Here is a 72,089-nt window from a genome sequence, read left to right as displayed (position 1 = left end):
TCGAATATTTCAAAATAACTCTAACTTGTTAAATTCAAAACTCTATATAGGAATTTTACTAAGTCGTAAGTGCATGTAATTGATTTAGCAATTGAAGAGAAAAATATATTCGATCAAATTATTATTTGAGGGCATTTATATAATCAGAGGATTTACAGGAACCTATAGGAACTTGTTTCATGTCATTCCAAGCTCTCTAAGTACTTCAACCGACTTCGACCATGATTATTGACGACTCTCTCAACCAAAAATGAGAGACCATGGTCAACAAGGTATAACAATATAACAATATATAGAAGGGTCTAACCTTGCTAGTGTTTAAACATGAGCCTAAATAACAAACAAGATAAAGTAGGATACTCGATATTCTACACTATGTCATGATCTTACAAATATGCAGACATGAATAAATATCAAGAGGGTAACATAGTTCAATATTCTATTGCTATGCTATGGTATAGTATCGCTAGAATAATAGTACGAACATAAATAGTCATAAATAACATGGATTACAAAATAGATCAACATATAAGATCAAGAAATAAAAGATCAAGCATAAGAAATAAGAATGAATAGAGTCAAGGTAAATATAGAAACTATCTAAACATAGATCATACACTAAGGTCAAAGTACTAAAGAGATAAAATAAGAAGTACCCACCTTTAATATAACTCATATCAAAATAACCCCCCTTGTCAAGCCATCGCAGATTAAGATCCTACAATCACATAATGTATAATTTAGCTAAACATATGCATAACATCTAGCTAAACCAAATCCCAACTAAATAGGGAAACTCTAATTGAATCAATCATTAATTAACTCCAATTAATAATTAACTTTAATTAATTAATCCTCTTTTCCTTCGCATCCAATCTTCTTATGGAATAATCCATTAAACCATGAAAATCTTTTATGATCAAAATATTTGTAAAATACTGAAGAAAAAAAATGGCGAATAAAGATAAGAGAATTTTCTGGAATTTTAGAAATTTTTCAGGAATTTTTCGGAGCTCGTATGGACGAGTTTGCGGAGATGAAAATGGGGCCCCGGGAAAGCCTGTTTAGACTACCCATTTAAGTGAGGAAAAGTTATTTTTCTTTTTCTTTTTCTTTTTCTTTTTCTTTTTCTTTTTATTCATTTGCTTACTCTCGCCGCCGAACCAGTGCGTGCCATTTCTCTTCTCCTCCGCCGAATTCACCCGTGCCCTAACCTCCTAGCGCCAGCGGTTATCTCTTCTCCTCCGATTGAACGCCGGCCAAGCTTCTTCTTCCCCTCTCTTCCGAGCTGTGCCGCCCGATTCTGTCTCTTCCTGTGCCGCAGACGTTTCTTCGCGCCGACACCTTCCTTCTTATTTTCTTCCTCTGCCGGCACAACCACAGGTGGAGCTTCTCATCGCCGGCCGACGAGAGCCAACCGAGGGTCTCCGTTCCTCTCTTCTGGCCGACTCCGAGCTTTTACCCTAGCGCCGGCCACTGACCTTGAGCCCTAGATTTGTCTCGGCCGTGGAGATCAGGACGCGCCGCAGCCATCTCGTGTCGCTCCGGTCGCTATAATTGGTGCCGACGCCTGCCGCCCATCCGAGGCCCTTCCTTTGATCACCGAGAAGAGGCCCTTCCTCTCCTCTTCTGCTCACCGATCAGCCGACCGAATTCTTCTGCTCTAGATCTATTCCGCGTGGTCTTCACTGTGCCCTGCCGATGCTGCCATCTCTTGACCCGAACAATGCCGACCTCCTCCATGCTGTGTTCTAGTTCCAGATGCGGAGTATGTTCTTCCACTGATCTGGAACAAAGATTTGGGCTTTTTAGTTTACTGAGGTGGATCTTGATGAATTGTTGATTTGGTTTGCTTGTTCTAATTCCAGCAGCAACTATTTCTTGGCGTGGATCAGTGAGTACGAGGGTAGTCTTGTGCTGTGGATTTTGGTGGATCTGGCAGTCATAAACTTCAGCAAGTTTCAGCAACTTCTTGTTCTTGAACAAGGCTGTAAATGGAGGTAAGTGTAGGGATTTGATATGTGTTGTGGATAATGGATTGATTTAGATATGATTTGATTATGTGGTCATGTGTAGTTTGAATTGGAGGTTGTAAATGGTTGTTGAGTATAATTAGGTATGTGTTGAATGGGAGATGATATGGATTGCTAGATGGTTAGTAAATCACTAGTCGATGCATGATTAGTGTGATTAGATTTAATTGCTTAGAATCTAGTCTTGTGGATTTTATTTAGCTATTTAAATTCTTATGAATTGTAGCTAAATAAAATATATTTATATTGGTGACACAGGACTTTGACGCGAGACGAGTATCTTGACGTCGTGTTCGGAACAGATTGGACTTTTCTATTGGAGGCGGGTACCTCTTGACTTATCTTTTATGATATTGTCATTGGATATGCATAGTATTTTATAACTACATGCAATGAACATGTTTTCCTTTGGTATGTCACTGTTTGATATCCGTAGCATGTTAGGTTTGTCACCTGTGATGTATCCGTGCTTATATCTCGTGATTTGTTGCCATGATTATCTTGTTACCATGAGTATCTTAGTTTCTAGAGTGACATACCATGCTTATTGAGGTTAGGACTAGGATTTGGATTGTTGTTTCTGGCCTGTGTATCTAAATTATCTGATACTTAGGTTTTTGTGCCATATCAGATTTGTATACCTCTATTTGTATATCATATCTGATTCAGGTGTTTAGACCCTGATTCTTTGATCTGTGTATATTGTTGGTACATATGCTATGGAAGAGGGATATGATTTGGGTCTAGGTTGTTATACCTTAGAGGACTTGTATACCCTAGATCCGTGGATTTGGCTTACTGATACTGTGGTACCCATATTATGTATATATGGATTTTTCTATGCTGATCAGGATATTCCATACTTATTATGTTCAGGACATAGGTTTTTGATATTCTATCTGACCTGTGTACTCTAGATCTTGGTATGTGACCATTGATTTTACCGTACTCATTTTATACATATGGATATGGTTATGTTGATCAGTTTATGACCCTGCTTAGTGTCATGCATCATGATTGCATGCTGCGCGATTGTCGGCTCTACTATGGTTGAGCACATCGCCAGTTACATGTACTGCACACACCACCACTCATGGATTAGTGGTATATCAGACAGGTGTGTGGCGGTTCTACTGTTTGGCTCCGTTGGTCTGAGGACTCAGCGTGGTAGCCGGCAGTTAGTTCCGCTCTGTTTGGCTCCGCTGGCATTTAGTGTAGCAGCGTAGTAGCCGGCAGACGGTGGACTCTGTTTGGCTCCGTTGGTCAGGTGACTCAGCGTGGTAGCCGGCAGAGATTTCCTCCCCGTCATCGTGTACCGGGAGATGAGAGCATTGAGCTCCCCCATTTATGATTTGGGGTCACAGGACAGGAGTACTCCGACAGCATCCCGTCCACTCGGTCACTCATCAGTAGTGACGACAGAGTGCACGGTTGTCACAGCCCTACCCACTCGGTCTCACCATTTGTGTGTGAGATGACTGACTGGCGTCAGGGGTGACCAGGACGCATCATTAGCATCATATGCATTGATGCATTTATATTCTTATGATTGTGTTTGCTGCATTTGGTTGCTGCATTTTGGTTGGATACATACTTTTGACCTGCATACAGGATTATTGACACTTTCGGTTTGACGACCTTTTTGTCTGGATAGGAGTTCCTGGTGAGTACAGCTTCCTCAGTTACCTTTCAATTTTGCGTATTCCCTATATATGATTAGGAAGCTGTATTCCATGATTGTTGCTATTAGATATATCTTACTACTCATGTCCATTGGTATTCGCTGAGTTGTTGAACTCACCCCCGTTGATACTATCTTTTTCAGGTACCAGGTTTGGTTTTGGTGTCGCTTGGAGTATCCTGTCTGCTGGTCCCCACGTCACATCTGAGGACTTATCGATTTCACGTATGTTTTGTTTGTTTATGTATCAGTTTGTTTAGCTCTGTACTCCGGTTTTGTTTTTGGAGTATTGATGTCGTTATGTGGTATTTTGTATTTGTTGTTGGATGTGTAAGCCTAGCCGGCTAGCAGTTTTGTGTTTGGTTTGTATATGGTTTCTATCGTTTTCCGTTGTGTTTTGGTTTTGGTACAGCCGAGTGGGCTGCTTTATTTTTAACTGCGTGGTTGTGTCAGCCAGAGGCTGAATTTGGTATTAACTGCGTGGTGTTTGTTTTCTTTTATTGTTATTATTCCAGCCGCATGTGGCTGAGGTATATAGTGCTTGTAGAAAAGTTTCAGATTGTCCGCCGTACAGGGGAGATGCTGTCGAAATTTCTTCGGACAGAGACTCCTCTGGGGCGTGACAATTTAGTGGTATCAGAGCAGGTATACGATACTTGCTATGTATTTTGGATTTTTGAGATTTTTCTGATATCAATTTATTTGGTATCAGAGATCGACTTACGTGTCTTATTTTTCCGGTGTTTCGGATTTTGTGTTTTGGTCTTCTCGATGTGACTTTTCGGATTTTGGGACCTGGCAGCAGCAGAACATCTCCAAGCTATAGGAGGTATGTTGGTATACTGTTGTCCTACCTTTTTGTTAGTATATGCCCTGTTCACTATTACAGTTTATGACCTGTATTAGCATTATTTACTAGTACCTGTCTGGTTGTTGTAGCATATATTATATGTGATGGGTTAGCCACTGATCTTGATTGACCTTAATAGAGATTGAGGGATTACAGTTTCTGGCGATTTTTCATATCATACACCAGTAGTTTTAGTTTCTGTTATTACTAGTTGGTTAGCAGATTGAGGCACATACCAGCCTATGCTATTATTAGCTAGGTAGTGACTAGTAATTTTATATTCTAGATGACCCATCCAGTAGAATACAGATATACTTTAATTAGTTTTCGTCGGTAGATGATTAATGTACTCTGGTTAGATCGGTCAATAGAAAACTGATTTACACATGTTGATTTAGGTAGTCGTGATCGATTTACCTTAGATGCTAGTAGATGACCGATTAGTTTTGTTGATCCGATCAGTAGGGGATTGACCTACTTTACTTTTAGATGTTTGAATCTTGGGTTATTCGTGCTTAGTTGGATATCTTGAGCACATCGAGTACTTAGCTTATACTGACGTGGGAAAGGATTGAATTAGCCATATACTATTGATGATTTGGTCAGTATGGGTACTTTAATTTTAGACTGCATGTACCTAATTGGATAACTTAGAAGATGACATAGGGTTTGTGTGATAAATTGGATTAAATATGCTGATTATGCATATCTATGAAGTGTACATATGATTGTTATGAGTTGAAGGAGTTCCATGATGGATAGTTCATTTGTGGATAGTGGGGGTATTCCCATCTAGATATGGTTATTGTAGGTTTCTTGTGGATTATAACTATTTAGTTAGCTGTACGTGCCTGATTGACATGTGGGAGGTATTATACTGAATATACCTGAGTTGTGTATATGTTTGGTGTGTACTAATTGGAGGATTATGTCGATCATACATATGTTGTGTGTGCACGTGTGTCAGATGTATGGTTGGTAGCATCATGATGATTCTACCTATATTAAAAGTAGAATGTTAAATGTCTACATTATGATATTGGTTGTTTTACCCTGTCAACTAATTCTTCCATTAGTGGGTGACCGACCAACTAGGAGGATGATAGAGTTGACTATGGATTTGATTTGCTTACTGGGTGGTTATACCCTAGGCTACCCACAGTGATCTGTGGTAGAGAGATCTTGTGCAATCTCTAGTTAGATAGTTAGGTGCTTTGGGCACTTATGTATTGTTGTGGTAGAGAGTAGCTCCCACATGTTATGGACCGTTTGTGGTAGAGCGTAGTTTCCACATATTCTGGATTCCCACATATTTAGGGATTGTTTTGTAGTGGAGCGTTGCTCCTATATATTGCGGATTGTTTGTAGCCGAGCATTGCTCCCATATTTATTGTGGATACATATTTTGGATTATTTGTGGTGGAGCGTTGCTCCCACATAGGGAGGATTTCTTGTGGTAGAGCGTTGCTCCCACATTTGTGGTATTTCGTGTGATAGAGCATTGCTCTCACACTGGAGGTTCTATTCTTTGGTGATTATATATCGTTGGTGATTAGATCTGTTTATTGTTGAGGATCTTATGGTTAGGAATGTCTGTGATACGGACATTATGTGTCTTGGTTTTGCATATAGGCTTACAGTGACTTAGATGTTTTCAGAGACTTGATGATTCTGGTATTTCGAGGATGTTTGGATCGAATTCCATTGTCTTTGTTGACGATGATGTGATCTATTTCGGATCCGAGGTGAGTCACGTACACTACCTTTGCATAGATCTAGAGATGATTCGACGAGAACATCTATATGTGATGATCAGTAGTGCTTATTTGGATTATCTTATGTGACGATGATTAGGACACACGGTCATCAGTAGGAGTATACCGTGGTTCCACAGGAGATCGAGGTTGTTACCGTTGGGAGTAGACAGAGTCGATATAAGAGGCTCGCAACTTCTTTTGTTTGGCTCGATATTTCCGGAGATACGTTGAGGGTTTCTCACGGATTGCTATGCTACTTACACGCCTGATCAGGAAAGGCGTGAAGTTCACTTGGACTGAGGTTTGTATGACCAGCTTATAGGAGCTGAAGCGGAGTTTAGTGTCGGCTCCGATTTTTGGTTGTACCTTCTGGAGAGGACGAATTTGTGCTATATACCGACGCGTCTCTACTGGGTTTGGACGCTGTTCTGATGCAGCACGATAGAGTAGTCTCCTATGCTTCTCGACAGTTGTAGGAGCATGAGTAGAACTACCCAGTATATGACTTGTGGCTGACCGTCATTATTTTGTGCCCTGAAGATTTGACAGCCTTATCTATACAGTGCTACATTTGAGATTCTCACGGACCATAAGACTCTCAAATATTTGTTCACTTAGAAAGGAATCTAATCTCCGACAGGGAAGATGGATGGTGTTCCTAAAGGATTTTGACTGTACCATTAGCTATCACCAAGGAGAAGCTAATGTGGTTGTCGACGCACTTAGCCGGAAGTCTAGAGTGACTTTGGCTTGCCACCGAGTTGTGGCTACGGACAGAGCAGGGTATTCTTGTTACCATGGTTGCTCAATCGTCGGTCAGGACGAGGATCCGAGAGCCCTAGGCTGCTGATCAGTATTTGCGGGTTATTTGCAGCCAGATAGTTTCCGGGTAGCAGACCGAGTTCACACGAGACGAGGAGGGTGTTATACACTTCCGAGGCAGATTATTGCGTACTTCAGTCTCATCCGGTCATATAGGAGTTACTTCCGGAGGCTCATCGTTCATGATTTGCTGTCCACCCAGGCGGTACTCGTGTGTACTAAGATTTGAGGTGTTCCTATTGGTGGAACGATATGAGTGAAGACATCGCATAATTTGTAGCTAGATGTCTTGTCAGTCAGCAGGTGATGGTAGAGCACCAGATACCTGCCGGATTACGTCAGCGGATTCCTATTTCCGAGTGGAAATGGGAACACATTACCATTGACTTTATGGTAGGTTTGCCGAGGACACGACGAGGCCATGACACGATTTGGGTAATCGTTGATCGATTAAACAAATTCGCGCACTCGTTAGTGATCCGGAAGACTGATTTTCTGGATCGATTGGTAGATCTGTTTTGCCGGGAGATCATCAGATCACGTGGTGTCGCGTTGACTATTATTTCGGATAGAGACCCTCGGTTCACGTCTCGTTTCTGGCAAAACTCTATGGCAGGCCTTGGGCACTTAGCTCTGATTTAGTACAGTTTCCATCCGCAGACAGATGGACAGTCAGAGCAGATCATACAGACTTTAGAGGGCATGCTGAGGTTATATGTATTGGATTTTGGAAGCAGTTGGGAGGACCATCTGCCATTAGTAGAGTTCGCCTACAACAACGGTTTGCATTCGGCTATCCAAATGCCACCGTTGAAGCGTTGTAAGGTAGGCCTTGTCGGACATCCATCCTCTGGGTTGAGGTTGGGGAGGCCCAGTTATTAGGACCTCATAGAGCTCAGTATGAGGCAGAGTTGGTCCGTATTATCAGACGGAGGATGTTAGAGACGCAGGATCGCCAGAAGTGTTATGTTGATCAGAGACGCAGACCCCTAGCGTTCTCTATTGGCGACCATGTATTTCTGCGAGTTCCACCCACGAAAGGGGTGAAGAGATTTGATCTCAGATGCAAGCTAGCTCCGTGATACATTGGACCTTTCCGGATCTCGGAAAGGATTGGAGTAGTAGTATGCCGGTTGACACTACCACCGTCCCTGGCAGGAGTTCATGACGTATTTCATGTGTCTATGCTGAGGAGATATATATATCCGACTCGGCACATGTGCCGACAGATATCTCAGTTCCTATTCAGCCTGACGTTACCTTCGAGGAGGTTCCGGTACGGGTTCTGGACCGGAAAGAGCGTCAGTTGCGGAACAAGACAATCCGACTGGTTACTGTTGGAGTCGGATGGCAGCATCATTCGGATGAGGAGGCTACCTGGGAGCTCGAGGATACTATCCGAGCTCGATACCTCCACCTTTTCACATGAGGTATGTAAGTTATGGTTCCGTTCAGCATTTATACTATTTAGCTTTTGCTAATACTTGCTGATGGTAGATATCGAAATTTGGGGACCAAATTTTTATTAGTGGGGGAGAATGTAAAATACTGAAAAAAAAATGGTGAATAAAGATAAGAGAATTTTCTGGAATTTTAGAAATTTTTCAGGAATTTTTCGGAGCTCGTATGGACGAGTTTGCGGGGATGAAAATGGGGCCCCGGGAAAGCCTGTTTAGACTACCCATTTAAGTGAGGAAAAGTTATTTTTCTTTTTCTTTTTCTTTTTTTTTTCTTTTTATTCATTTGCTTACTCTCCCCGCCGAACCCGTGCGTGCCATTTCTCTTCTCCTCCGCCGAATTCACCCGTGCCCTAACCTCCTAGCGCCGGCGATTATCTCTTCTCTTCCGATTGAACGCCGGCCAAGCTTCTTCTTCCCCTCTCTTCCGAGCTGTGCCGCCCGATTCTGTCTCTTCCTGTGCCGCAGACGTTTCTTCGCGCCGACACCTTCCTTCTTATTTTCTTCCTCTGCCGGCACAACCACAGGTGGAGCTTCTCATCGCCGGCCGACGAGAGCCAACCGAGGGTCTCCGTTCCTCTCTTCTGGCCGACTCCGAGCTTTTACCCTAGCGCCGGCCACTGACCTTGAGCCCTAGATTTGTCTCGGCCGTGGAGATCAGGACGCGCCGCAACCATCTCGTGTCACTCCGGTCGCTACAGTTGGTGCCGACGCCTGCCGCCCATCCGAGGCCCTTCCTTTGATCTCCGAGAAGAGGCCCTCCCTCTCCTCTTCCGCTCACCGAACAGCCGACCGAATTCTTCTGCTCTAGATCTATTCCGCGTGGTCTTCACTGTGCCCTGCCGATGCTGCCATCTCTTGACCCGAACAATGCCGACCTCCTCCATGCTGTGTTCTAGTTCCAGATGCGGAGTCTGTTCTTCCACTGATCTGGAACAAAGATTTGGGCTTTTTAGTTTACTGAGGTGGATCTTGATGAATTGTTGATTTGGTTTGCTTGTTCTAATTCCAGCAGCAACTATTTCTTGGCGTGGATCAGTGAGTACGAGGGTAGTCTTGTGCTGTGGATTTTGGTGGATCTGGCAGTCATAGACTTCAGCAAGTTTCAGAAACTTCTTGTTCTTGAACAAGGCTGTAAATGGAGGTAAGTGTAGGGATTTGATATGTGTTGTGGATAATGGATTGATTTAGGTATGATTTGATTATGTGGTCATGTGTAGTTTGAATTGGAGGTTGTAAATGGTTGTTGAGTATAATTAGGTATGTGTTGAATTGGAGATGATATGGATTGCTAGATGGTTAGTAAATCACTAGTCGATGCATGATTAGTGTGATTAGATTTAATTGCTTAGAATCTAGTCTTGTGGATTTTATTTAGCTATTTAAATTCTTATGAATTGTAGCTAAATAAAATATATTTATATTGGTGACACAGGACTTTGACGCGAGACGAGAATCTTGACGTCGTGTTCAGAACAGATTGGACTTTTCTATTGGAGGCGGGTACCTCTTGACTTATCTTTTATGATATTGTCATTGGATATGCATAGTATTTTATAACTACATGCAATGAACATGTTTGCCTTTGGTATGTCACTGTTTGATATCCGTAGCATGTTAGGTTTGTCACCTGTGATGTATCCGTGCTTATATCTCGTGATTTGTTGCCATGATTATCTTGTTACCATGAGTATCTTAGTTTCTAGAGTGACATACCATGCTTACTGAGGTTAGGACTAGGATTTGGATTGTTGTTTCTGGCCTGTGTATCTAAATTATCTGATACTTAGGTTTTTGTGCCATATCAGATTTGTATACCTCTATTTGTATATCATATCTGATTCGGGTGTTTAGACCCTGATTCTTTGATCTGTGTATATTGTTGGTACATATGCTATGGAAGAGGGATATGATTTGGGTCTAGGTTGTTATACCTTAGAGGACTTGTATACCCTAGATCCGTGGATTTGGCTTACTGATACTGTGGTACCCATATTATGTATATATGAATTTTTCTATGCTGATCAGGATATTCCATACTTATTATGTTCAGGACATAGGTTTTTGATATTCTATCTGACCTGTGTACTCTAGATCTTGGTATGTGACCATTGATTTTACCGTACTCATTTTATACATATGGATATGGTTATGTTGATCGGTTTATGACCGCTTAGTGTCATGCATCATGATTGCATGTCGCGATTGTCGGCTCTACTATGGTTGAGCACATCGCCAGTTGTATCGCACACACCACCACTCATGGATTAGTGGTATATCGACAGTGTGTGGCGGTTCTACTGCTTGGCTCCTGGTCGAGGACTCGCGTGGTAGCCGCAGCTAGTTCCGCCTGCTTGGCTCACCGGCATTTAGTGTAGCAACGTAGTAGCCAGACGGTGGACTCGCTTGGCTCCGTTGGTCGTGTGACTCGTGGTAGCTTGGCAGAGATTTCCTCCGCCATCGTGTACCGGAGATGAGAGCATTGAGCTCCCATTTATTATTTGGGGTCACAGGACAGAGTACTCGACAAGATCCCGTCCACTCGGTCACTCATCGAGTAGTGACGACAGAGTGCACGGTTGTCACACCCCTACCACTCGGCCTCACCATTTGTGTGAGATGATCGATCGGCGTGACCAGGACGCATCATTAGCATCATATGCATTGATGCATTTATATTCTTATGATTGTGTTTGCTGCATTTGGTTGCTGTATTTTGGTTGGATACATACTTTTGACCTGCATACAGGATTATTGACACTTTCGGTTTGACGACCTTTTTGTCTGGATAGGAGTTCCTGGTGAGTACAGCTTCCTCAGTTACCTTTCAGTTTTGCGTATTCCCTAGATATGATTAGGAAGCGGGATTCCATGATTGATGCTGTTAGATATATCTTACTACTCATGTCCATTGGTATTCGCTGAGTTGTTGAACTCACCCCCGTTGATACTATCTTTTTCAGGTACCAGGTTTGGTTTTGGTGTCGCTTGGAGTATCCTGTCTGCTGGTCCCCACGTCACATCAGAGGACTTATCGATTTCACGTATGTTTTGTTTGTTTATGTATCAGTTTGTTTAGCTCTGTACTCCGGTTTTGTTTTTGGAGTATTGATGTCGTTATGTGGTATTTTGTATTTGTTGTTGGATGTGTAAGCCTAGCCGGCTAGCAGTTTTGTGTTTGGTTTGTATATGGTTTCTATCGTTTTCCGTTGTGTTTTGGTTTTGGTACAGCCGAGTGGGCTGCTTTATTTTTAACTGCGTGGTTGTGTCAGCCAGAGGCTGAATTTGGTATTAACTGCGTGGTGTTTGTTTTCTTTTATTGTTATTATTCCAGCCGCATGTGGCTGAGGTATATAGTGCTTGTAGAAAAGTTTCAGATTGTCCGCCGTACAGGGGAGATGCTGCCGAAATTTGTTCGGACAGAGACTCCTCTGGGGCGTGACAATATTCTTAATTCATCCATAATTAATAATCTTATAATAATCTTTGTTAATCATCGATAAATCAAATAATCATTTAAATCAATCTATTTATCCATAACATGATCTCCAATTAAATCAATTCGTTACTACAAACAAAGAACTGCATGCATCCAATCCATCACAAGTAATCACGATATCAATCTAATGATTCTAATAATGATCATGCAACCATCTACATCAATCAATCATCAAATAACCATCATATATCAATTAACCCTTAGATCAATCCAAGATCTACCCAAATCAACATATCACATGTGAATATCTAACATAGATCAACAAAACTTAGGTTACGAAATTCATTACCCATGGCTCCTTCTTCTTCTCTAGTGGTTGTTCACTGCTCCAGCAATGACTCATGGCAATCGGCGACTCTCACTCAACCGGTGGTTGTAGCATCACTTATTCGACCTCACGTAAAGGAAGGGAAGCGATGAATTGAGGTGATAAGGAGGTGGCTCTCACAATAGCCGACGGTTGGCTCTTTGGGATGAGCATGACCAAGAATAGAGGGGTGGCGATGAGAGTGGATCAATTGGTTAGGCTTGGCTTTGCCGGAAAGGGCAATGGCAGCACTCACGAATTAGCCACGATGGGCGATGGTGATGGTGACATGTGCGGCAGAGGGTAGTGCGGCACTAGGGCATGGCTCGAAGGGGAAGATGATGATCTGTGTCGATGCTAGGGCATGATGATGCTGGATCTATGACAACGATGAAGTGGAGGTGTGGTCAGCTGCGTGCTAGGGCACAACGTCGGACGACGGTGAAGAGTCTTGGTGCCAACGTGATCGAGTGACGACGACGTCGGTTGAGACATGTGAGGGAGAGAGGATCGATGATGAAGAGGTCAGGAGCAAAGGTGAGGGTGTTGGTGATAAGAATCGGGGAGGAGAGGAAAATAGCATTAGGGCACAGTAACATTAGATTATATACCTAGATTTAAATCAATTAAACACTAAGTTAACTCCTCAATCAACTCCCACTTAACTAGTTATCCCAATAGGTTTTTCCTAAACCCAATTGATTTATCCCCTTAAAGGTGTCAAACGACCTCTATTTAAATTTTGAATTTTTTTTAAAAAAATCCAATAAGGTTATTTCTCTAATAACATTTATTATTTAATTACCATTCCTTACATTCTCCCCCACTAATAAAAATTTAGATTTTAAATTTACTACTCAAATTCATGGATAATCATCTAAGGGCAACAACTAAGCAGCATACCCATATACTATTTTATCCTAGTATCATGCACAAATCTCCAACCGTAAGGAATTAAGGTTCCCTTATAAAAGTACAAGATGATATACTTCCAAGTAGATAGTGATGACTCTGTGGGTTATGAGCTCACCATGCTTCCCCTACTTCCACATTACTATCTAGCCAACTGTGGATAAATCAGCTACCTCCAAAATCCATAATGCACACTATCTGTAAATTCTCTAACGTCTATATAGTACACTTAGACTGCATCTATTTGAGTGTGGAAAGTTATACTAAGCGGAGTTCTATACCCATAGTCTAATATAAATACTGTCAGCACCGTGAGATAAATTGTGAATCTCTATCCGGTATGATACTCAGACGTAAACCATGAAGTTTGATAACCTCTTTGCAATATAACTCCACTAGGTGATCCAAAGGGTTCACCCTACAAATAAGTAGAAAGTGAGAAAATTTAGTCAACCAATCAACAATTACTCAAATCGCATCATATCCTATCTAGGTCTTGGGTAATCCCAAGACAAAGCCCATCGTAATATGCTCTAATTTCTATTTTGGTAACTAAATCTACTAAACAATCCTACTAGTCTCTAATGTTCAACCTTTACTTATTGACATACTAGATATCGAGCTACAAAATACACTATGTCTTTCTTCATGTTGTTCCACCAATAGGAACATTTTAGGTCCCTATACATTTGGGTACCACTCGAATGAATTGCAAATCTCGATCGATGTGCTTCCTGCAGTAACTCCTCCTAGATAGGATGTGACTTAGGAACACACATAATCTTTCACAGAAATAAAGAATCTTGTTCTCATTATGCAAGAATTCTGTTTGTTATCCTGATACTACTCTACTACAAATAAACCGAAGATGTTGATCACATGCTTGAGCTCTCTAAATCTACTCAACAATAGGTGGCTAAGCATCCATAGGCAATAAAGCCCCTCACTTTGTCTGTCTTTGCTCTAATAATCTCAACTCCAAAACTTTGCACCATTCATGTGATCAATGGAAACCTTAAAAGTGATTTCATACGAATAATGTCTCTAAATTTTTAGCACAAGAATGATAGTTGCTAACTCTAAATCATTAATAACATAATTCTTTACATATTCTTTTAGCTAATAAGAAGCATACAATACTACTCGCTTGTGCTGCATTGAAACTGCACCTAAATCTTGGTACAATACATCTATGTAGAGTATAAATCCATCTACACAAGAAGGTAAAACTAAGATGGTTGCAATTACCAGCTTTTACTTAAGCTCCTAAGAACTGGCCTTCCTGGATAGTCAAATCAACTACATAGCTATACTAGAAAATACTCAACAAGTCCCCAGTAATATCGAGCCAGACCAAAGAAGCTCTATCTTTTGTAAATCCATTGATATGCCCCTACTAGAGACGATGTCTCCCAGAAATTCCATATAAGATAGTCAAGGTGCACATTTACTGAACTTCACATAAAGATGTTCTCGTCGAGGTATCTCCAGAACTATGCGAAGATATTATTCGTGATCCACCTCGGATCGGGAAAAAAATCACATTATCATCAATGAAGACAATACCAAATTGATCTAATTATGTAACACCTGTAAATTTTCTTTCCTCCAAAAGAGCAAAAAGAAATAGAAGAATATGAAAAGAAATAAAAATATATATATATTAACACCCATAAATTTCCTTTCCTCCAAAAGAGCAAAAAGAAATAGAAGAATAGAAAATAAATAAATAAATATATATATATATGACCCGAGCTAGGATTTGAACCCTAGACCTTTGATTTAAAATTGGTTTAAGTAGACATTAGATGGTGGTAAAGAATCACATTGGAAATAGGAAACTATTCATTATATGTTAATTTTGGGTGAAGAGATGCTTCAACTTCCACTTAATATAAAAGGGGAAGGGGAGAGAAGAAAAACCTAACTTTTTATTTTCTCTTCTCCTCCCTAGTCGAAATTCTTCTTCTCCTTTCTTTTTGGTTTTCAGCCAAGAACCCTAGGGATTCCAAGGTGCTAAGTTCCTTCAAGGGGAGAATCTAGAGGAGAGCTTTCCCAAGGATTAGTACACATGGGAAGGGTAACTTGGAGATTAAGGCATACAAGAGGGGATCATCTTTCCTTCACCCAATAATAGTAAGATATTGAGAAAAGATGTAAGTACTACTCACCTGTTGTGATATCTTTTATGCCTGATTAAGAAGACACATATTATGATATGTTTTTTTTTCATGTTAAAGAAGATGCAAGATATGATATGTAAGATGCCCTCTAAAGTTTTGGGCCTAAGAGCATGTGTAGAGTGTCTTGAATTGCTTCCCAATTAGTTTTGGGGCTAAGAAGTGTATTCAAGTGCCCTAAAGTGCTTCCCTATAAGTGTGAGGGGATTAAGCGCACATAAGGTGTTTGTTTAAATGACCAATAAGTGCAAGCACAAGAAAGCGATATTTAAAAGGAAGTATTTTACTTTAAAATGGCATGTACTGGACACAAGGTCTATGAGTGGGCTCCTAGATCGCCCCTAGGCCCCTAGATCACCTAGTAGTACCTTAATAGGTCCGGGATTAGCTACCTCAGATCTTATTAAGGATGCACGCAAAGTAGTACAATACCGAGCCTGATGTGCGTAGATTGTATACACTTGTTTAGCATGTTTTGACGCACATTCACATACTTTGTACATGCTTTATCTATGCACTTTCGTACTTCCAGCTTTCCTTTTGAGCATATTTACTCTCTTTGTTCGAAGATCTGCTTTTGTGTATTTTTTGTACACAGGAGTCGAATTTGGTGAAGGATGCGTGTTCAAGACCAAATCTGCAAGCAAAGCAATGGAGGAAGGCATTGTACCTGAACCCCACACGGCCCTGCCATGGGGATTTGCCCAGGCCGTGTGGAGATGAGAGGTCATGTAACTGCAGCAGAGAAAGGAGATGGCCTGGCCATGTGAACCTCACACGGTCGTGCCAAGTTTTGAAGCCCAATGAAGTCTAGGTCGTGTACACCACACGACCATGTCAGTTTTCCAGAGACCAGAGAAGCATCGGCCGTGTACCTTACACGGTCGTGTGAGGTTTCCAGTGAGCAAGAGAGTGATGGTCGTGTGCACCACACGGTCGTGCCAGGTTTCCAGAGGCGAAGGCAGTACATGCCATGTAGATCTACATGGTCGTGCAAGGGGATCATTGGTAGAGGCAAGCCACGACCGTGTGAGGTTGGCAGAGAAGAGAATGGAGCAGGCCATGTGTACATCACACGGTCGTGCTTCGGGGTTGTGTGGCGCCCAATCCCCTCTTCTATATAAGGCTTCCTTCAAGATTTGAAAGGGGATCTTCTCCCCTTTGGGAGAAAGGAAGATTTGGGAGATTTCCCTCCATCTTGGAGGGATTTTTCGGCCATTCTAGGGAGGATCTTCACCGATTCGACTCGAAGATCGAAGGATTGGATCCAAAGACCATTCTTCTCCGTATAAGTTTTCTTTCTCTCCTTTCTTGGATTTGAGGGATTAGAAATGCTTGTAATCTTTATTTCTTTCGGATTCTTTCCTTGATTTATGGAGTAGATCTCTTGTTCTAGGATGGAGGGAGTATTTGTAAGGAAATCTTGATGTAAAACTCTTGTGGATATGCCAATTTCCCATTTGTATGATTTTGTCCTGTTTTGTATTTATTTGATCTTGTGTGGAATGTTGTGATTGTGCCTAATTACCATGCTTGATTGAATGTTTGGATATCTTGTGGATCTTATAGAGGTAATTCCTCATTCAATTTTCCGAGGGATCTTCGTGACAAGAACATGCCTATGTAAGGATGTTTGAGGGAGGATCTTGAAGGTAAAATAGGGGCATTCAAGGGGGTAGGATAGATTTATGCATTAATAGATGCGTTTGATGAGAGATGAATTCTTATGTTGATTATCCGAGGGACGCACGTGACAGGCAAGCCCGTGTAAGGACAACATAGGTTCATCCCTATTTGATCACATTTAGGTGTAGATTTCAGTCCTACGTCAGTTGTCTATTGCAAGAGAGAACTGACAACCTTCTACAAATGATGGACAATTGAGGAATGAGATTTGGGTAGATCATTTACATTGAGTAACCTTACAAAGAAACCAAAACTCCTAGAACATCCCTTATCATTGTCCTTATTCTTGTTTCCTAACTTTTCATTTGCATCTTTACCTTTGGTAGATTTACTTTGTACTTGTTAACTCATTGAATTGTTGTTTAGCTAACTAGTTTGGGACATTCTTAGTGCTTATTCCAGTCCCTGTGGATACAATAATCTTTTATATTACTTGCGATATTTCCGTACACTTGCGGAGGTCAACAAGTTTTTAGCGTCGTTGCCGGGGATAACCTCATTGTGCTGCATATTTCGTAGAAGACTTTCAAGTGTTGATTTGGGTCTTCATGCGGCCCTCCACCAAACTGATTTTGTTGCACCATAGATATAATTGCAGGTTTGATCTAAAAATTATTTTCTTCAACTGAAGGCCTTGAAATACTAGATCGAAAACCCCTAGCGTAAGGTGTTACATAATCCATTAGTGGTCTATTCGCCATAATAGAATGTTCTTGTTCTTCTTGTTGTCTTTCCAAAAATTTTTTTCTATGAAATGTTCTATCTATCTCAGGGTCTAGAGTAAGAAGTTCTCCTGCAAAGTTAGACCTTCGCATACACAAGAACAAGATAGCAAGATATGTTCAAAAGAAAAGGAAAAAAAAGAATGAAACTGAATTAAAGGCAAGAAAAACAGAGAAAAGTTAGGTTAGAATGTTAAGAATTAAAAAGTGCAGAATTAGAATTACAAAAGAAACAAGATGTAGCAAAGAATACAAGAAAAAGTTATGAAAACAGAATTCTAACAATTAGGTTCAACTATGCAAATGAAAAGAAAAGTTATGTCTAGTCTAACTTAATTGATAATTCCTAAAGTTATAGCGCAGTCCCCGGCAACGACGCCAAAAACTTGTTGACCTCCGCAAGTGTACGGAAATATCGCAAGTAATTTAAAAGATTATCGTATCCACAAGAACTGGAATAAGCACTAAGAATGTCTCAAAACGAGTTAGCTAAACAACAATTCAATGAGTTAACAAGTACAAAGTAAATCTACCAAAGGTAAAGATGCAAATGAAAAGTTAGGAAACAAGAATAAGGGCAATGATAAGGGATGTTTTAGGAGTTTTTGTTTCTTTGTAAGTTTACTCAATGTAAATGATCTACCCAAATCTCATTCCTCAATTGTCCATTATTTGTAGAAGGTTGTCGGTTCTCTCTTGCAATAGACAATCGACGTAGGACTGAAATCTACACCTAAATGTGATCAAATAGGGATGAACCTATGTTGTCCTTACACGGGCTTGCCTGTCACGTGCGCCCCTCGGATAATAAACATAAGAATTCATCTCTCATCAAACGCATCTAGGTATAAAGATTAATGCATTAATCTATCCTACCCCCTTGAATGACCCTATTTCACCTTCAAGATCCTCCCTCAAACGTCCTTACATAGGCATGTTCCTATCACGAAGATCCCTCGGAAAATCGAATGAGGAACTACCTCTACAAGATCCACACGATTGGTGGCCCATGCAGGTTATCAAATTGTTTAGAAGCATAATTTTTCCAAGGTTTGGTATGCCTAAAGTAGTCATTAGCGATGGTGGATCACACTTTATAGAAAGATAGTTTGAGAATTTACTTAGAAAATACGGAGTGAGCTACAAAGTAGCAACGCCATATCATCCACAAACTAATGGGCAAGCTGAAATTTCTAACTGTGAAATCAAAGCCATACTAGAGAAAACAGTATCTACTTCACGGAAGGACTGGTCATTGAAGCTAGATGATGCTTTATGGGCATATCATACTGCCTACAAGACTCCTATTGGGATGACTCCATTTCGGCTAGTTTATGGAAAGCCTTGTCATCTTCCAGTAGAGTTAGAACATAAGGCTTATTGGGCAATTACAAATCTAAACATGAATCTCAAGGAAGCAGGAGAGAAAATGAAGCTTCAGTTAAATGAGCTTGATGAATTGAGATTGGATGCCTATGAACATGCTAGATCTTTTAAGGAAAGGACAAAGAAATGGCATGATCAACACATTCTCCGCAAAAATTTCAAGGAAGGAGATCTAGTTTTATTGTTTAATTCAAGGCTAAAGCTTTTTCCAGGAAAGCTTAAATCAAGGTGGGCGGGTCCCTTCGAGGTTAAAAAGGTTTATCCTTTTGGAGCGGTAGATATTTGGAATAAAGATCTTGGAGTGATTAAGGTAAATGGGCAACGGTTGAAGGAATATATACACGGTATGAAATTAGAGGAGAAGTAAAGGTTTAAGTCTGAGGGTGTGATGTGCGTAGATTGTATACACTTGTTTAGCATGATTTGAAGCACATTCACATACTTTGTACATGCTTTATCTATGCACTTTCGTACTTCCAGCTCTCCTTTTGAGCATATTTACTCTCTTTGTTTGGAGATCTACTTTTGTGCATTTTTTGTACACAGCAGTCGAATTTGGTGAAGGATGCGTGTTCGAGGCCAAATCTGCAAGCAAAGCAATGGAGGAAGACATTGTACCTGAACCCCACACGACCCTGCCATGGGGGTTTGCCCAGGCCGTGTGGAGATGAGAGGTCAAGTAGCTGTAGCAGAGAAAGGAGATGGCCTAGTCGTGTGAACCTCACACGGCCGTGCCAACTTTTTGAAGCCCAATGAAGTCTAGGTCGTGTACACCACACAACCATGTCAGTTTTCCAGAGACCAGAGAAGCCTCAGCCGTGTATCTTACACGACCGTGTGAGGTTTCTAGTGAGCAAGAGAGTGCTGGCCGTGTGCACCACACGACCGTGTCGGGTTTCAAGAGGCGAAGGTAGTATAGGCCATGTAGATCTACACGGCCGTGCAAGGGGATCATTGGTACAGGCAAGCCACGGCCGTGTACCTCACACGGCCGTGTGAGGTTGGCAGAGAAGAGAATGGAGCAGGCCATGTGTACCTCACACGGCCGTGCTTCGGGGCCGTATGGCGCCTAATCCCCTCTTCTATATAAGGCTTCCTTCAAGATTTGAAAGGGGATCTTCTCTCCTTTGGGAGAAAGGAAGATTTAGGAGATTTCCCTCCATCTTGGAGGGGTTTTCCGACGATTCTAGGGAGGATCTTCACTGATTTGACTCCAAGATCGAAGGATTGGATCCGAAGACCATTCTTCTCCATAGATAAGTTTTCTTTCTCTCCTTTCTTGGATTTGAGGGATTAGAAATGCTTGTAATCTTTGTTTCTTTTAGATTCTTTCTTCGATTTATGGAGTAGATCTCTTGTTCAAGGATGGAGGGAGTATTTGTAAGGAAATATTGATGTAAAACTCTTGTGGATATGCCAATTTCTCATTTATATGATTTTGCCCTGTTTTGTATCTATTTGATCTTGTGTGGAATGTTATGATTGTGCCTAATTACCATGCTTGATTGAATGTTTAGATATCTTGTGGATCTTGTAGAGGTAATCTCTCATTCGATTTTCCGAGGGATCTTCATGACAGGAACATGCTCATGTAAGGACATTTGAGGGAGGATCTTGAAGGTGAAATAGGGTCATTCAAGGGGGTAGGATAGATTTATGCATTAATCTTTATACCTAGATACGTTTGATGAGAGATGAATTCTTATGTTGATTATCCGAGGGACGCATGTGACAGGCAAACCCGTGTAAGGACAACATAGGTTCATCCCTATTTGATCACATTTGGGTGTAGATTTCATTCCTACATCAGTTGTCTATTACAAGAGAGAACCGACAACCTTCTACAAATGATGGACAATTGAGGAATGAGATTTGGGTAGATCATATACATTGAGTAACCTTACAAAGAAACCAAAACTCCTAGAACATCCCTTATCATTGCCCTTATTCTTGTTTCCTAACTTTTTATTTGCATCTTTACCTTTGGTAGATTTACTTTGTACTTGTTAACTCATTGAATTGTTGTTTAGCTAACTCGTTTTGAGACATTCTTAGTACTTATTCCAGTCCCTGTGGATACGATAATCTTTTATATTACTTGCGATATTTTCGTACACTTGTGGAGGTCAACAGGGCCCAAGGAAGTTTATTATTGTTTGTCTTAGTAGAAGCCTTCTTTAGTTTGAGAATTTAAGTTATAAAGTTTAGCTTGGATGAACTCTATACTATAACAAGACTTATGTTTCCATTATATGTTCTCATTGCTAGCATAGTCTTAAGTTGATGTTTTGCGTGATAAATCTATTTTAAAATGCATGCCATGTACATATTTCTGAATTATGCGTTTTAGCGTGAATTAATGTCAACGCGAGTTTTGTGTTTTCCCTAAGCAGATTTGAAAAGCCTATTCTTGTTTTAATGATTATTTTATGAGTATATGGTACTTAATAAGCAATCGCTTATAGATTTTCATTTCCTTATACTATAGATAAAATAAAAGGAAAACTGGAGTAGGAGGAGGCATCAGGAGCAGTGTTTTGTGTGTGTGTGTAATGGAACAGTGGAAGGAGATTGGGAACTTGTTATTGTATGGAACATGTCGGAACTTCGTGTTAAAGTAATTTTTTCTTTTCGCTCTTTATGAAATACTATCTCTATTTGCCTAGGATGAAGTTGTTAGTTTGACAGTATAAGAGTGGCGAAGAGGGGAGCTCTAGGGTCTCCCCAAAGGGGAGAACAAACCCTTTTGTAGAGTGGGGTGTGACCTCCACACGACCCGTGTCACGATCGTGTGGATTCACACAGCTCCCTACTTCCTGCTCTCGGCCAAGGTGACACGATCATGTGGATTCACACAGCCGTGCACCTCTTCCTCTCGGCCAAGGGGACACAGCTGTGTGGAGTTACACGGCCGCACGCCTCTTCCTTTCGGCCAAGGGGACATGACTGTGTGAATTCACACGGTCGTGCACCTCTTCCTCTCGACCAAGGGACACGGCCATGTGGAGTTACATGGTCGTGCGCCTCTTCCTTTCGGCCAAGTGGGCACGGCCGTGTGAATTCACACGGTTGTGCACCTCTTCTCCTTGGCCAAGGGGACACGACTGTGTGGATTCAGACGACCATGCACCTCTTTCTCTTGGCCAAGGGGACATGACTGTGTGAATTCACACGCCCGTGCAGCTCTGCTTGGCTCCAGGTCATGTCCTATCAGTTGAAACAAGTTAGAGTTGATCTATGGACTGAGCAGTACATAATGTGTAAGAAAGCCAAAATTTAGATATATAGAAAGGGTAACGTATGTCCTATATGAGGTAAGGGTAGAAGGTCGGGCATTACAGTTTCGTATCAGAGCAAGTTCCACCCTTCCGCCACACACACATCAAGCATTGATCCTGCAGCTTCCAAGTAAGAAAGTATTTTCTCACAACTTTTATGCATTTTATTCCTGTTATGATTAGTAAGAATTGTTTATTAAGGTTAATCATGCTTATACTTGAAAGTATTGAGGGCAGCAAGTAAGAATGATGGGGGACTGACGTATATCTCATTGGTTGATTATGAATATGTAGATGGCCAAAGGACGACCGACTAGACAGCCGAGAGTTAATAACCTCAACTAGAGACAAATGAGTCTGTACCACCGGCCAATCTTTTAGAAGTAGTAACACAGCTGCAGAGACAATTGGCAGAATAACAGTAGGTTATAGCCACCCTGACTGCTAACCAACGAGCTCCTCCCGTAGTCCCATCGGAAGCTAATGTGGTGGCACCAATTGTGGCCGAGGTCCCATCAGTTACACCGGCAGCCCCTACAAGGGCAGGGAGGCAGGAAGCATACCTTATCTAGTGGCAGAAATTGAAACTAGAGAACTTCTCTGGTACCAACGAACCGTGGGATGCTCAAGCATGGTTCAAAACCCTAGAGAGTATAATGGAGTTGCTGGACTGGCCAAAAGTAGAAAAGATAAAGTACGCTTCCTTCTGCCTCACTGGGGTTGCAAGAATGTGGTGGGAACGGGTCAAGGTGAAAAGAATAGTGAATCAAATGACCTGGTCTGACTTCGAGACTGAGTTTTTCGAAGAGTTCTTTCATATGCGGATCACGAACAAACATTACGAGGAGTTCATGGAATTTCGACAAGGAAGTTTATCAGTTGACGAAGCTATGAAAAAATTCAATAGGCTAATGCTCAAGATGCTGAGGCCAAAATAGCTTTGAATGTAGCTGGCGGAATTAATAGGCCATAGACTGTAGAAGAGCTGATTAGTAGTGCCCAGATCACAGAACATTACCTGAACAGTATCAAGTAGTAGAAGCCAGTACTAATTGAGAATAAAAGTCAAGGGAGTTCTAGCACTCAAAAACCCCTGGGACATGGTTCAACCTGGAAGGGGAGCTCCAAGAGAAAGCAGTGGAGCAATAAAAAGGGAGGATCCGTAAGCAAGCAGCCTAAGTATGCTACGTGTCCCACGTGTGGAAAGATGCATCCTGAAATCTTTCGCAAGGGCACTAGTGGTTGTTATATGTGTGGTCATGAGGGACATATAGCCAAGTATTACCCGACCAAGATCCACCTACCTCCAGCACAACCTGTTCAATATGGAGACAAGCAGACATAGTTACACCAGATGCAGGCCGCGTTGGAGGGTCCTTATATTAGCCAAGGCAGACTGGAGTCTCTACCAAGTTCTACAAATGCTCGAGTTTTCTACCTTACCAGAGAGGAGGTAGCAAATGCCTCCACTGTTGTCATAGGTCAGATACACATTTTTATTCTTTATGCAACTGTGTTATTTGATACTAGAACAACCCATTCGTTTGTCTCCATAGGATTTGCTGAAAGAATAGGTATACCCCCAGAGGTCCTATGTGGACAATTCTTGACAACACTACCCTCGGGAGAGATAATGACATCTACGCATTGGCTACGTGCTGTACCAGTCAAAATTTCAGACAGAGAACTGTATAGTGATCTGATAATGCTAAACATGTCTGATTATGATGTTATTTTTGGGATGGACTTTCTGAGCAGGTATGGTGCTTCCATCGAGTGTCGTAAGCAAAGAGTCCTATTCCAACCTGAGGCAGAATCTAGGTTTGAGTTCATCAGAGAAATAAAGAAGAGAACCCAGAAATTCTTATCGGATAAAAGCTCAGAAAATGTTAGCCGATGGATGTGCCGGGTTTCTAGCTCATGTGATTAATACCCAGCAAGAGAGAGACCAAAATCTAGAGGAGGTTAAAGTCGTATGTGACTACCCCGAAGTGTTTCTGGATGAGTTACCGGGCTTAACTCCAGATAGGGAAATTAAATTTGAGATTGAACTCATCCCTGGTACCTATCCAATCTTAAAGACACCCCTACCGCATGGCTCCGATAGAATTGAAAGAACTCCAGGGACAACTACAGGAGCTTCTTAACAAGGGTTTTATTCACCCTAGTCACTCACCATGGGGAGCTCCGGTGTTGTTTGTAAAGAAGAAGGGCGGGTCCATGCGAATGTGTGTGGACTACAGAGCGCTGAACAAAGTAACCATCAAAAATAGGTATCCCCTGCCGAGAATTGATGATCTATTTGACCAGTTAAATGGAGGCACAGTCTTTTCCAAGATAGACTTGTGGTCTGGATATCATCAAGTGAAAGTGAAAGCGGATGATGTACTGAAGATGGCATTCCGAACGAGGTATGGTCACTACGAGTTTGTAGTTATGCCTTTTGGAGTGGCGAATGCTCCTGCTACGTTTATGGATCTGATGAACAAAGAATTCAAAGCATATTTGGACAAGTTTGTAATCGTCTTCATAGACGATATCCTTATATACTCTAGAACTCAGGAAGAACATGCCGAACATCTGAGGACAGTACTACAGATTCTTCAGCAGAGCCAGTTGTACGCAAAGTTCTCCAAGTGCGAGTTCTGGCTCAATCAACTATCCTTCCTAGGTCACATTATTTCCAAAGATGGGATTATGGCGGACCCAACAAAAATAGAAGCTGTGAGTAACTGGAATAGACCCAAGAATGTTAGTGAAATCAGGAGTTTCCTTAGGTTAGTAGGCTACCACTGGAAATTTGTAGAGAACTTCTCAAGGGTCACCTCCCCACTGACAGTACTTACCAGAAAGAACTGAAAATTTGAGTGGGCAGAGCATTATAAGAGGAGTTTCACTAAGTTGAAAAGAAGACAGACCAGTGCTCTAATCTTGACTCTTCCAGAAAATAGTGAAAGCTTCGATATTTACAGTGATGGTTCTAAGGTGGGGCTCAGAGTTGTACTGATGCAGAATGGCAAAGTCATTGCCTATGCCTTAAGACAACTCAAATACTATAAGAAGAACTACCCGACTCATGACCTCGAGCTAGCAGCAGTAGTTTTCCCTCTCAAAATCTGGAGGCATTACTTGTACGGAGCTTAATGCAAGATTTTCACAGATCACCAGAGTCTGAAGTATTTCTTCACTCAAAAAGACTTGAACATGAGATAGCAGAGATGGCTGGAACTGGTCAAAGACTATGACTGTGAAATCCTCTACCATCCAGGGAAGGCGAACAAAGTGGTAGATGCACTAAGTAGGAAATCTGGCGTAACTTTATTATCCTTATCTGCTATGTTCCCTCCCCTACAGAAAGAAATAGTAAATTTTGGGCTTGAAATTGTTACTGGGCAGTTCTCCACTTTGACATTAGAGCCAACCCTGCTTGAAGATACACAGAAAGGGCAGGATGAAGATCCTAATATTCAGAAAATCAAGCAGGGAATACCGGAGGGAGGAAATGGAGTGTTTGAAGTATCAGACCGTGGGATACTATATTATGGTGATCTCCTCTGTGTCCCTAATCAAGAAGAACTGCGACAGAAAATTTTAGAGGAAGCCCATAGAACACCCTATGCTATGCATCCTGGTTCCATTAAGATGTACCAAGATGTAAAGGAACGCTTCTGGTGGTCTGGAATGAAAAGCGACATTGCAAGATATGTCAGTACCTGCCTAACATGTCAACAAGTTAAAGTAGAATATCATAGACCGGGCGGAGTTCTGCAGCCTATCCAAATCCCAGAATGGAAGTGGGAGGATATATCTATGAATTTCATAGTAGGGCTACCCAGAACCACGAATGGTTATGATGCTATCTGGGTAATAGTGGATAGATTGACCAAGTCTGCTAATTTTATAGTTATTAGAGTATCCTACTTTATTGAACAGCTAGTGCAAATGTATGTTAAAGAGGCTATCAGATTACAAGGAGTTCTCAAAACCATAATTTCTGATAGAGATTGTCACTTTACTTCACACTTCTGGGAGTGTGTTCAGAAAGCTCTTGACACTAAGCTACGGTTTAGCACCGCATTTCATCCTCAAACTGACAGACAAACAAAACGAGTAAATCAAGTTCTGGAGGATATGCTATGCGCTTGTGCCTTCGATTTCAAAGGGAGCTGGTGTCGATATCTATGCTTAGCAGAATTCGCATATAATAATAGTTATCAAGCTACTATCAGAATGACACCTTACGAGGCTCTATATGGGAGGAGATATAGATCCCCTATCTATTGGTATAAAGGTGGTGAAAATAAAGAAATGGGGCTCCAGACAGATCTTATCGAGGACACCACCAAAGACATTCAAAACATTCGCCAGAGGATAGAAATTGCTCAGAGTCGGCAGAAGAGCTATGCGGATGTGCGCCGTAGACCACTAGAATTTGATGTTGGGGACTGAGTGTTTCTTAAAGTAGCTCCTATGAAAGGAGTGATGAGGTTTGGAAAGAAAGGAAAGTTGAGTCCACATTATGTGGGGTCATACCTGATTACTAAAAGGGTTGGTAAGGTAGCTTATGAGCTGGAACTACCTCAGGAGATGTCAGCCATCCATAATGTATTACATATCTCAATGCTGAAGAAGCATGTTCTCGATGTAAACCAAGTGATTGAGTCACAGTCGGTACAAGTTCAAGAGAATCTCAGTTATGAAAGTTGACCTATACGGATAATAGATCGAGAAGTTAAGAAGCTGAGGAACAAAAAGATATTGTTATTGAAAGTGTTGTGGCAAAGTCAACAGTATGAAGAGGCGACATGGGAACGCGAGGATGATATGAGATAGAAATATCTATAATTGTTCTAAGTTCGTGGATAAACTTTTTATAAGATATGGGGATTGTAACACCTATAAATTTCCTTTCCTCCAAAAGAGCATAAGAAAATAGAAGAATAGAAAGAAATAATATATATATATAAATGACCCGGTCTGGGATTTGAACCCTAGACCTTTGATTTAAGATTGGTTTAAGTAGCCATTAGGTGGTGGTAAAGTATCACATTGAAAATAGGAAACTATTCATTATATGTTGATTTGGGGTGAAGAGATACATCAACTTCCACTTAATATAAAAGGGGAAGGGAAGAGAAGAAAAACCTAACCTTTTATTTTCTCTTCTCCTCCATAGCCGAAATTCTTCTTCTCCTTTCTTTTTGGTTTCAGCCAAGAACCCTAGGGATTCGAAGGTGCTAAGTTCCTTCAAGGGGAGAATCTAGAGGAGAGCTTTCCCAAGGATTAGTGTGCACGGGAAGGGTAACTTGGAGATTAAGGCATACAAGAGAGGACAGTCTTTCCATTACCCAATAATAGTAAGATATTGTGAAAGGATGTAAGTACTACTCACCTACAGTATAAGTTGCTATGATGGTGCATGTTGTGATATCTTTTATGCCTGATTAAGAACACACATGTTATGATATGTTTTTCTTCATGTTAAAGAAGATGCATGATATGATATGTAAGATGCCCTCTAAAGTTTTGGGACTAAGAGCGTGTGTAGAGTGTCTTGAATTGTTTCCCATCTAGTTTTGGGGCTAAGAAGCGTATTCAAGTGCCCTAAAGTGCTTCCATATAAGTGTGAGGGGATTAAGCACACGTAAGGTGTTTGTTTAAATGACCAATAAGTGAAAGTACAAGAAAGAGATATTTAAAAGGAAGTATTTTACTTTAAAATGGCATGTACTGGACACAAGGTCCAAGGGTGGGCTACTAGATCGCCCCTAGGCCCCTAGATCGTCTAGTAGTACCTTAATAGGTTCGGGATTAGCTATCTTGGATCTTATTAAGGATGCGCGCAAAGTAGTACAATGTCAGACCCAAGCAAGTTTATTATTATTTTCACTAGTTACGTAATATAAAATTTTCAAACTGTGTTGTTTGTCTAAGTAGAAGCCTTCTTAAGTTTGAGAATTTGAGTTATGAAGTTTAGCTTGGATGAAATCTATAGTATGGCAAGACTTATGCTTCCATTATATGTTCTCATTGCTAGCATAGTCTTAAGTTGATGTTTTGCTTGATAAATCTATTTAAAAATGCATGCCATGTACATATTTCTGAATTATGCGTTTTAGCGTGAATTATTGTCAACGCGAGTTTTGTGTTTTTCCCAAGTAGATTTGAAAAGTCTATTCTTGTTTTAATGCTTGTTTTATGAGTAGATGGTACTTACTAAACAGTCGCTTATAGATTTGCATTTTCTTATTCTACAGATAGAGGAAAAGGATAGCTCGAGTAGGAGAGCTGGAAACTACTACTATCGTCAGTATTAATCATAAACACAAGAAATACCTGACAGCCATGTGATAGCAGCTTCTGAGCCTGAATCGCTGAAATGATTGATATGTCATCGTCCTTGATGCTAGTGAAATCCCAAGAGGGTTGGTTCGGAGGTCGCAATGTGACCACCCTCGTCTGGCAATCAACCATGGCATTATATGTAGACAACCAATCCATACCAAGGATAATGTCGAACTCGACCATTTCCAGCACTAATAAATCAACCATAAGTATCATGTTGCCAAAATCTAACAGACAACCTCTAACTTCCTGAGTGACGTTCAATGAATCACCGGACGGTAAGGAGAAGGTCAGTCGCTGCGGTATAAGAGTAGGTAATCTAACTATGTCTTTCATGAAGGCATGGGAAAAAAAAAGAATGCGAGCTACCAGTATCTATCAGCATATCAGCGGATAATGCATAAAGTAAAATCATACCGCGGAAAATGGATCCGTCGGCTCGCTGTGCATCCTCTCTGGTAACCGCATGAATATGTCCAGTCTCTGGCGCCGGTGGTGGAGGTGGTAGTGCTGCCAAAGGCTGCTGCACCTGAGTTTGAGCCTGCCACTGTGATAGTGTCGAGTACTGAGCCAGAGACAGATAGGTAGGCTGCGACTGATATTGGACCTGTGACTGGGGTTGTGACTGGTACTGCCCCTGAGTCAGATACTGTGGTCCCGAAACAAAGCTCTGTGGTACTATGAGAGCACTGGAGTGCTCCTGTCCATGCATGCCATATGTAGCTGCTGCTGGGGGAGCTGCCCTCTGCTGACTATGCGAAGATTGGGCTCTCCACTCTCCTCGATAAGCTCCTGTCTGACTGGACTGCCCTCCATGACCAGACACTCCAGAAGCAATATGCTGAGCCTTCAGTAAACAATCTCGGTTCAGGTGCCTAGGCAGTTTGCAATAATAGCAAACTGAATGTCCCAGGGAGCAGGCTGAGGTGATGTGGTCTCTGGACCCACATCTGGTGTAGCGAGTGTCGCTGAAGGGCTATTTCCGGTTCTGCTGAGAAGATCGGGAACGTCTTGATGAAGATCGCCTTGACTTCTGAGGCTGCCCAGAAGCCCTAGAAGTACCCTGACCTGGCCGACTGCGACCACTCAAAAATTCTTTCTTATAACTTATAGCAGCGGAAATGTCATAGAGTTATACTGGAATGTAACATAAATACAATGGTTCCTGTCAAACATAACAAAACATTATAGCAGGTCTTATTCGTCCCAGCCGAGCCACTGGACACACCTCCTTGCCTCTCCTGCAGCTCCCCTAGGTCATCCATCCCTTGCCTTTATCTGTGGTACAAGTAAGTAAGCTATGAGCACACGGGCTCAGTAAGACTCTTTCCTACTCACAAAAATCCGTATCTCAAGCATAATCATACAAGCATATCATCAATGAACAAATAACATAATCATCACTATGTGAGCATGGTTTCTTATCATAACATATTCTTATGAATCATGTTTCTAACATATCATAAAACAAAGTAATCATATGAGGTGAACCATGGGAAGCATAACATATCATGAACATGGAAAGAAACATATCATATAAGAATGGGTGCATTATGCAAAATGCCTTTTTAAAACATATGTCATGTTGAGTGCAAAATGTCTTTATACATATCTTTTAATACTTGAACATAATATCATCATCATGAGGGCCCGGCTTGTACCACATACATACATAAATGCGCGCAATCCCTAGGACAGGGTAGCTAGCCCCGAACCTACTAGGGATCTAGACCCGTTCATAGTCCGTCGGTCTAGGGGCGTACTAAGGAGCCCATCCCTTTTTACTAGACCCGTTCATAGTCCGTCGGTCTAGGGGCGCTTATGGAGCCCACCCTTGGTAAAAGCCATACAAAGTAAAGTACATGTCATGCATATCATATCATCATAATTGCCACATCATATCATCATAAGGTCATGCTCTTGTCTTAACATGAAGAGTGCTCTTAATCCCAACTTAAGGGAAGCAACTCTTTGTCATTTTCTTATCATATCATAAGGCATGCATTCTTGGCACATGGCCATCATATAAAACCATTATCATGCTTGGTTCATAAGCTTACATAGATGAGCATGCAACATGTTGAAATCATACATGCTTGAGCACATAATCATCATAAGGATCATATCATGCATAATTCATAACATACATAATCAACATGTTACTGATCTTATCATAAAGCATGCATACTTAACATAAAACATATCATAAGCAAATTCATAGCTTGCTAAGTTTAAGTTAAAAACTTTCTTGAATTCTAAGTTATAGTCATGGCCGAAAGTTCATAACAAAAGAATACTCCAAAGCCACATACAACATGAATACTTAGCAAATCTTATAACATATCATAAGGAGTCTATGAACATACTAAGTTAGGTTTTGAGTTTCATGAACCCTAACACCTTATCATAGCCGAAACATCATAACAAGAAGTAAACTTCTAAGCAACACATGAACATAATTACTTAGCCACATTGTTAACATATCATAAGGAAGTCTATGAGCATGCTAGATTAGGTTTTGAGTTTTGTGAAACCCTACATTATTATCATGGCCGAAACTTCATAAGTCAAGGATGTACACTTCTAAACAACATGTAGCATGAACACCTAGCTAATTCCATCATATATCATAAGGAAGTCCATAAGTACACTAAATTAGGTTTTGGAGCTTCATGAACCCTAAGGATTCGTCATGGCCGAAACTCCATCATGTAGAAAATGAACTCCTAAGCAACATATAAGTACAAGTTTCTATCCCATTTTATAACATATCATCAAGGAACCTATGAGCATACTAACTTATGTTTTTGGGCTTCATGAACCCTAAAAATTATCATAGCCAAAACATCATGCAACAAGAAGTGGACTTCTAATAAATCTCTTAACATGAATACTTAGCCAATTTGATAACATATCACAAGGAAACTTATAAACATGCTAAATTAGGTTTAGAGCTTTATGAAACCCTAAATCACTATCTTGGCCGAAACTTCACAACTAGAAAATAAACTTATGAACAACATGTAGACATAAATCTTTTTAGTTAATTTCATAACATATCACATGGAGGTCTATGATCATACTAAATTAGGTTTTGAGTTTCATAACCCCTAATGTTTCCATCATGGCCGAAACTTCTTCAAGCAAAACATAGCTTCTAACAACATATGAACATGAATCTCTAACAAATTTCATAACATATCATAAATAAATCTATGAGCAAGTTAGATTAGGTTTTAAGCCTCATGAACCCTATATTTCTATCATGGCCGAACCCTTCTTCAAGCAAGAACAAAATCTCTAGATAACATATGAACATGAATCTCTAGCAACTTTTATAACACATCATAAGTAAATCTAAGAGCAAGTTAGATTAGGTTTTAAGCCTCATGAAGCCTATATTTTTTATTATGGCCGAACCCTTCTTCAAGCAAGAACAAAATCTCTAGATAACATATAACATGAATCTCTAGCAACTTTCATAACACATCATAAATAAACCTAAGAGCAAGTTAGATTAGGTTTTAAGCCCTATATTTCTATCATGGCCAAAACTTATAAAAAGAAAGAGAAAGTTAATAAACATCTCAATAAGAAGATCAAGCTTAACATCACACACATAATTTCCTTTCTAACTAAAATCATATCATAACCTATCAAGTTCATAAGCATGGTTTCTTGTCTTCTTTTATTTCAAATTCTAAGAGTTTGAGTCTTTCGAGAAAATCGTAAGCAACTTGTACCACAGGTGAGGGAATACTTACATCCTTATTCGCTTAAGGAAAGAGGGATCTTGCTTGTGGAGCCTTCCTAGAGAGGGGTCTTCCTTGTTTTTGGGTTTCGGCAAGGAGAGGTAGGGGAGGCTCCTTGGTCACGGTGAGGAAGAGGAGGGAGGAGGAAGAGAAGAAAAATGAAGTTTCTTCTTAATTTCCCCTTTTATTCATCATGAGAGGAGGAAGGAAAAATGTATTTTTCCTTCTCCTTTCTTTTACTTTTCCTTAATGAAAAGAGGAAGTAAAAATCATCTTTTCTTTTGAGAGGGAGAGGGCAACTCTAACTTCTCCTTCTTAATGAAACAAAATCTCTTTTCTCACCCTTAACTATATTGTCACTTCTTTCTTTAACAATAATTTCTCTTGGTCTATTGGTTAACACATGTATATATCTAGTAGGAGATCCAAGGTTCAAGCCTTGGTCATCTCTCTTTTTGGTTCTATTTTTATTTTTTATTATTTTTGCAAATTCCACATAAGGCCTATTTTTATTCATGATAAAAATATCTAATTTTTTTCTAAGTACTCCATGGGTGTTACAGGGGGAGGCATCCCCGATGCTACTACATAAGCTGGGGCAGATGCCGGGTATGCTGGTGGTACCCCTGGTGGTACCGTAAATACGGTAGGGGTGGGTACAGTGGGTGCAGCCGAGGTAGGTACCTCTAAAGGAGCCATCAGGGTTTGGGAGTCCTATGCGCCCATAGTATCTTGAGTCTGTCCATGTCCGACAGGCTCAAACCCAGTAGGGATCTCTAGCGACTCCATTGCTAGAGATTCCAAAGTCCTCTTACGTGGTCGTCCAGCACCACGTCTCGCAGCTACTCGTGTAGATCTCCTCATATCCGTTAAGTTATATCACAAATATCACTACAAGTATAAAATTATAAAATTACCTTTATACCTATTTGTTGTCTGGAGATGTTCCGTCGCTGTCCAATCCCCCTTTACGACCTCGAAATCCCATACGAGAAAATCGACGGAAATCCGTACAAATCCAAAATAGAATTCCAAAACATGAACATAACGGAAATCGTACAAATCTGAAAATTCCCAGCTTGACTCGCAAACTTGGCTCTGATACCAAAAATATTGTCACGCCCCAAGTAGTCCCTGCTAGAAGAAATTTCGACAGCATCTCCCCTGTACGGGTGACAATATGAAACCTGACTACATCAATCCAAATACCTCGGCCAACACGGCCAAAACATATATATAATAAAAATGAAAATAATCAAACACCCATGCAGTTTAATAGTAAAACATTAACCTAAGCAACGATAAGATAATCATTTCAAATAACCTACTCAACTATACCCATAAAGCACAAATCCGATATCCTACTCAACTACACCCATAAAACACAAATCATCAGCATGCATCTAAACGAAATCCCATCAAAAATAAGAAATCATACAAGATCCAAATGTCAAAAGATACAAGTCTGAAACATAGTCTATAACTTAATAAGGAAACCGAAATGTGCGAACTCGTCGCGATGCGTAGTGGTGGGGGACTAGCGACTGGAACCTCTTGAACAGCCTCAACCTGAAAATAGTAATAACAGGGTGTGAGTCCAACACTCAGCGGATACCTAGTTGACATGCATAGTAAATAATAACTAGTAGTAATAAATATGCGTACAGTCTCCTGAATAAATATCATATGAAAAACTGTAAGGTAAAGGAGTCCCTGTACTAACCAGGACCTAGATATAAGGAAAAGCAAGGTTATCAGATGGAAGAGTATCATAATCCTGTATGCATGTCAATCAAATGCATCCATCCAATATGCAGCAAACAAAGTGCAGCAAACACAAGCAATAAATGCATCATGTATATGATGCCAATGACATGTCCAGGTCACCCATGACGCAGTCAGCCATCTCACACACGATGGTGAGACCGAGTGGGTAGGGTTGTGACAACCGTGCACTCTGTCATCACTACTCCTGAGCGACCGAGTGGGCGGGATGCTGTCGGAGTACACCTATCCTCCTGCCCCAAATCATAAGTGGGGGAGTGCAATGCTCTCATCTCCTTAAGCCAGTCCAGAGGAGGGATCCCTGCCGGCTACCACGCTGCGTCACACTACTCATGAGCGGACCAACGGAGCCAAACAGAGCAACTTGCTGCAACACACCCTGCCTGAATAAAAACCACTAACCCATGAATGGTTGTATGTGTAGACTCATGTAACTGGCGATGCGCTCAACAATAATGGAGCCGATTATCGTACAGCATGCAATCATGCGAAATGATGCATGACACTAAGCATAGAAATATCCTGATCATATATACCTCCATAAAAACATGTACCATATACGTGGATCAAATAATATGATCTAGGTACAGATGTCAGGTATGGTATCTAACCAGTCTGGTCTATCATAAAGCATGGCATGTCACTACCTCCATAACATAAATAATAAGCAAGGCATGAACGCTAAACAAGTAACAAACAAATCATGCTCGGAAGCAAATAGTGACATGCCGATGCAGATATAAACATAATTATTGCTACTTGTTATGGCCTACTAAACATATCAACAAGACATACCAAAATAGATAGGTCAAGGTACCCGCCTCCAATGTAGATCAAGCTAATCAACCTCTATGTCGAAGTGCTCGTCCCGAATCCGAATCCTGTAATAAATAGTATGGTTTAGCTAAGTTTTATTGTAAACAAAATAGCTAAACTAAAATCCCTATTTACTAGGAACCCTAATTCAATCATTAACGTCGGTTAATTAAATAAACCAGAACTAATCCGAATCTTAGATTAGATCCAACCTTTTTAACCCTAATTATCAAACAACCACTTGGGTCTATAAACAGCAAGTGTCAATTCCTTCACTAATCTAATCCAATTGGTTATCCCTTCTATACTGGTATACTACAATTATCCAACATACATGAATCAGCAAAACCACTAATCCATATTTATAATTTACTACTGTTGACTTGCAGCTAGAAACAATTTACTGCTACCTCCTTGTGGCTAGCGCAATAAGCCACAGCTAATCCCCAAACCATATTACCTAGATCAGTACTAGGTAAATACTAAAACATCCACAAAATGAGTGGCAGCAATTTACCTTATGAGTGCCAGCCAGAAAACACTACGAGTTCTAGCGCCAATGGCTGTGATGCACTCCCGGCGAAGGATGTAGTGTGGCGATGTCTGAGATTTACACACTGGATTGCACATCAGAGCTACAAATCTCTCCAAATCATCACTAAATCACACTCTAATTCACAAAACATAGCTTACCTCAACCTGGTTGCTCGCGGGAACAGGGGACAGAGGAATGAGGTGTTGAGGTTGGCTGCTCACGGCAAAGGGTAGCATCGACTGTAGATCGGCAACAGTCGACTAGATCAGCAATGGTTGCCATTGAGATGTCCCTCAAATGATGCTCAGCAGTGATCAAGCGTCGGCCAAGGTGGTCGCGGCAGCACAGAGGGAAGGGAGGTCCGGCGAATCAAATCTAGGGCTCAGATTCCCCTTCTCTTGAACGAAGGCCAGCCCGTGCAGCGGTGCAGTAGTGAGCGATCGGACCTAGGCTTGGGCACGGGAGTGCCAGCGGTGAATTCGGCATCGACAGAAGAGAGGAAGAGGGAAAGTGGTAGTGGAGGAGATGGCTAGGGCTTCCTTTGACCACTCCTTTTGTACCGGAGGGGAAGAGAGGAACCGACGCGGGGCCGACGGCGTCGGATGGGAGAAGGATAACGACAACGGTGCGGTGCGAGGCGCAGGGGAAGAGGAGGAGAAGAAATCAGCACACGGTAAGGAAAAGGAAAGAAAAAAAGGAAAAGAAATATTTAAATAAATTAAATATTTCCTCGTTAAATGGGGTAGCCTAAACAGGCTTTCCTAGGGCTCAATATTTATCCTCGTAAACTCGTCGTACGAGCTCCGAAAAATTCTCAAAAAAATTCTAAAATTTACGAAAAATTTCCTTATGGTTGTTCACTCTTTTTTGATATTTTACACTCTTTCTATTATTTTAAAAGAAAACAAACTTACTGGTCCCAAATTATATTGATTGGAAACAAAACTTGGACATTGTCTTAATCGCTAAAGAGTACAAGTTCGTACTTCTTGAGGTCTGTCCTAACTTGCCTGATAAGGATTCTAATGAAAAGGAGATAGAGACACATAGGAAATGGGTCAAGGCAGATGAGATGGCGCGGTGTTACATTTTGGCTTCTATGTCAAATGTGCTACAACATCAGCATCAGGCCTTACCCACTGCCTATGACGTAATGCTCAATCTCAAGGAACTCTTCGGACACCAGAATCGGGCTGCCAAGCAAGAGGCCATGAGAAACTTAATGACGATCACCATGACTGAGGGGACACCCGTAAGGGATCATATCCTCTAGATGATGCCTCATTTGACGAACTATCCTCGCAGAAACAAGAACAATAAAGGTATATCTTATTCAATAGTTGTCGAAACATGTTTAGCGATGTTATCTACCAGTACCTGGTGTATAGATACGAGAGCCACTAATCATGTCTGTAATTCATTGTAGGGGTTCCAGGAAACCAGATGATTAAATGAAGGGGAGATTACCGTCTACATGGGTAATGCTACGAGAGTGGTATCTGTTGTAGTAGGAGATGTTTATTTATCTTTTGATAGGAATATAACATTGATTTTAAGAAATTGTCTTTACGTACCATGTTTTAGAAAAAATTTGATTTCAGTTTCTAAATTATTTTAGGATGGATATTCTGTTTGTTTTTATGACAAAGTAGTTGTCAAGAAAAATAGGGTGGTTATCTATTCTAGTAGGTTGGTTGACAATTTGTACACTCTTAATCCAGTAACTCCCATGATGCAACAAATGGAAATTAATAACATATCTTCTAATTCTAATAAGAAAAAACATCCTTTGAAAATGAACCAAACGTATCTTTGGCATCTAAGGCTAGGTCATATTAACTTGAGTAGGATTCAAACGTTAATAGCTGATGGACTTTTGGATTCATTGGTAGTGGAAAACTTTCCAACCTGCGAGTCTTACTTGAAAGGAAAAATGACCAAGAGACCTTTTAAGGCACAGGGGCATAGAGCCAAAGAAGTATTGGAATTGGTTCATTATGATTTATGTGGACCTATGACTATTCAGGCGAGAGGTGGTTTCGAATATTTTGTCTCTTTTATAGACGATTATTCAATATATGGGTACATTTACTTGATGCTCCACAAGTCTGAGTGCTTTGATAAGTTCAAAGAGTACAAGGTTGATGTGGAGAAACATCAGGGTAAAAGTATCAAGTGTTAGCTAGAGCCCTAGAGCCAATCATTTGATGATTGTATTTTGGACTTATTGTATCATATTCTATATAAATAAAGGCATTTTGATTTTTGTTATTATACTTACTTGTATTGGTGCCAAATAAACTAAGTATAAAAATGTCCTTGAGTAGACGGTTCTCACCTATATCAATCGGTTAGTTAAACCGATAGTGAGATGATATAGGGAACACTACTCTTAATCATTCCTAGTCAAGTATTAACATTCAGGGACAATGTTAATGCAATAAGACTAGCATGTAGGTCAACTCGATGACTTGATCTCACAAGTCATGGATATAGAGATATCAAGTTGACACATGGGTATACATTAGAGAATGTATACTGAATGACCCGCCATGAGAAAGTATCATGGATCGTTATATGAGTGTCATATACTTTCTCATGTGGCTATTAGTATGACTACTAGTCCTTAGACCTGAAGTCACCATAGATCCCTACATAAGGAATTATGTACTTTGGTTTCGTCAAACGCCACCCGTAACTGGGTGGACTATAAAGGCGATTACTGGGTATATAACAAATTATGCAGAGAGATGTGAGTGATGTAGATGGGATCTATCCCTCCTATATGACGGGAGAGACATCGGTATTCTTGATAGAGTGAGACCACGAAGTGCATGACCAAATGAGTCAATATAGGATATTGAGCTCATTTGATTTAGTGAGTCTACTTGGAGTTCAAGATTTAGATTGGTCAGAGGATGACACGGTCTATGCCTCACATTGATCAATCTAGATGTCTAGCATAGAAGGACACTTGTCATATTTTGTGATGAGTCACAATTAGTAGTCACAAGGTGATGTCGGATCTCGACATTCTTGTAACTTGGGTAGTAATGATGTGTTGCTAGATACCGCTCATTACTTATGCTCCTAAATGGGTTTAGGGCATTGCCAATGTTACAAGAATCTATAGGGTCACACACTTAGGACAATTAGATGGAGATTAGGTTCATATGATGAACCAAGAGGATTAGATTCATTTGATGAATCAAATTGGATTAAGAGTAATCCTAATTGGGCTAACTTGAGTTCGACTCAAGTTGATTCATGTGTTCAATGAGTCTAATTTAGATTTTGACTCATTGAATCAATTTAATTAAATGAATTAGATTCATTATATTAAGTTGGCTTGAATCAAATGGTTGGATTCGATCAACAATAGAAGAGATTTGGTCAAGTTTGACTTGACTTGAGAGGAAGATTAAAAGTCAAGTTTGACTTGACTTTATGCCACCTCATTGGTGAGTTGGCATTGATGTGGACCAATGATATTACTCCACATCATCATGGGTGCCACCTCATGGAAGTTACAAAGCCATTCTCTTTAATGGCTTCACATTAATTGCAATTAATGCAATTAATTTGGGGTTACAATGGAGAGTGGCCGTCCACTATGGTTTTGAATGAGAATTCAATTTTTCATTCAAGTGTGCATTTTCTTCCTTCTTCCTCTCAAGCTCTCCCTCTCCTCCTTCCTTGGCCGAACCACATAGGTGCTAGCACACCTTGGTTTTTGGTCATCTCCACCTAATTAGTTCGTGTGGATACTTCTAGAGGAGTGTCTATTTTGACACTCTCGAGATCCGGCACCGTTTGGACGAGCGGGAACGCGAAGGGCTTCGCTACTAGGGTAAATTTCTAAATATTTAGATCTAAGTGTAAATCTAGATAGTAAAACTCGTACTCGTAAGTTTTTCGTAAATTTTCTTCGCACGGATCCTTGGCTAGGGGCTTTCGGGGTTTCCGCGACGCGAAAAAGTGGTTTTCGCGGCCCGAAAAACCCAACATTGGTATCAGAGCCACGTGCGAAGCTTGTACGAGTTTTATTTGATTTTTATGAAAAATTAAAGCTTCTGTATATTTCTGTAAATTTTATGATTTTTATAGTTTTAAGAGTAATATTTCTCGTAGAAGCGAAGCACAAGTGTTTATACACTTGTAGGCTTCGACTACCGAGAAGTTTTTCCCAAAACGGCATCGTTTCGACCCAAATCTTTTTGGGACAGCAGGATAAGGTGCTCTTGGATCGCTTAGGAGCAACTCGCGATGGTTAGATCGCGGGTAGGGGTACTGCCCCTAACCCCACAAGGGGATTTGCTCCGCGATTGCGCCCGAAATCGCTAATCGGGACCGCCGGGAAAAATTTACTCATAAAATCTGTAAAATTATGAAAAATTATAGAAAAAATACAGAAATATATAATTTTGAATTATATATTAATTTTGTGATAGTCATGGCCCAAAGACCCAATTTGATTGGACAATTGTGTTGTAATTCATAATACGGCCTGCGTGCCGTTATGTGATGTGCGTGCTTGTATTTTATTTTTATTTTATTTTTCGCGACCTGCGCGTCGTGCCTTTCTTTTATTCTGGTTGTAAATTAGATTTAGACTCGAATATAACTCGAGTTTCAAAATTGTAATGTACAAAAAATTGGAGCTGTGGAAGGTCCACTCGAGACGGAGTTACGAGGAAGGCGCGAGCAACACAAGGTGGTCAAAAGGAAGGCGCTTGAGAAGTTGACCTTAGGTTGACCATCCGGTCTTCTCATTGGCTTGAGAAGATCGTAGTAGGGCCATGACTAATCACAAAACTTAGTTAATTACTTGTGTATATGATGCATGTTTAATTAAGTAATTAATTAGTGCCTAGCGATTAAGATTAGATCTAAATCGTGCACAAGATGCACCCTTACGATTAGATTAGATCTACATCATGTACAAGATGCACTCTATCGACTAGATTAGATCTATTTCATGTATATGATACAACATCATTTAGATTAGATCTAAATCACGACAACTCAAAATGCCTACCATGCCGTGATACCTACCACTACCTCAATCGCATGATGTTGTTGAATCTGCCAAAGCAGAGCAACACATACTATCTTGGTAGGGTACGGAGGGACAATCTTGGTCCCGCCTATCAACGCATGGGCGAGTACAAACTCAATTAGATTGAGTATTCCTAGTTTACTCGGTTGGATCGAGTACAACTATAGGCATTCTTCCAATGGTTGGAAAGGTAGGACAAAATCACGTTTATATTAATTCTCGGGCGTATTAGCCAAAGCTAACTCGAGTTTTAATATAAATGCGGATTTCATCCTATAAACAAGAGTTGCATAGAGATGTAATTGGTAATCGTTACCTACCGATCATACTAAGTCTTGGGTGTATTAGCCAAAGCTAACTCAAGGGTTAGTATGATGTGGATCTTGTCCCACATGAATTATAGAATTTAGTGGGAGCATCATTTAGTTAAAGGTCTAATTAAATGATTAAGAATATGATACTTATTTCTGCATATATTTCTGTTGTAGATTACCATGACGTCGAATACGAACATTTTCTCCCTGCGATTTGTCCTTAAGAAGGACAAGCTCAATGGAGCAAATTTCCAGGACTGGTACAGGAACCTTAGAATAGTTCTCACCCAAGAACGTAAACTGTACATTCTGGAGTAGCTCATTCCGGAGGCTCCTCCTGCCACTGCCACGCGAGCAGATCGAGATGCTTACAAGAAGCATCAAGATGACGCATTAGATGTGTCCTGTCTTATGCTCATGACCATGAACTCTGAGCTTCAGAAGCAACATGAGTTGATGGGTGCTTACGATATGGTTGAATATCTTTGTCACCTATATCAAGGACAAGCAAGGCACTGGAAGAGGAACTCCAAAGAATACCTGGAAGATCTTAAGAAGAAGAGAAATAAGATTTCTACTTCAGGTATACATGTTATAGAAGTCAACCTCTCTATTTCTTCATCGTGGGTATTAGATACCGGATGTGCTTCGCACATTTGTACTAATGTACAAGCGCTGAGAAATAGCAGGGCATTGACGAAGGGTGAGATAGACCTACGAGTAGGCAATGGAGCACAAGTTGCTGCTATTGCTGTAGGAACTTATCATCTATCTCTTCCCTCTGGGCTTGTACTAGAATTAGATGATTGTTGTTATGTGCCTGCCTTGACTAAGAACAAAATTTCAGTTTCTTGTTTGGACAAGAAAGGATTTTCATTTACAATAAAGAACAAATGTTGTTTCGTCTATTTAAACGATATGTTCTATTGTAGTGCACCTCTAATAAACGGACTCTATATTCTAGACCTTGAGAGCCCTATCTATAACGTAAATACCAAGAGGTTCAAGTCAAATGACATGAACCAAACCTACCTCTGGCACTGTCGCATAGGTCATATAAATGACAAGCGCTTATCCCAGCTCCATAAGGATGGTTTGCTCGACTCATTTGATTTTGAATCATATGAGATATGTGAGTCATGCCTACGAGGCAAGATGACCAAGACTCCCTTTAGTGGGCACAGCGAGAGAGCAACTGATTTGTTAGGTCTCATACATAGTGATGTATGTGGCCCTTTCAATGTTGCTGCTAGAGGCGGTTATAGGTACTTCATCACATTTACTGATGATTTCAGTAGATATGGTTATGTGTACTTGATGACACATAAGTCTGAATCCTTTGAAAAGTTCAAAGAATTCAAAAATGAAGTACAGAACCAGCTTGACAAGAGTATTAAGATACTTCGATCCGATCGAGGTGGAGAATACCTTAGCCATGAGTTCCGTGACTATCTAGCTGAGTGTGGGATTCTATCCCAACTCACTCCTCCTGGAACACCACAGTGGAATGGTGTATCCGAAAGGAGGAATCGTACCCTATTAGATATGGTACGATAGATGATGAGTCACACAGATCTTCCGACATACCTTTGGGGCTATGCTCTAGACACGGCAACTTTTATACTCAACCGAGTTCCATCCAAGGCCGTGATAAAGACACCATATATGATATGGACTGGGAGAGATGCCCAAGTGTCTTTCATGAGGATTTGGGGTTGTGAGGCTTACGTACGACGTCAAGTCTCAGACAAGTTAGGACCCAAATTCGACAAGTGCTACTTTATTGGATATCCCAAGGAAACTAAGGGATATTACTTCTACATTCCCAGTCAGCATAAGGTAGTTGTGGCAAAGACTGGGGTCTTTCTAGAAAGGGACTTTGTTTCTAGAAAGACTAGTGGGAGCACGTTCGATCTTGAAGAAGTTCAAGTTGCGAACAATAGCACTGATGCCTCGATGGAAATCGAACTGGAACCACAAAGTGTTGTGGATGATGTTCCACAAGGAGTTGAGGAACAACAACCAGTTCAAGTAGACATTCCTCTTCGCAGGTCTGATAGGGTACGTCGTCAGCCTGAGAGATACTCATTTCTCTTGTCTGACCATGATGACGTTGTGCTCATAGAGGATGAGCCTACCACCTATCAGGAAGCTGTGATGAGACCAGATTCCGAGAAATGGCTAGAGGCCATGAGATCCGAGATGGAATCCATGTACACCAACCAAGTTTGGACTTTGGTTGATCCACCTGAAGGGGTAAAACCCATAGGGTGCAAGTGGGTCTTTAAGAGAAAGACTGACATGGATGGAGTTATTTATAAGGGTCGCTTGGTATCTAAAGGTTTCAAGCAGATTCATGGTATTTACTATGATGAGACCTTTTCTCCAGTAGCGATGTTTAAGTCCATTCGGATCATGCTTGCTATTGCAGCCTACCATGACTATGAGATATGGCAGATGGATGTCAAAACCGCGTTTCTGAATGGAAACCTGCTCGAGGATGTGTACATGACACAACCTGAGGGTTTTGTAGATCCACAACATACTAGTAGAGTATGCAAGCTGCATAGGTCCATTTATGGACTAAAGCAAGCTTCTCGGAGCTGGAATCTTCGATTCGATGATGCAATCAAACAGTTTGGTTTCATCAAGAACGAAGATGAACCTTGTGTCTACAAGAAGGTTGTAGGGGATATAGTTGTCTTCCTCATATTGTATGTGGATGACATACTACTCATTGGGAAGGACATCCCTATGCTTCAGTCTGTCAAGACCTGGCTAGGGAGTTGCTTCTCAATGAAGGAATTAGGTGAGACATCTTGTATTCTAGGGATACAGATCTATAGAGATAGATCTAAGAGATTTCTTGGCCTAAGTCAGAGTACATACATTGACAAGGTACTCCTTCGGTTTGCCATGCAGAACTCCAAGAAGAGATTTCTGCCGATGTCACATGGCGTGAGTTTTTCGAAGACTCAAGGTCCCTCTTCTAGAGAGGAGAGAGACCGCATGGATCAGATCCCTTATGCCTCAGCTATAGGATTGATCATGTACGCCGTGCTATGTACTCGACCTGATGTCTCGTATGCTTTGAGCATGATGAGCAGATACCAGTCAGATCCAGGTGAAAGTCACTGGATAGCGGTCAAGAATATTCTTAAGTACTTAAGAAGGACTAAAGAATATTTCTTGATATATGGAGGCAATGATGAGCTAGCTGTAAAGGGTTACAGTGATGCTAGCTTCCAGACCGACCAGGATGACTATAGATCGCAGTCGAGGTTCGTATTTTGCATTAATGGTGGTGCTGTCAGCTGGAAGAGTTCGAAGCAGGATACAGTAGCTGATTCTACAACAGAAGCCGAGTACATTGCTGCATCAGAGGCAGCAAAGGAGGCAGTTCATCACTGAACTTGGGGTGGTTCCTAGCATTGCTGACCCCATTGAGCTCTATTGTGACAATAATTGAGCTATAGCACAGGCGAAGGAACCTCGCTCACACCAACGGACCAAACACATACTACGGCACTTCCATCTCATTCGAGAGATCATGGAGAGAGGAGATGTGAAGATTTGCAGAGTACCTACAGAGGCTAACATCGCAGATCCCTTGACCAAGGCTTTGGCACAGAAGAAGCATGATGGTCACACTAGGTCATTTGGGCTTAGAGCCTACACTGATTGGCACTAGTGCTAGTGGGAGATTGTTAGCTAGAGCCCTAGAGCCAATCATTTGATGATTATATTTTGGACTTATTGTATCATATTCTATATAAATAAAGGTATTTTGATTTTGGTTATTATACTTACTTGTATTGGTGCCAAATAAACTAAGTATAATAATGTCCTTGAGTAGACGGTTCTCACCTATATCAATCGGTTAGTTGAACCGATAGTGAGATGATATAGGGAACACTACTCTTAATCATTCCTAGTCAAGTATTAACATTCAGGGACAATGTTAATGCAATAAGACTAGCATGTAGGTCAACTCGATGACTTAATCTCATAAGTCATGGATATAGAGATATCAAGTTGACACATGGGTATACATTAGAGAATGTATACTGAATGACCCGCCATGAGAAAGTATCATGGATCGTTATATGAGTGTCATATACTTTCTCATGTGGCTATTAGTATGACTACTAGTCCTTAGACCTGAAGTCACTATAGATCCCTACATAAGGAATTATATACTTTGGTTTCGTCAAACGTCACCCGTAACTGGGTGGACTATTAAGGCGATTACTGGGTATATAACAAATTATGCAGAGGGATGTGAGTGATGTAGATGGGATCTATCCCTCCTATATGACGGGAGAGACATCGGTATTCTTGATAGAGTGAGACCACGAAGTGCATGGCCATGCCCAAATGAGTCAATATAGGATATTGAGCTCATTTGATTTAATGAGTCTACTTAGAGTTCAAGATTTAGATTGGTCAGAGGATGACACGGTCTATGCCTCACATTGATCAATCTAGATGTCTAGCATAGAAGGACACTTGTCATATTTTGTAAGGAGTCACAATTAGTAGTCACAAGGTGATGTCGGATCTCAACATTCTTGTAACTTGTGTAGTAATGATGTGTTGCTAGATACCGCTCATTACTTATGCTCCTAAATGGGTTTAGGGCATTGCCAACGTTACAAGAACCTATAGGGTCACACACTTAGGACAATTAGATGGAGATTAGGTTCATATGATAAACCAAGAGGATTATATTCATTTGATGAATCAAATTGGATTAAGAGTAATCCTAATTGGGCTAACTTGAGTTTGACTCAAGTTGATTCATGTGTTCAATGAGTCTAATTTAGATTTTGACTCATTGAATTAATTTAATTAAATGAATTAGATTCATTATATTAAGTTGGCTTGAATCAAATGGTTGGATTCGATCAACCATAGAAGAGATTTGGTCAAGTTTGACTTGACTTGAGAGGAAGATTAAAAGTCAAGTTTGACTTGACTTTATGCCACCTCATTGGTGAGTTGGCATTGATGTGGACCAATGATGTTACTCCACATCATCATGGGTGCCACCTCATGGAAGTTACAAAGTCATTCTCTTTAATGGCTTCACATTAATTGCAATTAATGCAATTAATTTGGGGTTACAATGGAGAGTGGTCGGCCACTATGGTTTTGAATGAGAATTCAATTTTTCATTCAAGTGTGCATTTTCTTCCTTCTTCCTCTCAAGCTCTCCCTCTCCTCCTTCCTTGGCCGAACCACATAGGTGCTAGCACACCTTGGTTTTTGGTCATCTCCACCTAATTAGTTCGTGTGGATACTTCTAGAGGAGTGTCTATTTTGACACTCTCGAGATCCGGCACCGTTTGGATGAGCGGGAACGCGAAGGGCTTCACTACAAGGGTAAATTTCTAAACATGTACATCTAAGTGTAGATCTAGATAGTAAAACTCGTACTCGTAAGTTTTTCGTAAATTTTCTTCGCACGGATCCTTGGCTAGGGGCTTTCGGGGTTTCCGCGACGCGAAAAAGCGGTTTTCGCAGCCCGAAAAACCCAACATCAAGACACTACGATCTAATCGTGGTGGAGAGTACCACTTAGAAAAGTTTAGGAGTTACTTATCAGAGGTCGGGATCCAATCCTAATTGTCTGCACCTAGTACACCCCAACAGAATGGTGTGGCAAAACGACGGAATATGACTCTTATAGAAATGGTTAGATCAATGATGAGTTATTTAGAATTACCAAATTTATTTTAGAGATATGCTATGGAAACGACGGCGTACATTCTGAACTTGGTACCTTCTAAGTCAATACCCTCTACTCCCACTGAATTGTGGAATGGGTGTAAGCCTAGTTTGAAACACATTCGGAATTGGGGTAGCCCAGCACATATACTAAATAGAGAAACTGATAAGTTAGAATCACGTACAGAAATTCGTTTGTTTGTGGGTTATCCTAAAGGAACAAAAGGTGGTTTGTTCTATAGTCCTAAAGATCATAAGGTCATTGTTAGCACCAATGTCTGATTCTCAGAAGAGGACTATGTGATGAACCACAAGCCCATGAGTAAAATTATTCTTGAGGAAATAAGAGAGGACACATCTAATTTAGTACCAACGGTACAAGATGAGATACCACAAGAAACTGCAACACATGTCACAAATGATGCAAAATTACAAGCAGTGCCTCGTTGTAGTGGGAGGGTTGTTCAGCAACCTGATAGATTCATGTTTTTAGGAGAGTCTTCGGACTTGATCCATGGTGAACATGAACCTGATCCCTGGATATATGATGAAGCACTCCAAGATAAAGACGCAGCATCTTGGCAAAGTGCAATGAACTCTGAAATAGAATCTATGTATTCTAATCAAGTCTGGGAGCTTGTAGAATCACCAAATGGTGTAAAAGTCATTGGATGTAAATGGGTCTACAAAAGGAAAAGAGGCATAGACGGGAAGGTAGAAACCTTTAATGCAAGGCTTGATGCGAAGGGGTATATTCAGAAAGAGGGAATCAATTATGAGGAAATTTTTTCGCCGGTAGCCATGCTCAAGTCTATTCAGATTCTTTTATCTATTGCTGCTCATATAGATTATGAGGTTTGGCAAATGGATGTCAAGACAACTTTTCTTAACGGAAGTCTTGAAGAAAACATCCATATGAAGCAACCAGAGGGATTCATTGCGAAGGGCAAAGAGCATCATGTATGCAAGCTCAATCGGTCCATTTATGGACTGAAGCAAACTTCGAGATCTTGGAACATCTGGTTTGATGAAGTGATCCAGTCTTATGGATTCATTCACTGTCCGGATGAGTCTTATGTATACAAGAAAAGTGACGAAAACGTGGTGGTATTTCTTGTACTATACGTAGATGATATTTTGTTCATTGGCAACAATGTCAAAGTGTTGTCAGACGTAAGGGTATGATTGTCCAAACAGTTTGATATGAAAGACTTGGGAGAATGTGGACATATTCTTGGGATCAAAGTAATAAAGGATCGCAAGAAAAGGATGTTGTGCTTATCCCAAGCTTCATACATCGATACTATCCTAGCTCGTTTTAGCATGCAAAGCTCCAAGAAAGGTTTTCTACCTTTTCAACATGGAGTACCTTTATCTAAAGAGATGTTTCATAAAACATCAAAGGAGATAGAGGAGATGAAGGTAGTTCCTTATGCTTCGGCTGTAGGAAGCCTAATGTATGTGATGCTATGTACAAGACCGGATATCTGTTTTACCATGGGCATAGTTAGTAGATATCAAAGTAACCCAGGACCGGGACATTGGACTGCCGTAAAGCATATATTAAAGTACCTGAGAAGGACTAGAAATTATATGCTGGTTTACCAGGCAGATGATTTGCTCCCTGTGGCTTACATAGATTCTGACTTCCAATCAGATAGGGACAATAGTAATCAACCTCATGGTATGTGTTTACTTTGGCAGGTGGAGCAATAACATGGAGGAGTGTTAAGCATAAATACGTTTCGGACTCCACCATGGAAGCTGAGTATGTGGCAGCCTCTGAGGCAGCCAAAGATGCTGTATGGCTCAGAAATTTCTTAATGGACATAGATGTGATTCCTAGTTTGCCCAAAGTTATCACAATTTATTGTGACAACAGTGGTGCAGTAGCAAACTCGAAGGACCACGAGCCCATAAGGCAAGTAAACACATTGAGCGCAAGTACCACCTGATGTGAGACATCGTAAAACGAGGAGAGGTTGTTATCGCCAAGATTACATTAGCAGATAACCTGGCAGATCCTTTCACTAAGGCCCTTCCGGGGGGGAGCTTTTGATAGGCATGTTGAAGAGATTGGAATCAGATGTATGGCAGCATTTATGGCAACATAGTCTTTTAGTATAAATGGGAGATTGTTGGGATGTATACTATAAGTCTAGCTTTTGTATGAACATCTGTTTTTAAAATATTTTGAAATGAGAATCACTTTAGTCAAATGTCTATATTTTATATTTATATATATGTCGATGTAGTTGTCCATTTAATTTATATTGTAGATAACATGGTGTGTGGTGTCACACAGAAGATCATGTTATCAGTTCTTTATAAATTATAAATAGTAGCTCACAACCAAGATAGATAGGGACAAACCATTGGAAGTGTTTAGTGTAATTTGGTATTAGTTTGTCTAGACTATATAATTACACTAGTACACTATGTGTGTATTGAGCAGGACCATTTGAGGTTGTTCGATTTATACTAACTGCATAAAAAATAGAATCTCTATTATTATGGATGTGCGTACTCTTAATTCTGATATAATAACAAACACATATACTTAGTATTTATTTCTTTAACTTATCAATAGGTGAGATTTATTCGTTAAATCAATAGGCTCGATAAGTTGGGAGATAGTACCATTTATATGGTTTGTTGTTGATTATAAAAGGAAACTGTGTCCTATTTATTTAGGTTGATGATGTCCCCTTAAGGAACTCATAAGAATTATTATGTAAACCCTGCAGGTGGACTTAGTCCGATATGATAATAAAGTTGAGTGGTACTACTCTTGGAGTCAGATGTTAATTAAGTGAGTTGTCAGTAACTCATTTAATTAACGGACATACAATATCTTAACCACAGGCAGATTAACGCACTCATGATAAGTAAGAGCCTATATTGTAATATGAGATTGGTACGGTAGTTCAATAATGACCTTTAGTGGTATGGATTATTATTGATGAACTTGAGTTGGGTGTTCGGGTCGAACACAGGAAGCTCAAGTCCATCAGGAGGCCAAAACTAATTCCTCCTCTCGGTCCCTGTTGTAGCCTCTATAAAGCCTCGCATTCACCCATTTTCATTTTGCTTCCTACCCAAGAAAGGGGTCGGCCAAGCCTTGCTTGTTGACCAAGTATAGGGTCGGCCAAGCCTTGCTTGGTGCCCAAGCAAGGGGTCGGCCACAATAAAAAAAAAAAGAAAAAGAAGGGAGATTTTTTCTCTCAACAAAATTCTAAAAAAATATGTTAATTTTTATCCTTTTGTATCTAGCGCCAAGGATTATAAAAGGAGAGGAGGTTGTGCCACAAAAGAGAAGTGATAAGTTTTTCTCCACAACCAAAACCCTCTCCTTTTCTTTCCTCTAGGGTCGACGCCTAAAACCCCTCCCTTTCTTTCCTCTAGGGCGGGCGCCCCATCTCCCCTTGGTGGTCGGGGCTTGGAGGAGAAGAAAAAGAAGAGAAGAAGCACCTAGGTGGCCGGTGGTTTGGAGGAAAAGAAGAAGAAGGAGGCGCCCCTTTTGCTTTGCATTCTTTGGTGATAGGTGACTTGGAAAGGAAGAAGAGGTTCGGGTGTTTTGTCTTGGTAGATCATCGCCCACACGACGTCCAAGAAGAGGAGAGGAATATGACAGAAGATCAAGAGGTCTTTAGCTATGAAGAAAGGTACAACTAGTTCTTTAATTCTGCTACGTAATTGGTTTTATTTTCTTTGTGTCGATTTTGGATATCGATTTGAATACCAACACAAGAGGTGAGCGATCTTGTGCTTCGATCAAGGTGTGCTTTAATCAATCAAGATCTTGCCTGATTGATCAAACACATGTATGATCGAGCATGTGGGTTGCTAGAAAGGTTTTGTACTCGTACAAAATTTTTGTACAGTGGATTTACATAGAACGGAATTTCCAGCGCCATCATGCTTGAGATATGATTGTTGTATATGGATGTCATGCTGCATACATGCTCATATATCATATATGTATATGCTGTCGTATGTTTTGGTCAGGTGTTTCTGGTAGGTTTGTGACTAATCTCCGGTGAGTTTACTGTTTAGTACACCATGTGTATTCGACAGGTTCGGTATGTGCATTTATTATATCATTTACGATCTTGACCTTATATGTTAGTTCTGATTTGGTAGGTTCACTTACTATGACATTATGATCATGATATTATGTGTTGGATTCAGATTGGATATGTACATTCATTATGTTAGTTATGATCATGTTCTTATTTCCCTAATGAGACTATATACTTTGATCTCCATGACCATGCACTATCTTGTCTATTACCCGCTTAGTGACCCGCACTCACCACCGTATTTCTGTGTTGTCTTTTTTCTCAGGTAGCAGGTAGTGATTATGGAGTCACTTGGAGTATTCTGTCTGCCGATCCCATGTCGTATCCGAGAACGAACTTTACTTTGCTTTATTCTTTTATAGTTTTTCTTTGGATTTATATACTTGGCATAGTAATAATTTTGTTGTGGACTTGGTGTTTGACCTTGTGGCTACTTTTGATTTTTCTGATAGTTATTATGTAAAACATAGCCGGCTAGTAGTATGTCGTTTTGGTTTATGGATTTCCTTTTTATTTTTCATTGTGTTTTTAGTATAGTCGTGTAGGCTGTTTATTATACAACTACGTAATTGTGATCATTTTATTCTAGCCGAGTGGGTTGTGTATATAACTGTGTGGGTTGTGTATGTTCCAGCTATGTGAACTGTTGATTATAATTTGTGAGTAGTCTTGTGGTATTGTATTCATATTTCATATTGTCATAGTAACAAAGGAGATATTGTCTATTTGTTGGACAGGGACGGTTCTGGGATGTGACAATCATTCCATGAAGACCAGCTTGAATAGTACTAGATGAAGATAGCACGTAGTCTCCCCTCTTATTCTCATAAATTTATTTGCCTTTCAAGTTGTCCTTCGTATGAGACATTATTTGTCAACTTAAGACAATTCACAATGGTAGATACAGCAGATAGAGAATGACTACCTTTGCATATAGCTTGTATATGTATTGTTGACTTTCGTAGAAGAATGAACTTTCTATGAGCCAAGTATATGATCGAACTTTCCTCTAAATTAAATCTACAGATCTTGCCAATATTTCATTCCTCAAGGCATCAAGCTCAGCCATCTGCCCAACTCTAAGAAACACCTTTGTCTCCCGTATCTGAAAGTCCGAGTCAATATTTTAGACACCACAGCTTGATGTCAAACTAATGAATGTTGCTTAATCAATCATATAACTAAAAATGATGACTTTATCTTGGTGATTCATACAAACCTCATAAAAATATGATCTGAAATAAGTACAAATTTTAAGGGATAAACTGTAACCTCAATATAACCTGAAGACCTGGACTAGAGTGGACTATCTCATACGCGACAAAAATATTTGATTTATCAAAGTGCAGCCACATAGATTAGAAGCTTTTAGTTAGTACTTAGTAACATTTATTCTTTATGTGCTTCATTTTCCCTTGAATATTTAGAGGTAAAAACCAGACTCCTTTATCTTGTTTGATTCCTTAACGACTATTCTTACAGTGACTAGCCTATAGTCCTTTTTGCTATCTTTTTCATCTTAACATAATGGATATTGTAGTTTAAAATCTTGACTCATATCGAAATTTCAATTCCACTAGAACAATTTAGTTTCAGCATCATACAGTACCATACTGATATAATTTTAGTAATTTTTTTTAATTTATATATAATAATTATTTGATAAATATATTTATTATATATAATTTAAAAATAAGTTATATATTGATTTTATATAAATTTTTAATTATTGAACAATTTAGAAAATATAATTAAATATAATTTTCTTTTAAAAAATTGATCCATCAATAATTTGAATTAAAATTGATATATCATAATTATATAAATTGACTATTTATTCATTTAATTAATTATTAATTTAAATAATATATATTTAAAATAGTCAAAAAAAAAAAAATAAGGATATCAATTAAACAATAAAAAACAAAATAATAATAAAAATTTATTAGAATATAAATATGATTTATTAGAATTTTTAAATAAAATCTAAAATAGTAAAAAAAAATCATAATATCAATTAATAATTTTTATATTTTAAATATATTCTTTATATATATTTATTGAGATAATTTAATTAGAATTTATGAATATCTATTTGAAATATCATATTTCAGTTAAGAATTGTTTTAATTAATTCAATATTTTTTGGTAATAGGAATGTAACATCGTGCGAATGATCCTAAGGCAGTGCCAAAGCGTCCTGCGATGCTTTCAGTGCCGCTAAAATTATCACAGAATGCTTCAGTTAAAAAAATATAAAATAATAAAAAAATTATCAGAATATATTATTTGAAACTTCTTCCTAAATTCAAGCAATCTAGTAATAACATATTATCTCATTGAATTAGATATCGACAATATTTGTGAAAAAATACAACAAACACATGCATCATATATAGACATCTTTAGTCCCCTCGGATGGGTCTAGTGGCTAGCACATGAGGTATTGCCACCAATAAGATCTGGGGTTCGAATCTCGGCAAAATCGAGGTAAATGCCTCCCTTATGTGTTAGTCACTATTCCAAAGACTAGTAGCCGTCCGTGATTTACCTCTTCCATGTTGATCCTAGAACGAGTTGATGGAGGCACTGGGACGAACATATTCACTTTTTATCACCAGACGTCTTTGATCAGAGTCACATACCAGTAAACCCGCTCATAAGTATATCTGACCAACAGTAGAATCATTAATTTTAGTTAGGAAATTATCGTGCACTTATGTTGCATTACAAACAAAAAAAACTATGGAAAAAGGGAAGTGCCTAGTTAATAATGTTAATCAAATATCCAGCATACTACCAGCACTAGTTGAGCACTTACTTGATTTTTTTTTTTTTTTTTATCATCTGAAACTACAAGGCTCAATGTACTTCCATTTATTAGAAACTCAGTTGCATAACAATCAAGAGAAGCAAAATCCTTGGCTAATAAGATCAACATAGCACACAACCCGTTCCAATTTAGAAAATAGATGCTTTTGTGAATATCTCCCAACAAGATAAAATTTTTGACCTTCAAAATTTATATTTTTAATAAATCACAATGATCACATTTCTAGATATCTATGTCCTAGTCCATGCAAAATCATATTTCTAGATTTCCATGCTAGCCCTTGCAATAAAAATTAAAAACGAGATGAAAATCCTTCGAGTTTTAATTAGTTCTTCAGGCAGTTCGAGGAAAAACGATAGCAGATAGATATTGTAATAATCAAAGATAATAATAACCCAACTTAACTACACAAAAGGGAGGGAGGTGAGTTGAGGATACCAAAAAAGGTAGATCCGCTACCTTAGCGGTCCCCCTAGTGCCGGCCCCATGGATATGGAGGGAGGTTCATGCAGGTACACAGGCCATAGGCGCATAGCGGGATAAATCCCAGGTCGTCAGTTCCTGAAAATCGACTCCTGGCCATTACGCCAGAGATACCATGCGCCCACCGTCTGTGCTACGCCCTGGAGACTGAGTTGAGGATACCAAAGGTAGCACTAGTAATTGACAGCGGTACAAAATACAAAATATAAAGTTTATATATCTAAAGTAATTTTGTACCAAAATTCTAGAATAGAAATAAATGCCTACGAGCTTTCTAGTATAGTCAGGTTCAAGTCTTAAAAGAAAACATACTTACAGTATTCAAGCTCATTACATGAAGAGCGTCATAGAAAGTAATACCATTCAACTCAGTACTAGTCCATTTGCTCAAGGTGATCTTAGGACCAGATGCAACCAACAAATGACCTTGGAGAGAAGATACGGTAGACACAACAGCCTTTAACTCTTTCAAGTAAATCTCGGAAGACCAATAAATCAACAAAACTAAAAATAAAAAATAAAAACCAAATCAAGTTCAGAAAATAAAATTTTATTTTGTCAATGAAAGTTAACTTTCTATCTTACTAAATATTACTATATTGTCAATATTTTTAACAAAAAGTGTATAATAACATTCTTCCTCTAGTAGCTACATCCTAGCCCTATACATAACTGTCCTAATGGCTAAAAGGGTTTCATTTCCTTTGTCGTTGTGTTCTATAGAGACAATACCAAAATTGTTAACAAGAAATTTACTTTAATAAAAGTAAACAAATTGAAAATCTTCAGGATGAATAATGTTAGAACAAAACTTATTCTAGAAGATGTCAAGTTATATAAACTGCCAAAAATTCTTTGATTTTTTATTCAATTTACAAATAATGTGACCACTCTAATAGTAAGAGCATTTTCAGAGGTTTGCATCGGAATTGTAGACCTAGTTTCCCATTGTCCTCCAGATTTCCCAGGTTCTGAAATGTGAGTCTCAAACTCATCAATAGTATAGTTTTTTTTGAAGATCGTTGGAGCTAACATTATCATTGTCATTCATGTGAACAATATCTTGATCAACAATAGAACAATTGACTTGATTAAGAGGATGAACAACCTGCAGTACAAGAATTGCAAGATCTAAACAACATAATGGTGTCAAAGAACTAAACTTGTGAACGAAGAATGACAAAGAATAGAAGTCTTCAAACTATTGTAAACTTTCCGGATTAGCATCTTTTGTTATTTAAACCTGATACAATATTTAATGCAATGAGCATACAAGCTTTCATGAAAATGACGTTTTTTTCAATATAAATTTGATGACACATTTCTTCTAAGTTCTAAAGTCTGAACCCTTAAACTAACTGTCTAATTATACTTGGAAGAGAAGGAATTTGACAAGTAGGCTGTGAAATACTTCACATAGTTGCTTCAACAAGGAAATTGAAATTAAAAGAAATATAGTTAGGGGTGTAATCTAGGCGAGCCGAGCCGAACTTTTGAATGTTTGAGTTTGACTCATTTATAATCGAGTCGAGCTCGAGCTTTATTTAACGAATATATTCATGACTCACGAACTTATTCGAGCTTTTATCGAGTTTAAACAAACTTAATAAATATAAATTATAAATTTAAATATTCATTAAAAACTAAATTATATATTTAGAGAAAATTATAATATTCTTATTAAAATTTATAATTTTATTCTAATAAATAAATTTAATATATTTGTCTATATATTTCATAAGTAGAGTGTAAAATCTATAAATTTAATATCAAAATTATTATTTTTTTATTTAAAAGTTGATTCATGAGCTTATCTAACATGTTCACGAACTAACAAGCCGAATATTGTGAAACTTGAGTTTAATTTATTTATCTTAACAAGCCTCATTAAACGAGCTCAAACGAACTTCAAATAGCTCATGAGCGACTTGGTTCATTTACACCCCTAAATATAATAACTAAACACTAGAATTGATATACGAGGAACCATGATATACTTTAAAGAAAAAGTAAGATTTTTAGAAATTTAAATCTAATACAGAGGATAGCTTACTTGTAAAGATAATACGGCAATTTACCAAAAGGTATACGTGGTATAATGTATTTACCAAAAGGTGCATCACCGTTTTGTATATACCAAAAGGCGCAGGTAAGTGATGTGTAATACCCAATATAACCCTCCCGCCAATTTCCTCTGTTCAGTAGTCAAGTTCCCAGGCATCCGAACCACTTTTTGAATAACTTTGATTTAAAAAAAATAACTTCGATCATTTGTCTACCTCCCTCCTTCATAACATGCGAGTGCGGATCCAATTCAAAGGAGAAATCTTCCCTCTTGTGAAACCCTAGTTTAGTGACCTCGAGTGTTTCTCAAGCGGCATCAAGCATTTCGGTGCCAAAAACCAGGACTGTTCGCGAGGCGCCAGTGAAGGGTTCTAGGGTTTACGTCAATCATCTCGTCTCATAATGGCCCAAAGAAGTCGATCGGGTGTATCATCATTCTCTCCACATCAATTAGCTGTAAAGGTATCATTTTACAAACTCTGTGATTTTGAGAAGCTCAACTAGTATGATTAAAATGTTTTAATTTTTATAAAGTGTAGGGTTCAGTTGATATTGGACAAAAACTGCATTGGAATAGTATCCTAGGTCACTTTAAAGTTTTTTTCAAGCATCCACGAAGAAAGGAGTGCATCAAGGGTCTGTTATTTTACATGACTGACACATAGCGCTGATCAAACAATCACCCTTTAGTATTTTTTTTTTTGGACATACAAGATATGCACCACATCCGTGGGATTTTGGCCAATATATTTCAAAATTGGGATTCAAGTAGTCAAACCTTTAGATTCTCAGGTACAATATATAATTTCGTATTTTAATCACAAAGTAGTTGTATGGTAAAATTAAATCTTTGGCTAAACGTGGGCCTGATACGATATCACATTAGGGTCATCGTGGGTCTGATACGATGTCATATCAGGCCCAACGTGGGCCTGATACGATATAATAGCAGACCTAACATGTACTTCATATGGCATCGTATTAGGCCCACGTTGGGCCTGATATTTTTGTATTTGTTGGTAGAAGTCTAATAATCATTTAACTTGGTCAGGTGTTCCGGTTGGCTTCACAAGAAGAGATGTTTCATTGCTGCTTGGTATTGCAGACCGAGGAGCTTCAATTCCAATGAATTCAACTAAAGCATCCGGTGACCTCTTTCTAACATACTTCTCAAACAAAAAAGAAGCTACTAGATCAAGAATTTAGGAGTTGCTTAAATTTTATGGCAATCGTGTTGAAGGAGAAGATGATGTTTTATTATTTTGCAAATTCTATATTTTGTATATATTTATTTGTGTCTTATTTTCTTCTAGTACATATAAGGTCTCTTTATGTCTTATAGATATAGTAGATGATTTTGAGAATCTTGCTAGATTCAACTGGGTTGAAGTCATCCATGAATTTATGGCTCCACAATTACCTAAGATTGGGGACATATTTTCATCAACTGGGACAAAATAATCTAACACCAACCTCCCTTACCTAAAGGGATTTGCTGGTCTTTTGGCAGTAAGTTTATAATTTATGTGAAATTTATTAATATTTTGTGGACATTTATGAATAGTTAACCCTTGTGATGGTGAATCAGGCATGGTTTTTGGAGCATGTTCCAATCCAAAAACCATACAAAATAAAAGGAGCAAGAATAAATAAGTGGAGGAATATTCCTTCACATATTAGTAAGGTGAGGGAATTATTCGATCAAGTCTCCTCTCAAGAGGTAAATTTTGAATATTTTGACTATAGTTTGGTTAAAAATTCTTGTTTTAACATGTGTTTTAATATTTGTACAGGTTTTGATTGACCTAATCCCTACCCAATATGAAAATTCATTGATTGAGAACCTTGTTGGCTTTGATGACAGCCCACATGCGATGCAGACATCACAAATTGAAGTCATTGAAGGAGGAAGGCAAATTAATGAGTATTGTAATAGCATTATTCAAGCAAACAGAATTAAAGAGATAAAAATGGAGAACATGCAATTGAATGAGAGGGTGAAAGAATTACTTAAAATAGTTGAAAATAAAGGCATGGAATCTCAATATAGTGAGCTTGTAGATGATCCTCAATTTGAACTTGTAGGTGTTACAACAAAAAGTAGGAGAGGACGTGATAGAAGTCGCTATAATTACAAGGATACTCCAATTGATAGTCCATTGTGGCTCAAAACTTTACCTAAGAGGTAGCGTAGAAATATACATATAAGTGAGCCTGTGGAGAAAGTTTCAAGTCCGGGAGATGGAAAAAAAGTTGTAAAAGAACATGATGTTGTGGGGAAGGGGAAAGGAAAAATTGATGTGGATGAAATGGAAGAAGAAAGAGATATTGTACAATTGAAGGAAGACAAATCTGATGAAGAGGCAGAGAAGGATGCAAATATGTTTGGCAAATATGACAAAATGAGGAAACAAGCCATTGCTGTAAGACGATATCTGCAAATTTCATTGTAATTTGTTAGATTTAATAGATTATCTAAATACCTTTTTTGTTTATACGCATAGTATGTGAAGAAGCAATTTAAGACTTCCAAGAAAAAAAACAAGACGAAGAGGTGGTGTACTTGTTAAAAGCGTTGGAGAAACTAAAGTATGTGAAATACCGAGTTGATCAGTCAAGACAATTATATACTTCTCTAATTACATAGTTGATCTATGGTTCTCAAAATTAAATTTGTAAAAATAATCATTGATTTGTTTACTTTGTAGGTTTACAAATGATTTAGTTTGGGAGGAACCGCCCTTTTATTTAGATGTGTATTCTCTGTTATTTGGTGTGAATGGAGTGATGTTAACAAGAGGGGAAGTAATCGACACGTATTGTAAAATTCTATTTAGGGGGGCATTCTCGTCTGGAAGGAAATACAATAAGTCTATATATTGCTCAACATTATTCATAGTAAGGAATTTATTTGAGAATAGTAAAAATTAGAATTCATTTTATTATTTGGTTATGTATGTATGACTTTGCATATTTGTAGTCATTAATGAAATCGTTAAGTAAGTTTGCCTTCCAACACCTGATAAAGACATATAGAGGAGATAAAGAGGTTAGGTATATTTTTATACATTTGTGCAGTGATAATGCACACTTCCACTTGCTGATGGTGGACACCAAATTAATGACGTTCAATCAGTACAATTCTCTAGCAAGTGGAAGTAAATACAAATATGAATTTGAAGCAGTGGTGAGCATCCAATATTCATGTGTATGTTTATATTCTAATATAAATGTTAGTTGATGGAAAATATAAATTTCCTCTTCAATCTTACAGGTATCATATTTTAAACTCTATAGTCGTGAGCACGTTGCTGCTATTGATCCAAAATTTGAAAGGCATTATCCGTTCGATAAATGGGTCTCTCGCACAATAGAATGTCCACAATAACAAGCTAGGTAAGTCGAGCACAGAGTGTGAATAGAACATATTGATAAAAAATATTGACCATTAAAATGGTGTTGTTATTTACAGCGTTGACTGTGGTTTCTTTGTGATGCAATACATTTGATTTCTCCTATACGATATGAAGATGGACTTCAAACAAGGTGACATGAAAAAGATTAGAATTGATGTAATGATATCAATTTTGAGGGATAAGTTTTTTAAAACATTGGATTAAATATTCATATTCTTGTAAGGCAAAAACTTGTAGAGAATGTAAATAAACTTACGTAGTGTAGATAGTTTTATATCTTTGTATGTAGTTTTTGTTGTTTAACACAGTGGTATGTATTATATGAGAAGAGTATAAACTATCACTGAAATATTAATAATATTGCATAGTGATTAGTCACAATATCCAAATTGTGATGTTGGTGCTTATCAGTGAAATCCAAATTGCGATGCTAGTGCTTATCAGTGAAAAGAGAGATAATGTATATAAGTTATACTGCACACCATTTCTATCTTCTCAAAACTAAAAACATGGTAATGGTTGGGATTGTTTAGAAATCAAATAGGCTCAGACCAACACTTGGTTTCAAGAGCACAAGGTAGGCTTTGAAATTTGAATTAGGCATGTAATTATGGAACACCAAAGTAACTAAGTTACGAGAAAAAAAAATTGGTTCTTATTCCTGAAACTGCAAGAAACACATGTTGTGTTCCAAATGGCACGGACAAAGAACTTCTTACCTAGGGTTTATAACTATGTTTTGAGACCATATATACCTTCCCCCCTCTCAAACCTTCATAGGGAGGGTGAGATCAAGTAAATCCAAGTAGGGTAGGCCTATCAGTGAGTTTTAGCCAAAATCCACTGATGGACCTAGACACCTCTTATTCGACCCATTTCAAGTCTCGTGTTATTAGGGTATTGCAAGGACTCCAACGGTGCTATCCAATACAAGTTCAAAGCTCTCTATGGGTGATAGCATGTGGAGAAAAAATTCAGCCTCCCTTTGGGCCTGATATGATACCATATCAGGCCCAACGTGAGCCTAATATGGTGCAATATCAGGCCCAATGTGTGTAACTTTGCATTTCAATTGAACATCTCTCTTTTGTCGTGGATTTCAAAGTCTACTATTTTTTCAAACTATAAATAACCTAAAACATAGTCAAAAGGATTGTTTGTTGTAATGCTTGCCAAAAAAAAAACTAATGTTATTTATTGAATAAAAAAAAATAAGCACCTGATATTGTGTGCCAAATGGCACAGACCAAGAACTTCTTACCTAGGGTTTAGAACTAAGTTTTGAGACCATATATACCTTCCCCCCTCTCAAACCTTCATAGGGAGCGTGAGATCAAGTAAACCTAAGTAGGGTAGGGCCATCAGTGGGTTTTGGCCAAAACCCACTGATGGACCTAGACACCTCTGATTCGACCCATTTCAAGTATCGTGTGATTAGTGTATTGCAAGGACTCCAACGGTGCTATCCAATACAAGTTCAAAGCTCTCTATGGATGATAGCACGTGGAGAAAAGATCCAGCCTCCCTTTGGGCCTGATATGGTACCATATTAGACCCAACGTGGTCCTAATATGGTACAATATCAATTGGGCCTGATATGGAACAATATCAGGCCCAACGTGGGTAACTTTGCATTTCAATTGAACATCTATCTTTTGTCATGGATTGCAAAGTCTGCTAATTTTTTTCAAACTATAAATAACCTAAAACATAATCAAAAGGATTGTTTGTTGTAACGGATATGATTTTTTAGAAATCCCAATAGGATAGGTACAACACTAGGTTTCAAGTGTGCAACGGTTGCATCGAACTTTACATTAGGCATGGAAATTTGAAACTTCAAAGTAAATATGGGTTGTGTAAAAAAAAATTTGTTTGTTATCCTGGTAACTCCAAGCTTCACATGTTCTGTGGCAACTGGCATAGAGCAATAACTTCTAATCCATGGTGTATAAATACGTTTTGACACCATATATACCATCTCCCCACGTAGACCATCACAGGAAACGTGATTTCAGGTAAATCCAAGTAGGAGAGGGTCATCAGTGGGTTTTGGTCAAAACCCACTGATGGACCTAGACACCTCTGATTGGACCCATTTCAGTTCAAGTGGGATTCTGGAATTTCAAGGACTCCAATGGCGCTAGCAAATCATGGTTTAAAGCTCCATAGGTGTGGTAGAAAGTGTTGAAAAAAAAATGAAATCAGCCACCGTTGGGGCTGATATGATTTAATATTAGGCTCAACGTGGGCATGATAAGATTTAATATCAGGCCCACTGTGAGGTTGATATGATTTAATATCAGGCCTAACGTGGGCTTGGTATGGTCTCATTTCAAAAAACTTGATTCTATCTCTATAGCTTTACTCTCTACCACATATTTGACTTAAAAATAAAATGGTGGTTGTTTTTCCTCCAAACTTAAAAGACAATATAAAAGTACTAATATATATATATATATATATATATATATATATATATAGCATTGAAAAGAAAAGAGATGCATTGTTCCTTGCCAACTGACATGGAGCAATAACTTCTAATCCAGGGTGTATAAATACGTTTTGACACCTTATATACCATCTCCCCACTCAGACCTTCACAGGGAACTTGATTTCAACTAAATCCATGTAGGGGAGGGTCATTAGTGGGTTTTGGTCAAAACCCACTGATGGACCTAGACACCTCTGATTGGACCCATTTCAGTTCGAGTGAGATTCTGGAATTGCAAGGACTCCAACAGTGATATAAAAGTACTAATATATGTATATATATATATATATATATATATATATATATATAGCATTGAAAAGAAAAGAGGTGCATTGTTCCTTGCCAACTGGCACGGAGCAATAACTTCTAATCCAGGGTGTATAAATACGTTTTGACACCTTATATACCATCTCCCCACTCAGACCTTCACAGGGAACTTGATTTCAACTAAATCCAAGTAGGGGAGGGTCATTAGTGGGTTTTGGTCAAACCCCACTAATGGACCTAGACACCTCTGATTTGACCCATTTCAGTTCGAGTGAGATTCTGGAAATGCAAGGACTCCAACAATGCTAGAAAATCATGGTTTAAAGCTCCATAGGTGTGGTAGAAAGTGTTGAAAAAAATGAAATCAGCCACCATTGGGCCTGATATAAGAGCATATCAGGCCCACCGTGGGCCTGATATGAGTGCATATCAGGCCCAACGTGGGTCTGGTATGGTATCCTTTCTTAAAACTTGATTCTATCTCCCCTTTCTATAAAACAAAACGTGCTACCATGGTTCTTATCGAAAAAATAAAATTAAATTAAATTAAAATGTGCTACCATAGGGTTTAAGTCTGCAGCATGGTCATTAGTGGGTTATGTGTCAACTAGCACGGAGTCAAAGCTTAGTTTACAGGGTGTATAAATTCGTTTTGACACCATATATACCATCTCCCCACCCAGACCTTCACAACGAACTTGATTTCAGGTAAATCCAAGTAGGAGAGGGCCATCAGTGGATTTTGGCCAAAACTCACTGATGGACCTAGACACCTCTGATTGGACTCATTTCAGTTCAAGTGGGATTCTAGAATTTCAAGGACTCCAATGGTGCTAGCAAATCATGGTTTAAAGCTCCATAGGTGTGGTAGAAAGTGTTGAAAAAAAAATAAAATCAACTACCATTGGGGCTGATATGAGAGCATATCAAGTCCACTGTGGGCCTAATATGAGTGCATATCAGGCCCAACGTGGGCCTGGTATGGTATCGTTTCTTAAAACTTGATTCTATCTCCCCCTTCTATAAACTCAACACGTGCTACCATGTTCTTTATAAATAAAATAAAATAAAATAAAATTAGAAGGTGCTACCATAGGGTTTAAGTCTACAGCATGACCATCAATGTGTTCTGTGCCAACTAGCAAGGAGTCGTAACTTAGTTTCCAAGGTGTATAAATTCGTTTTGACACCATATATACCATCTCCTCACCCAGATCTTCATAGGGAACTTGATTTCAGGTAAATCCAAGTAGGGGAGGGCCATCAGTGGGTTTTGGTCAAAACTCACTTATGGACCTAGACACCTCTGATTAGACATATTTCAGTTCGAGTGGGATTCTGAAATTTCAAGGACTCCAACAGTGCTAGCAAATCATGGTTTAAAGCTCCATAGGTGTGGTAGAAAGTGTTGAAAAAAAATGAAATCAACCACCGTTAGGCTTGATCTGAGAGCATATCAGGCCCACCATGGGCCTGATATGAGAGCATATCAAACCCACCGTGGGCCTGATATGAGTGCATATCAGGCCCAACGTGGGCCTGGTATGATATCGTTTCTTAAAACTTGATTCTATCTCCTCATTCTATAAACTCAACACGTGCTACCATGGTCCTTATCAAAAAAATAAAATAAAATAAAATTAGAAGGTGCTACCATAGGGTTTAAGTCTACAGTATGACCATCAGTGGGTTCTGTGCCAACTGGCACGGAGCCATAACTTAGTTTCCAGGGTGTATAAATTCGTTTTGACACCATATATACCATCTCCCCACCCATACCTTCACAGGGAACTTGATTTCAGGTAAATCTAAGTAGGGAGGGCCATCAGTTGGTTTTGGTTAAAACCCACTGATGGACCTAGACACCTCTGATTGGACCCATTTCAGTTCGAGTGGGATTCTAGAATTTCAAGGACTCCAACGGTGCTAGCAAATCATGATTTAAAGCTATATATGTGTGGTAGCAAGTGTTGAAAAAAAATCAGCCACCGTTGGGCCTGATATGAGAGCATATCAGGTCCACCGTGGGCCTGATATGAGTGCATATCAGGCCCACCGTGGGCCTGATATGAGTGCATATCAGGCCCAACGTGGGCCTGGTATGGTTTCGTATCTCATATCAAAAAACTTGATTCTATCTCCCCCTTATCAAAAAAATAAAATAAAATAAAATAATTTGATTCACCTTAATTTTAATTTACACAAACAGTAAATCATTACAAGAATAGTCTATTACAATTTTTCAGTATCTACCGTTTAAAGTTTTTGTCAAACATAATTTTATGTCCAAGTCTAAATCTATAAGCTCTCATATCAGCTTGTATAAAGTCTGCAGATCTCTGAAATATCAAACTCTCTGCATAGCGCATCATAAAAAAAGTACAATCCAACCTACAAAACAAAACCACAATCCATCATAAAATAAGCACAATCCAAATATGATGGAAGATACACAAATACTTATGATTTACTTTGTGTGGGGCCATTAACTTGAATCGTTTTATACTCTCTCTCCCGGAGAAAGGTGCTAATCCTTTATGTCATATGTGATAGTATGACCAGTTTAACTCCTTAAAAAACAACACCTATAAATAACAAATAATAGTAATTAATACATAACCAATGATTATTGGATATAAGAAATTTGATACTTACAGTTTGATCAAAAATAGTAGTGTAATTTTCTGTGGTGCCAAGAGAGTTATAATGAATTATTTGACCTTCCTCCAGGTCCATGACCATTAGATGCCAATGATCATTGATACGGTTGGTTATGGAGGGGCCCTCGAAGGAAAGGGGAGAAGGGTCAAGGCCATATAGCGGTCAAAAGTCAAGAGGATGTGGCAGTCAATAGTCAAGGTGACTTGGCGGTCAATAGTCAAGCTGACTAGGCAAGCATAGGGGGTAGTCAGAGATCAGGCAAACTGGTCGATCAAGGGGATGAAGTCGTTGAAAGACAAAGGAAGATGACAGGCAGAACACAAGGCACAGGTCGGAAGTAGCAGAGCTGTGTAGAGACGAATCAGGTCGGCAGGTCTGCGATTCGAAGGCCCGGGAGTGCAAGTCACAAGGCACAGGTCGGATGTAGTAGAGCTGTGCAGAGACGAATCAGGACGGCAGGTCTGCGATTCGAAAGCCCGGGAGTGCAAGTCACAAGGCATAGGTCGGAAGTAGCAGAGCTGTGCAGAGACGAATCAGGACGGCAGGTCTGCGATTCGAAAGCCCGGGAGTGCAAGTCACAAGGCACAGGTCAGAAGTATCAGAGCTGTGTAGAGACGAATCAGGTCGGCAGGTCTGCGATTCGAAGGCCTGGGAGTGCAAGTCACAAGGCACAGGTCGGAAGTAGCAGAGCTGTGCAGAGACGAATCAGGACGGCATCCGGGAGTGCAAGTCACAAGGCATAGGTCGGAAGTAGCAGAGCTGTGCAGAGACGAATCAGGACGGCAGGTCTGCGATTCGAAGGCCCGGGAGTGCAAGTCACAAGGCACAGGTCGGAAGTAGCAGAGCTGTGCAGAGACGAATCAGGACGGCAGGTCTGCGATTCGAAGGCCCGGGAGTGCAAGTCACAAGGCACAGGTCGGAAGTAGCAGAGCTGTGCAGAGACGAATCAGGTCGGCAGGTCTGCAATTCGAAGGCCCGGAAATGCAAACCACAGATCATAGACCGGGATCGACGGAGCCGTTCGGAGTCAGCCCGACGGGCCGGTAACACTTAGAGGCTAGAGCCGATCGAAGGATGTGAGGCAAGGGCAGGTCACAATAGATCCGATGAGCTAAGCAGTGCGAGGGTCGGAGAATCACGATTGTCCGTCAAGAGATGTCCTTCACTACAAGACAAAACCCAGGTATAAAGGCGGAGGTTCCTAAACGAGAAGATGCTTTCACAACCGATGGCAACGCGACAGATGTCCTTCACTACAAGACAAAACCCATGTGTAAAGGCCGAGGTTCCTAAACGAGAAGATACTTTCATAACCAATGGCAGCGCGACAGGTGTCCGGGACTACGCGACAAAGCCCAGCGTCTAACGCTTTCTGATAGGCTGGCAAGTTCTAGAAGGGAGAAGGGCATAAAAAGGGGAGGCTTCTTCGTACGCGAGGACAGGCACACTCTCTCTCTCATCACTTTTTTCCACAACTTTTCACTTTCAGTCGTTTTTTCGGTCTCTCTCTACTTTTTCTGGGGAAAAAGGACCTAACTTGAGCGTCGGAGGGCCTGATCCGGGGACTTTTTCCCTGGGTTTTGATCTCTAACGTGAAGGGGGGATTGTCTGAGTGTGCGCAGGGTCCTGCAGCAGCGTCAGCCACCCGTTGGAGCCGAATCGCCTACGACTTTCCGTCAACAACCAGGCCACCGCGACCAGCCTCCGTCCGACTCAGCTTTCGGACAGGATCAAATTTGGCGCCGTCTGTGGGAAGCACAACAGCCTGATCCGGAGCGTGAAGATGGAGGACTCTTGTCGAAGCTCTAGCAGGAGGATCAACGTGACCATGACCGCGGGGGAGTACGAGCTCTTCAAGGAGGTCAGAAAGTAAGCCGCCTCGGAAAAACAAGGAACAGTTTCACGACCTCGCCTGGCGCCCGAAGCATCTAAAGAACTAGCTCCTGCCTCCGACAGGGGCTCAAAGAGGAAGCAGCAGGAAGAACTCCCTCGTACTTCATTCCAAGAGCCTCGCCGCAACTATCATCAGCCTGGGCCTCGCGAGCATAGTCCGAAGAAAGATGAGTCGCCGGCGTCGGTGGCGGAGAGCTCCCTGCATCCACCCCGGGATGCAGGAAAGGGAAAAGCTATAGCCTCTGCCAGAGATCTGCTTGAAGACCCGGATGACAAGGTACCCTTCTCGACTCAGATCCTGAGGGAAAGCCTGCCCAAGGGTTATTGAGCCCCGAACATTGGAGAATACGATGGGAGCAAGGACCCAGAAGAGCACCTGCGAAAGTTCAAGAACGCGGCTATCTTGTATCAATACAGCGATGCTGTCAAATGCCGAGTATTCCTACACACCCTGTCCGGGTCGGCGCAGAAGTGGTTCGATGGATTGCCCCCAGAGTCCATCAATCGCTTCATGGACTTCAAAACGGCCTTCCTACGCCGTTTCCCCAGTAGTCGTAAGTATCAAAAAACCGAGCACTGTCTTTTTGCTCTCAAGCAGGATTCGACCGAGCCCTTGCGAAGCTACATCAACCGATTTAGTCAGGTGGCCAATGACATCCCCTCCGCCACCTCAGAAATATTGATGAGCGCCTTCTCCCACGGATTGCGAGAAGGGGAATTCTTTAGGGACCTCATCAAAAACCCCGCCCGAAGCTTTGACGATATGGTAGAGAAAGCTTCTTGCTACATCAAGGTGGAAGAAGCGCAGGCCGCTAGGCGGAAGGCCGAAAGGACGGTGGCTCTAGGCAACCGACCTGAAAGGAGAGCATCGCAACCAGCTCAGCCCTTCCAGCACGGTCAACCCAGGCCTGCCCCTCAGCCAGCTCAGGGAGTCAGACCAGCTTCGCGAGTTGCTGCTATACACGCACCCAGACCTGGACCAAGGGGAGCACTATATTGCACATATCATTGGTCCAGGACGCACGATCTTAGTAACTGCTTCCAATTCGCTCGTGATTCCAGGAGAGCTGCCGAGCAGGGTCTGCCCCCCCCCCCCCGAGTTAGCGCCCCGAATACAGAGGATGGAGGAGGAACGGGCAGGCCTCCGGCCCTGTTATCAGCTTTGGGCCTCAAGACCTAGAGGGTCTGGAGCTGCCCCACGACGACGCCCTCATAATCAAGGTCGTTATTGCTAACAGCCGAATGGCTCGAGTCTTTGTGGATACCGGGAGCTCGGACAATATTTTATTCAGAGCTGCGTTCGAGGAGATGCAAATTGATGCCGCTGAGCTCCAACCCATAACCACTTCCTTGTATGGGTTCATAGGTAACGAAGTCAAGCCCATGGGTCAGATCAAGCTGGCCATCTCCATGGGCACTGAGCCACTGGTGCGCACCCGGAGGAGCACCTTTATTGTGGTGTATTCGCCTTCCTCCTACAACGTCATCCTGGGAAGGCCAGCTCTGCATGAGTTCCGGGCTGCCGTCTCCACTTTTCACCAGAAGATCAAGTTCCCGGTCGACGAGCGGGTCGGAGAAGTCAAGGGAGAGCAGAAGGTGTCTCGAAGCTGCTACATCGATATGGTCCGGGTGGAGGCGCGCAAGAGCCGGCGGACTCAGGATGGTGGTGTACACGCTATCCAAGAGGAGCCTCTACCTATTGTCGAGGAGCCTATCTCCTGTGAAGATATTCAGTTGCATCCTGACAGAGCAGAGAGCATCACTCGCATTGCTAGTGACCTACCGCCGGAGCTTAAGTCGGAGCTGATACAGTGTCTGATCCGCAATAGAGACGTCTTTGCTTGGTCCCCCGAAGAACTGCCCGGAATCAAACCAGAGATAGCCGAGCACAAGCTGCATCTGATGCCCGTAGCCCAGCCAGTCAAGCAGAAGAAGAGAAATTTCTCTGCTGACCAAAATAAAATTATCCGAGCTGAAGTAGATCAGCTCAAGAAGGCAGGACATGTTCGGGAGGTGCAATTCCCGTCCTGGCTTTCTAACGTGGTGTTGGTGAAGAAGCCTAATAACAAGTGGAGGGTGTGCATCGACTTTCGCGACCTCAACAAAGCCACCCCCAAAGACTGTTATCCTCTCCCGCGGATCGATCAGATGGTGGATTCAACTGCTGGCTGTGAGAGGATATGCATGATGGATGCTTATCAAGGATATCATCAGATACCCTTGGCCAGGGAGGATCAGGAGAAGGTTAGCTTCATAACGGCTGATGGTACTTTCTGCTACACGGTCATGCCGTTTGGACTCAGGAATGTTGGGGCTACCTACCAAAGGATGATGGACAAAATCTTTCGGAGTCAGATCGGGCGGAACGTGGAGGTCTATGTAGATGACATCTTAATCAAGTCCCCCCAGGCGTCCAGCCTAATAAAAGATGTAGAAGAAACCTGTGGGACTCTGAGGCAATATGGTGTAAAGCTGAATCCCCTAAAATGTCTGTTCGGGGCCAAAGGAGGAAAGTTTCTAGGCTATCTGGTGACCGAACGAGGGATAGAAGTCAATCCTGAGAAGGTGCAAGCACTCCGGAACATGCAGATCCCTCAGAATCTGAAGGAAATGCAGAAGCTGGTCGGCAGGATAACGGGGCTGTCCCGATTCATCTCCAAATCTGCAAATCGAGCTGCTCCCTTCTTCAAAGTACTCAGGAAGGCAGCCAAGTTTCAGTGGACAGAGGAGTGCACACATGCCTTTGAGGAGCTAAAGAAATACCTGGAGTCTTTACCAGCGCTGTTCAAACCTGTTGTTGGAGAACCCCTCTGGGTCTATTTATCGGCCACCCCTGAGGCCGTGAGGGCCGTGCTAGTTAAAGAGCAGGATAATGTACAACGGCCGGTGTATTTTTTCAGCTATCTATTAAAGGGGGCTGAGTCTCGGTACACGGCCCTGGAAAAGTTGGTCTACGGATTTGTTCTCATGGCTCGGCGCCTCTGACCTTATTTTTTGGCACATCCTATTACCGTCCTAATGAACAGTACGATGGGGCGGGCTCTCACCAAGGTGGAGGTAGCAGGTCGACTTATCAAATGGGCAACCGAGCTAGGGGAATATGATATACAGTATCAGCCCCGAACCGCGATCAAGGCGCAGGCTCTGGCGGATTTCTTGACAGAGGTTTATCAGGCGGATTCAGAGGAGGTTTGGAAAGTTTACGTAGACGGGTCGGCTGCCCATCGTGGAAGTGGTGTAGGTGTACTTCTAATATCTCTGCAGGGAGACATCATGCAGCTGGCTATACGGCTAAATTTCAGAGCTACCAACAATGAGGCAGAGTATGAAGCCCTATTAGCAGGTTTGCAAGCAGCTCGGCATGTGGGGGCAAGCCGAGTCGTAATATACTCAGATTCGCAGCTAGTAACTTAGCAGGTGACCGGACATTTTGAGGCAAACAACGAAAAGATGCAAGTTTACAAGGAAGCCTATGAGAAGATGAGAAAAGATTTTAAAGAGGTCACAGTCACTAAGATTCCCAGGGCTGAAAATGAAAGAGCGGATGAGTTGGCTAAAATGACCAGCTCCCTGACCACTTGGGTACTTGACAGATCCATAGCGCAGACCTTCCTTGTAGCCCAGATAGACCTACAAAATAACCTGGAAGGAGTAATTGATTGGAGGGTGCCCATAGTAAGTTTCCTCCAGCAAGGAATTGTACCTACCAACTTAGAAGAGGCACGCATGCTCAGGAGACAGGCCCATTCTTATGTTATGATTGGAGACCAACTGTACAAAAGGTCTTTCTCCAGACCTTTGCTCAAGTGCCTGAATATGGAAGAAGCAGACCAGGCCTTGCGGGAGATACACTTGGGGTGTTGTGGCAATCACGCAGGTGGAAGAACACTGGCTCGGAAAGTACTACTGGCCGGGTATTTCTGGCCTACCCTACAGAAGGACGCGCAGAAGCTGGTGAATACTTGTCTGTCATGTCAAAGGTACCAGAACCTGACGCACCGACCTACAGAGCTGCTGAGAACTTCTATAGTGTCTTGCCCGTTTGACCAGTGGGGTATGGATATCGTAGGACCTTTCCCGATGGCTACGGGGCAAAGACGTTTCTTGCTGGTAGCAATAGATTACTTCTCCAAGTGGGTGGAAGCGGAAGCTCTGGCCAAAATCACTGAAGATGCGGTGATCTAGTTCTTATGGAAGAATATCTTTTGCAGATTTGGCTTACCTCACAGATTGGTGTCGGACAATGGCAGACAATTTCAAGGACGCAAAATACAAAATTGGTGCAAGGGGTTCGGTATAACGCAGGCCTTTACTTCGGTGGCGCATCCTCAGAGCAATGGTCAGACAGAGGTGGTCAATCGGGAAATAGTGCGAGGGCTCAAGGTCAAGCTGGATCATACGGGGGGCAGTTGGGTGGACGAACTGCCGAGCATTTTGTGGGCTTATTGTACGACACCCCGAGAGAGCACAGGTCTGACACCTTTCCACTTGGTATATGGCAATGAAGCAGTGGTGCCTCTGGAGGTCGGGATACCATCTGTCAGGAGAATGATGTACGACGAGGGGAACACGGAACGACGGCTGGCCGAACTAGATTTCATTAGCGAAATTCGCGAGCAAACAACTGTCAGGCTGGAAGCCTATAGACAGAGGATGAGACAGAACTATAATAGAAGGGTGATCCCTCGTTTCTTCGGAGAAGGTGACCTGGTCTGGAAGCAGGTGAAACCCTTGGGGGAAGTGACAAAGTTGGCGTCTCAATGGGACGGACCTTACAAAGTTGTCAAGAAGTTGACGTCGGGGGCCTATTATTTGCAAGACGCTCAAGGAATGAAGCTAGACCGACCTTCGAGTGCTAACTACCTACAGCCCTATCGGGTGTGAGGGATGCCAACCCTGTTGCTGTAAGCCAGGTCGGCCGAGGGGGCTGGAGATAGCATGGTAGTCAAGCCAAAACTCAAAGATACGTATGTACATGTAAGAATTTCAT

Source organism: Zingiber officinale, chromosome 3B, assembly GCF_018446385.1.
Source record: "Zingiber officinale cultivar Zhangliang chromosome 3B, Zo_v1.1, whole genome shotgun sequence".
NCBI lineage: Eukaryota > Viridiplantae > Streptophyta > Magnoliopsida > Zingiberales > Zingiberaceae > Zingiber > Zingiber officinale.
The sequence above is the reverse complement of the archived record's forward strand: the minus strand, read 5'-3'. Positions refer to the sequence as shown.